This window comes from Myotis yumanensis, unplaced genomic scaffold, assembly GCF_028538775.1.
Source record: "Myotis yumanensis isolate MYYU_CA2020_CCGP unplaced genomic scaffold, mMyoYum1.0.hap1 SCAF_18, whole genome shotgun sequence".
In the NCBI taxonomy this organism is placed as follows: Eukaryota; Metazoa; Chordata; class Mammalia; order Chiroptera; family Vespertilionidae; genus Myotis; species Myotis yumanensis.
The window spans coordinates 33,859,074-33,930,211 of record NW_027223769.1 but is presented as its reverse complement, the minus strand read 5'-3'; the positions used below and the strand labels follow the sequence as shown (position 1 = coordinate 33,930,211).

General features: G+C 47.6%; 2 protein-coding genes and 1 non-coding gene across 3 annotated transcripts; all 3 read right to left on the bottom strand.

Annotated features, from left to right (window-relative positions):
* Positions 1 to 4,978: 4,978 nt before the first annotated feature.
* On the bottom strand, positions 4,979 to 18,001 carry CFAP20 (cilia and flagella associated protein 20). Its single transcript, XM_070398342.1, has 6 exons — positions 17,696 to 18,001; positions 8,367 to 8,446; positions 7,324 to 7,435; positions 6,435 to 6,623; positions 6,044 to 6,154; positions 4,979 to 5,380 (listed from the first exon to the last, which is right to left on the bottom strand). The coding sequence occupies exons 1-6, from the start codon at positions 17,777 to 17,779 to the stop codon at positions 5,375 to 5,377; spliced, it is 582 nt and encodes a 193-aa protein (XP_070254443.1). The 5' UTR covers positions 17,780 to 18,001; the 3' UTR covers positions 4,979 to 5,374.
* Positions 18,002 to 24,393: 6,392 nt separating this feature from the next.
* On the bottom strand, positions 24,394 to 59,398 carry CSNK2A2 (casein kinase 2 alpha 2). Its single transcript, XM_070398748.1, has 12 exons — positions 59,263 to 59,398; positions 58,442 to 58,553; positions 48,330 to 48,431; positions 46,038 to 46,088; positions 40,611 to 40,670; positions 35,135 to 35,218; positions 34,248 to 34,358; positions 33,679 to 33,780; positions 33,063 to 33,163; positions 32,113 to 32,261; positions 30,339 to 30,432; positions 24,394 to 24,816 (listed from the first exon to the last, which is right to left on the bottom strand). Exons 1-11 carry the CDS (start codon positions 59,364 to 59,366, stop codon positions 30,356 to 30,358), a joined length of 1,053 nt encoding a protein of 350 aa, XP_070254849.1. The 5' UTR covers positions 59,367 to 59,398; the 3' UTR covers positions 24,394 to 24,816; positions 30,339 to 30,355.
* LOC138997508 (small nucleolar RNA SNORA57) lies at positions 36,877 to 37,024 on the bottom strand. Its single transcript, XR_011468967.1, has one exon. It is a non-coding gene; the product is annotated as a small nucleolar RNA SNORA57 (small nucleolar RNA).
* Positions 59,399 to 71,138: the final 11,740 nt, after the last annotated feature.

Below are 71,138 nucleotides of genomic sequence, written 5' to 3'. Positions count from 1 at the left end.
CAGGATGTCCATCTGTACCCTCTCATCTCCTCTGCTATGTAATAAACTGGTGGCCGTGTTTCCCTGAGCTGAGTGAGCCAAGACAGCAAGTGATTGACCCTACGGAGGGAGCCTGGCAATACCCAGTGTGGAGCCAGCCCAAACCGACGTGGACTTGCAACTGGTGTCTGGTGTCGGGTCGGCAGGGGGGTGGGGGGGTGGGGGGTGCAGTCTGTTGGGCCCTTAACCTCGGGGTCTGGCCCTAACTCCAGGCAGATGGAGTCAGAATGGAATTGTAGGACAGCCACCCAGCGGGTGTTAGAGAACCGGTCCCTGTGGGAAAAGCCCGCGTCTGCTGTGGGAGAAGAAAGGCTTGCTGGCCAGTTTGTACTTGGGGCTGCGATTTGCTCTCATAGCCCACCACCAGGCAGCCCGCTTGGGGGGCGGACAGCTTCCGCCTACCCTCTCTGATGGTGGGAGGCGCCTGAATCACCACGAATCTGACCGGTCGGTTTCCAATACCAAGAACAGAGGTCCCAGGCGTGGGAGGATGCTTTGCGGGGCAAGTGAACACGAGGGCAGCCTAGGCGGCTTTGGAGGGCGACTCGGAACCCAAAGGCTAGAGCGTGTGGATCTGTCCTACTGTGTTTACTGCCTTCCCTGTATTCCCTCCCCAAACACCAGGATTCAAGACTTAAGATGTAAAGGAAGAAAGCGTTGGGGGAAACCCAAGCGATGACAGAGGCCTTATGGTTATTACCCTCATGCAATAGTGACGCTCTCCACCCCTGTAATGAGGGTTCTGTCCAATGCGTTTCCACTCCCCCCGCCGCCCCCTTGCAGCTTTTTTATTTTTTTGCTTTGCTTCAGACACCATGGATACCAAGAGGCACATTTTTTCCAAGGCTCATGCTCCATCCAGATGTCCGATGCCTTGTGGATTTACAACTGGGAGCGCCCTGCGGCTTGCATTACGGGAAAATGTATAGAGATGTAAGCTACCTACTAGGCAGGGTTTTGTAGAAAGGGAACTGCAGGTGTTCGGGGAGGGGTCCGGGGAGGTTGCAGATGTGCCCCGTGGCGGGGCTGCTGTTTGCCTTCTCCCCTCCCAGCATCTGGCCTTTCTGCACCCGGAAGCTATCCCATCAACTCTTGCTCCCTCCAGTTTGGAGCAGCTTCTCAAGTGACGGAAACATCACCAATCATCAGGGAAGCTGTTAAATATGTAGATTTCTGGGCCAGATTTAGATCTCCTGAGAGAGAATCTGCATGTTAATGAGCTGGGCCCCACGAGCCTGCATTTTAATAGGCCAGGACACAGGCATCTAAATCGAACTGCTTTAAAATTGAGAAATATAATCAGAATAGCTTGGTGTACGTAATTGAATAGTAATGAAGCGCACACCGCTGTGTGAACACGACCCCGTTAGGACATAGAGCCTCGGGGTCCCTGGAAGCCCCCTGAAGGGAAGTGGTCACTTGTGTCCCCTCACCCCCACCCCCAACGCTAGCTAGGTGAAGCACTCTCCTGAGCTTCGAGACACTGTCCCCTGCCTCACTAGAGGCCGTCGTTATACATGCATCCCAGAACAATATATTCCTTTGCCTATTTAAAAATGGCGTGGAGCCCAGCCGGTGTGACTCAGTGGTCGAGCGTCGACCTATGAACCAGGAGGTCACGATTTGATTCCCAGTCAGGGCACATGCCCAGGTTGCGGGCTCGGTCCCCAGTGTAGGGAGTGCAGGAGGCAGCCGATCAATGATTCTCTCTCATCATTGATGTTTCTCTTTCTCTCTCCCCCTTTTGCTTCTTCTCTGAAATCAATAAAAATATATATTTTATAAATTGTGTAGAAATGGGATCGTCCTTAATATATTGTGCCTTGCTGTTCTCACTCTGCAGTATGGTTGTGTGGCTGCCCTGTGTTGTTGCCCCTCGCTGTACTTTGCCACTCTTCATGGCTGCGTAGTATTCCATTATGTGGAGATAACACACTTGATCTATCATCAAACTAATCTTGTTGATGAGGAAATAGTGGGTCAGAAAAGTCCAGTAACTGAAGAGCCCAGTGCTGGGGTTAAACAGGCTGAGTTTGAAACCAGCTTCCACCACCTGGGGCATTGCTGTGTAAGCTTGGCCACTCTGATCTTTGTGCCTTGGTTTTCTCATCTGTGAAATGACAATAATCGCTCCTGTTTCCGTGTTGTGATGATTCAGTAAAACAAGTACATGGAAAGTCGTTAAAACGTTGCCTGGCCACTCAAACACTTTCAGTTCAGGAATGGGAACTGGGATTCTTTGTAGTTTCAATTTCCCATGAGCACGTGTTACTTTTATGTCCATTAGTTCAACACAAACCTTTGCCCCATAGCTTTTCTTTTTTTATTAAAAAAATATATTTTTTTATTGATTTCAGAGAAGGAGAGGGAAAGAGAGAAACATCAATGATGAGAATCATTGATCAGCTGCCTCCTGTACACCCCCTACTGGGGACTGGGCCCACAACCCGGACAGGTGCCCTGACAGGAACCGAACCGTGACCTCCTGTCCATAGGCTGACACTCAACCACTGAGCCTCGCCGGCTGGGCTACCCCACAGCTTTTCAGCCTCAGGCCCTGGAGTTCAGCTAATGTGTGATCAAGGAGTGACAAACCAGGAAGCCCTCACTGCGAAGGCAGAGCTCAGTCTAGCCCCTGACCCCTCCTGAGCAGACACATCTGGCCTGGCCCAGCCACCAGGTGGACACGATCTGACCTAATGTCCTCTACAAAAAGGGCACAGCCAGCCCCGCAGGAGGCAGGGACGCCAACACAGGGAGGACAGGGCTGGCCTCTGACTCCCGTCATGGGATTGGGTCTTCATTCTGCCCCTGCCACTCTTAGGGGGCTAGCCTGAGCCTCTCCGGGCTGCAGTGTCCTCATCAGGGCGAGAGGGGCTCAGAGGAGAGATCCAAGACCTTTCCCAGTGAGTTCCGACCCCGAGGCTTTGGCTCCAGCTGCCGAGGTGCCAGGGAAACCTGCTCAGGTTCTCTGGTGCCCACTGGTCTCCTCCAGAGATGCCCAGGCAGGGGCTGGCCTGGCTGCAGAGAGGCAGCCCACGGGCCAGTGGCAAACAGGAGCCCTGGTGGGTCTGCCCTCCCCCAAAACGAGCCCTGTTGGGAGTGGCTATGCACCTGTCCCCCCGAGTTCATGCTGTGAACTCACTCCTGCTGGGAAGGTGGTTCCTCTAAAGCGCCATGACTGCCGGGAGTTAGGTAGGTGCCTGCCCGCTCCAGCTTCCAGTCTGAGGTCACTCTGGCCCCACAGCCTGTCCTTCCCTCCCCCTCCTGTGGCCTCACCAGTCATCTTCCTGGTGAGCTGGGAGCCGAGGGCCAGGCCGGGCAGCCGCTGGTGCCACCATGCGCGCTGGCCCGGGGCCAGCTTAGATAATTCATGGCATCACCCTGACGCCCCCTCACTTCCTCTCGGATGGCTATGAGAAGCATCTGGAAAGGCAACAGCTGCTGCCTTCCACCCCGGAGAGGGCGGTGAGGTAATGGCCATACATAGTCCGGCCAGTGCGGTGAAGGGGGCTCTGTGTGAGGAGAGCGCGTTACTGTCTTTCTCGGGCTCCAGGGCACTTCGCTGACACCCGGCACCGAGGGGAGAGAAGTTAACCCGCTTTCTGGCTCCACAAGGGCATCTTTCATCCACAACAGACTCCAGATTGGAGGGAAGACCTCGCTCCACAGTGGCCAGAGACAAGCGGCTCTGTGAATCCCCGACGCCCCCCGCTTTTCTGAGGCTCCCCCTGAAACCCAGAAAGCTCCGGACACACATGGAGTCTAAGGCAGGGATGGAAGCACGGAGACTCGGACAACACTCAGATGTGACTTGTTGACCCTGAAAGAGCAGTCACCTGGTCTGTACGCCGGCGGCTCGCAAAGGAGAGGGCGGCCCCCAGGGGGAAGGGGCTCCAGTCTGGTCGTTAGCAGGAGACAAAGGGCCGAGTAGTATGAGCTGAGCCCACCTACGTGCCAGGCAGCGAACGACTGAGGGGAAGTGGAACTGAGCCATGAGGTAGGGAGGGGCACCTTCGTCCACCCTCCCCTCCCGCAGCCCCTGCCCCCTCGCAGACTTGGCCGTGCTGGCCGGGAGCAGACTGAGGAGGACGTGGAGCAGGTGCCCTCACCATTTAACTGCTCAGAAGGCAGGGCACTGCGTGCTCTCACCTCTCATCAGAGCCGAAGCGGCTCCGCCCACCATCCCGGCCTCTCCGGGTGGAAGGGAGAACGCAGTGTCTAGGATGGCCCTTCGTTCCTTTCGACTTCCACGTTTCTATTACATAAATGTTACCTTTCGAAAAATATTCTTCAGTGTCCAACAAAGCATCCAGGGGGTACCATAACCATTCTCTCCAGACGCAATCACTGTGCTGTGTGTCCTTCAAGGTCATCTAGGTGCATCTACATGTGCTCTGGTCTGCGCCCCAACTGCTTCCCCAGGCATGATCACATGTAGAGCGGTGGCTAAGGGTTTCACGTGCGTAAATTAATTACCTGTCTAAGCGAGCACGCCCCAGAGTGAGTGTGAGTGGCACATGCTGGGAGGTTTCAGTTCTCACGTGATTTGTGCTTAAAGAAGCCGCTTTCCCCGAAGCCCCCAAGTCCAGGCAGGTACTTCCTGTGGAGCCTGAGTGGGGAGGTGGTGCCCGCTCCAGCGCTGGGGGCGCTGCTGGCACAGAGGCAATCGGACTAGATGTGCTTTGTCTTCAGTGACTCGGGACCCAAGCCCGAGAAGGTGCCCCTCTCAGTCCTGCACCATTCCTGGGTTTTTCCACTTGTTCATCTTGAAAGTTGTTCCAAGTCAGTATCTATAGCTCAGTCTTGTTCTAAGCACTCACTGCCAGCTACTGCACAGCACGAAGGTATGGGCCTGTGTTTGGAAAGAGTTCTATTTTCATACCACAAAAAAAAGAGAAACGTCACCATTCAAAAAGACACAAACTAAGAACAAATGTACAAACCAAGAATATAACATTTTATTCATTTCCAGATTATGAGTATTACAAGCATATACATATATTTAGATAATATATAAAACAAAGAACAAACCGTAGAAAGAGATTTTGGTCTGAAATGGACACCTTTAATTCTGTAAGCTCGTGGGAAGGTATCTCCCACGCGCTGGGGTGGCAGCGGGATAAACGCCAGGAGCCCCGCATCCCCACTGTACTTACGATGCGTTACGTACGGCATGGTCACTGTGTCCGCGACAAGGGACACCAAGGAGCAGACAAAAGAACCACAGCACAGTGAACTAATAGAAATATTTGTTTTTCTGCATTGTCCTCCAGATAGTTTCCTTTAAAACTAAGAGTCGGGTCCAGGGTCTATCCCTTGAGTTGCATTCCAGTTATTGCTGAAGGGGAAAAAAAGAGGCATCGATTCAAGTTATCAGAAATAGATGGTCAGGGCCCTGATCCCCCAGCTCTGTGGCACGCAGGATGCTGAGCTGCAGGAAATGCACACGTCAGCAGCAGCAGGCAGGTAGCGCTGCCATCGTGTCAGAGGAGAGAGCAACGGGCTGATAAAGAGGTTCCATGGGCCCTGGCCAGTTTTTCTCGGTGGTTAGAGTGTTGGCCTGTGGATCAAAGGGTCAAGAGCACGTACCTCAGTTGCGGTTTGATCCCCAGCACTGGTCGGGCATGTGCGGGAGGCAACCAATTGATGTGGCTCTCTCACATCGATGATTCTCTCCCCCTCCCTGCTCCCTCCTCCCTCCCTTTCACTCTCTCTAAAAATCAATGGGAAAAATATCCTCCGGTGAGGATTTTTAAAATAGTGGTTTGATGGGTACCTGTGACTCCCTGCACCCCGAACCCCCAGGAGGGGCAGGATCACCTGTGGAGGTGGAGGAGCACAACAGAACCTTCCAGGCTCATTCCTGACTCGGTGCTGACAGCAGGAAGACTTAGGTCTTAGATGGGAAGGCACCCCATTCTCCAGGCCAACGCAGAGCCCTTTCCAGGACACAGCCTCCCGACCCACCGCCTGGCCTTCCTCGGGGGTCCGGGCTGCTCACCTTCCCCTTGTTCTGAACTGGGAGGTAGAGTTTGAACTCCGCTGGCAGTTCATCTTCTGAGTACAGTCTGTCTGAGAAGTAAACCCGGCGGATTCGGCAGTTGGCATGGATCTGTGGATGCCAGGCTTATTTTGAGAAACTCAACGTGACTGTCCTTCCTCATCTCCCGGTCCTCCTAGAGCTCCCCCACCCCACGGTGCTGTCCAAGCGTCATCCCCTGGGGTGGATTCTGACAAGAGGGATTTGCTCGCCATATTCTCCCGCTATCTCTGAGCAGAACCCCCTGCATTGGGGGCCTGATCCAGAAACCCACTCTTCTGTCACGTGGACCCAAGCCAATGACAGAGCCTCCCCCGTCTCACGTGGGCTCCATCTGGAAAGGGCCTGGCACCTGCACTCTCAGGGTCTCGATGTAGTTGGTGCCGTACGCCCGCCGAGTGAAGTCGGACAGGTTGAACTGAATCTGGTTCCAGCCGTCATCCAGCCGCATGGGCATGGTGCAGATGAAGGGTTTCACCCGGGTGGTGCTCTGGTAGTTACTTGCCCGAAATCGCCGACGCACATTTTTGTCGTCTAGTACCTGTGAAATGGAGACAAAAGTCACGCTCCCTCCACCCCGGAAGAAGCTAGCAATCTGGGTAAGGCAAGGACCTGAACTTGCACAGCCCTGATTTCCAAGGCTGAGGCCCAAGGGAGGATAAACAGACCAGACACAGGTCACACTGGATGCAGATGGCCTGGAAGGAGCAAGTTTATCTTATTTGTTGCCAAGACAACACCAGCTGCTTATGACATATGACACACCCACCCACCAGGCTCTCAGGCCATAGAATGACTTCATAAACATTCTTCCCTTTGAAAATAAAAAATACTAGAAATAGCCTGGCGGGTGTTGCTTAGTGGTTGAGCGTGGACCCATGCACTACATGGTTCAATTCCAAATCAGGGCACATGCCCGGTTACAGGCTTGTTCCCCAGTAGGGGCGTGCAGGAGGCAGCCACTAGAATAGCAACCAACAATAACTCAGTATTAAACGGTTACTCCCCAAATGAACACTGCTCTAACCCTTAAGTTTTGAAATCTTATCGCTATAGTTAAATTTACTGTTTCTTTAAAAACTCGGCATTAAATTATGATTACTAATACCAAATGTATGTCAAAATAATAAGGGCTGAATCAAGTTTACGACACAGGCAGAAAAGAAGACATTTTCCTACAGGCTGATGGGACACCTCTCTGGCACAGCCAAGAACATGTACATTCATGTGCGCACACTTACCTGTACTTCAAAAGTAAAGTATTTCTTCAGGTTTTTAATAATCATGACAAGGAATGGAAGTTTAATTCCCAATGTCTTCTTTGGGTCTGCAGGGCACGTGATGTATGTGGTGCTGTAGAGAAGGAAATGCCAATAAACACACTACTGATCCTTTCCTCTCTGTACGCACAGCAACAACCCACAGCCCAAGAGGATAAATCGAAAGGCAGATCTACAAATTCCAGACACATCAGCCAATGAAGCCCTCAACCCTTAAGTCAGCTAATGTTTTAAAAAACGCTGGACTCTGGCCCTGGCCAGGTGGCTCAGTTGGTTAGAGCATTATCCCATACACAAAGGGTTGAGGGTTCGATTTCTGTTTAGGGAACATAATTGGGTTGCAGGTTCGATCCCCAGTCAGGGCATATACAGGAAGCAACTGATGTTTCTTTCTCACATCATTGTTTCTCTCTCTCCCCGCCCCCCCTTCCTCTCTCTCTAAAAATCAGTAAGAACATATTCCCGAATAATTAGAAAAAAAATGCTGGACTCTGAAACAAAAGCTCAACATAGGACTAGACACCAACAATAAAATACCTGAAAAGCAAAACCAGACCAGTGAATCTGAGGCAGTCCTTCCAGTAAGAGAAGATCTAATTCTGGTCTAAGAGAACCAACAAATGACAGCCAAAACTAAGACCATTTTGGCACCAAAACCCACAATGGCCACCCCCAACATACACACACACCTTGGTTAAATATTAATAATATCTAATATTTGCACAGCGCTTAACATGTGCTAAGCAGATTCTACTAGTAAGTGTTTTATCCACATTCACTCATTTAATCTGCACAATAACCCTTCAGGAAAGATGTACTGTTATTATCCCCATTTTACAGATGAGGAAACGAAGACCAAGGAGACTGAGTAACCTGCCAAGGTAAACTCTAAGCAGCAGAGCTGGATGCACACCAGGTGGCCTGACCAGACAGCCTGTGCCTTTCACCTCCATGAGGCACCGCCTCCTTGGACAGTGTCTCTAGGAAAACAGAGTTCAACCGACCTGACATTTGTTCCTTCAATCTCTAGCACCAGGGACTGGATGTCATTATCAGTGATTCTTTTGATGTGGCCATTCCGTACCTAAAAGGAAGAAAATTAAACTGGTTAGTACTGAAATATTTGGCAACAACTTTAAGATTATGAATGGGACCGTTTAAAGAAAACCACAGTGGCCCAGAGGGGGACAGCACGGAAGTCTGTGACATGCTATGTTGAGTTTATGTGTAAGCAAACCAGGCTATTACTGCTATGCCGGGTCCCATCAACCACCACAGGAATCACAGGGGACTCAGCAACCTATAAATCAGGATAAATTTCTTCCCGAAGAAATCAGCTCCATTCATTCAGCTAACATTTAATGAGTTGCTACTATGCATTAGAACATTCATATACATTCTCTCACTTAATCCCTCCCACACAACAAAAATCACAAGACAGGTGGCACTGTTCCCACTTACACATGTGGACAGACACCAGGGAGTGCAGATGTCAGCTCCTAAGTCAGAGGCCAGGACTGCCGACCAGGCCGGCCACTGCCCCAGGCTGCCTCGCTCTTCTTCAGCCAGAAAGGCAGGTGCCGAGTGTCACTGAGGAGGGGCAACCAGAACATGAGCGCTACTCCCCCAGGTTTACTCCTCCTTCACGCTTCCGTACCTTCTCTCCCCTGAGTTTCTACTTTTTCAAGTATGAACTCAAGTCCCATCTGTGCCCCACACAGAAGCCTTCATTAGCATTTCCAGCCCACACTGACCTCTCCGACTTGTTTTCCTGGCTTAAATAGCCCACACTACACAATCAAGCTCTTCATCCTACATTGTTTTGTATTGTTTGCTGCATATGTGGGAGGTATATGAGGGGAAGGAATCAATATTCGATACAGGTGCCTCCTCTCAAAATATTTAGGAAAGAAGAATTACCTTCAAGCAATCAACTCTTAAGCACCTAATATGAACAGAGCAGAGATGTGCAAAGATACCTCAGAGACAGGGCTGGACTGCTAGGGCTGAACATATTAACACATGAAAAGGATCAACCAGCTTTAGAGCAGGACTCATCAGAAAGACAAATGTGGTCTTTTTCTAGGGACGGTGAAGACAGGCTGTGTTGGGCTGTTTGTCGAATTCAATAATTGTTCATTTGGCTTCCCATTAGATTCCCATAAGGGAGAGAACACAGTGTCCAGTCCGTCTGATAGATGTATTTTTCTTTTTTTTGTTAATCCTCACTTGAGGATATTTTTTTCCCACTGATTTTAAGAGAGAGTGGAATGGAGGAGAGACAGAGAGAAACATCGATGAGAGAGACACATTGATTGGTTGCCTCTAGTAAGCGCCCCGACCAGAGCTGGGCATGGAACCTGCAACAGAGGTACGTGCCCTTGACCGGAATTGAGCCCCTGACCCTTCAGTCCACGGGCCAATGATCTAACCATGAACCAAACCAGCTAGGGCTAATAGTTGTCTTTTTCACCATAAGTTATTAATAATATGTCATCCTATTTTTAAACATCAGTCTCTGAGCTCTGTTACTGTGAACTTGATCCACTCGTGGTGTGCTTGGCGTTGCCCAGGTGACATCTGCTATCACTGGCCATCTTTTTCTACAAGTTGCAACTGAGTCTTATCTTCTCAAAAAAGTGTAAGCTCAGGGGTAGGGACCAAGTATTAAGCATCATTTGTATCGTCTACAATGCTTAGTACTGTGCTAGGCATACAGTAAGCACTCACATATTTGCTGACTTCTGGACTTTGTCACTCTAAGAGCTGGCACATATGAATAGTTTCAAGAAGGATTTTAAAACATTCCTGGATAACATATCCACCATGAACTACTAACAGGAAGCCAGAGATCCTGGGTGCATCACACCACAGAGCCAGGAGGCTGCCAGCAGGAATGCTTTCCCACAGATCATCTTTTGGGGCCACTGTCAGAGACAGACTGCGGGGTGGACGGGCCCGATCTCTGCCAATGTGGCATTTCTTGGTTCTCAGGGCACAGACGTCACATTGAAGTGCTTCTCAAACAAAGCTGCTGACATCCAATGCCCTCCTGCTTCGGATTCTAGGCCTCGTTCCAAGGGAGATTAAGAGCACAAAGGCATGGATCTGTGCAGCATATGCCACCACTGCCCACCTCATCCCCACAGGAACCCTCCCATCCAAGTGGCGATAGTCCTCTAGTTGCTGGCCCACAGCTGCTGGGGAAAAGCAGGAGGTGTTGGTGAAGGAGGACTTAGTCAGGAAATTATTTCCAAATCACGTGATGATAAGAGCTGGCAGTATTCTAACAAGATGCAAACACCAATTCTGTAACATACTGCTAATTATTCCCTGTAATCTAGCTTCATTCTTTCCTTAAAAGGTACTAAGGCAATACTCAAACAGATGATTAAATTGAAAGGATTAAGTATTTAGTAGTGCCCATGGGCTACTATTGCTAAAGTGCAAATTGTTGCAATTTACCCAACATTGTTTGAAAGCACTGGCCTCAGATCTTACATCCCCAAGGCCTCTCAGGCCATCCCTCACTCCAGGCCTAGGGGGCTTCACAGGGCGGGAGCGTTAGGGAAGCTGCCTCTATCATCTCAGTGTTGACTTTCAATGACTTCCTAAAGGGAACTTTCTTTCAGCCACATAGCAACAACCACACTCGCAAACTTATTTCTTACAAAATTAATGAATGTGGCCCCCAAACAAGAGAACTCAGGGGAACCAAGGCAGTTTTTTTGAAGGAATGCCTATCACTCTCGAGTTTTAGCCTGGCTGGTGGTGAGACAAGCTAAGTAGGGTTTTGCTCAGGCCTCAAAGAAGAAAACACAGTATTCTCACATCCCAAGCTGCCAGCGCTATGAAATCAAATTATGTTGATCTATTAGTGAATGATTTTTTTCCTTTATTGAAGTTCAAGGGCTGCAAATACAAACTCACGGGGAGAAAAGAATGGAGGTTGATGGAGATGCGATTAATCAGAGATGTGAGCACTGAGAGGGTGCGAAACCTCCCAAACCTCTTCTCTGGGCACTAGAACTAGGATGGAAAGGGGAAGGAGTGTGGGCAAGCTTCCTAACCCCCTGGCAATCTGGCTCATGTCTACTGCAAGGTCTTCCAGGAAGCAACCCCCTCCTCAGTCCCGCTTCTGACCAACACTGATAACAAGACACACGGCCTCAGAAAGCATCAACTTCCTGTCCTCAGCCCCTTCCAGGTCAGAGGTCGCTCGGCAGGCTGGCTTTGAAATGAAGATAAGATGAGCCGGTCAGCATTTACTGCTCATGGTAGAAGCAGGTTTTCTTTTACTTCCCTCTCTAAATTAGAAAGTGCCAATTATTTGTGACATTAATTCTTTTTTATTTCAAACATATCCCCACTATCAAAGTGTGGCCTACACGTTTTACTCCCCCCAAATAAATAAGTAAATAAATAAAGCCAATCTTACAGTTGTTCAAAGTTCATGAACTCCCCAAGCGATGAGCTGGAGGCACTTTAGGAGCCTCAGCACCCAGGCAACTGACAAGTGCAAGTCAGAATGGTCCTCAGCCTCTGCCGACTCCGGGAAGGGCACCATCCAGCCCTTCTTGCAATCACTCTCCCAGGCTTTCCATCGTTGCTGGGGCAACTAATAAGCAACACTGACTTAAGCCCCAGGGAGGAGGGTCAAGCTGACGGGGAAAATACTACTGGGAGGAAGCTGGCCAATGTTCTCTATTTCTACAGGTGCGTTAAAAATAACACAGGAGTGGTTTCCATTTCCTACCCCCCACCCATTTCTTTTTTTTTTTCTGGTTCCACCCACTTATCCTGGCAGACAGCTGAGCCCCCAGCCATCTGGTATCCTAGTCTAAGTGACACATGTTCCAATTTACAGTAAGCCATTAGCGCTGTCCGTTTCAGCAAAACCAGCTCTGCTAGGGGCTGGGCTCCCTCAGAAAACGGGCAGAGGGAGACCTCTGTGGGGAGAGTTGGGCATAGCTCCGACGCAAGGCCTTGGCCTCCCAGGCTCCAGTGGGTCACTTCGCAGGGCAATCAGACAGCAGCCAGGCAACTCTGGGCGCGTGCAACAAACCCTGAGCTAAAGTAAGGGCAGTGGTATGCGCTGTTAACCAGTATCTTTGTAACAGCGCCTCCACAGGGCAAGCGTCACTAAAATCAGGCCTTTGCCCAATTATAGGAAAAGCTATTACTCAGAACAATGGAGAACACCATCAGACTGACCCAGGGAAAGTCTGAAAAAAAGAGTTTTCCTACCTTCACGTCCGAGTGCTGTCAATTCTACTACTGGAAATTGTGTCAGTTTAACATGGACCAACAAGGTTCATTCATTAGAAGCTGGGACGTGGGAGCTTCTTTCTGGAGACTTTGTTCACTTTTTAAATTAGGAACAGGGAATGGGAATCTAATACCATCCAGCAACAGCCACAGAGACTCTGGTTCTAATATTTAGCTTAGGAATAGGGGAGGAGCAGCAGCTGAGAGAGAGCCGAGGTGAGAGGAGACAGACAGAGAAGCCTGTAGGAATTAACATTCTCACCTACTAGGCTTTTAGGATATTACCAGTGAGGACTGAGAATGATGTGTTACACAGGCAATCAGTAGGAACAAAAGCTCCTGGTATTTTCTTTACAAACCAGAAGTAATGTTTACAGTACACATAAGAGTCTTTTAATCAATGTAATACTTACTAGGCCCAGAAATTAAGGAAACCTTAAGAAACCCCTAATTTCTCCTAAGCTCTTGGTTTGAAAAATTGCAAAGCTTATTAGAAAGGAATAATAAGTCTAGCCAGGAATACAGATCATAAGAAGCTAATTTCTATTGCCTAGCTGGTTTGGCTCAGTGGATAGAGCGTCGGCCTGTGGACTCAGGGGTCCCAGGTTCGATTCCAGGCAAGGGCATGTACCTTGGTTTCGGGCACATATCCAGTGGGGAGTGTGCAGGAGGCAGCTGATCGATGTTTCTCTCTCCTCAATGTTTCTAACTCTCTATCCCTCTCTCTTTCTCTCTGTAAAAAAATCAATAAAATATATTTTTTTTTAAAAAAAGAAGCAGCAGCTAATTTCCAGTGTGATTGAGGACCCTGGCTGGGTAGCTCAGTTGGTTAGAGCATCATCCCGATACACCAGGGTTTTGGGACGATCTATCTCCGGTCAGGCACATACAAGAAGCAATGGAAGAGTGCATAAATAAGTGGAACAACAAATCAATGTTTCTCTCTGTCTCTCAAAACAATACATTAAAAAAATTTTAAAAACCAACTGTGATTCAGTATGATGAAAAGGAAGGAGAAATTCTGCAAGGGGACAGAAATTAACCCAAGGGAGTGCTTGTAAGCTGTGGCCTAGACACTGAAGTAGAGGTGGAGGCACAGGTCCCAGCAGAGGGACCAGCAAATACAAAAGCTTGAATGAAGGTGAGAGAGAACAGGGCTCCTTTCAGTTCAGTAGGTTCAATAGACGGGAGTCCAGGACAGGTGAGCCAAGGGCAGGTGAGCCTGGAGAACTAGGTAAGCAGGCACTAGACCAGTGATGGCGAACCTTTTGAGCTCGGCGTGTCAGCATTTTGAAAAGCCCTAACTTAACTCTGGTGCCATGTCACATATAGAAATTTTTTGGTATTTGCAACCATAGTAAAACAAAGACTTATATTTTTTATATTTATTTTATATATTTAAATGCCATTTAACAAAGAAAAATCAACCAAAAAAATGAGTTCGCGTGTCACCTCTGACACGCGTGTCATAGGTTCGCCTCACTGCACTAGACCATGCTAAGGGTTTTGGACTGGGAAAGCCATGATATAACGATTAAATTACGTATCCTGATATCAGAAGTCTGGGCTTCCTATTCCTCAGCATCTGAATACTGAGCTCAAATATAAACTTTTTTACTCTTGAGCAAACCCCTCCGTTTCCTGCCCTATTTAATATTGCATGCTATAACGCTGTTGCTAAGCATTTCATATACATCTTCATTTCATCTCCATAACGAGGAGAGAGGGGGGGCATTACTGTAAGATGAGAAAACTGAGGAGTTAAGCACTTGCCCAAGGTCACTCAGCAGAGGACCTGAGACAGACCAGGCCACAAATCCAAGGAGCCTGATCACACTCCAGCACTGGGGTTTCAAGGTCAGGGACTACTCCTCCCCTTTAGGAACTTGTAGTCTAGAGGGAGATACCTCACTTACGCTCTCAATGAAATAATGTTTAAGTTGAGATCTGAGGGATGAGAAGGGGAGAGGGGCTGTGAACCTCAAAGAGTGGGATACAAATGTAACCACACCCACAAATACGGAGTTTGCAAATTCACTCCTCACATTCCTAAGGAGACACAGAGCCTAAACAGAAACCAAGCCTAATTTTTCCAAGATTATTCTTCGCAGAAAACAAATCACAGGAATTCTCTCTCCATAAACTCAGGAAGGAAAATAGTAAAATTTTGTGAAATCAAAATAATAATTTGAAAATATGCATTAGAGCCAATATGCTGTACCTACTGGCAAAGGTTGGAATCATTTTGTTGTTGTTAACCCTCTCCCGAGGATATTTTTCCCATTGATTTTTAGAGGAAGGGAGGGGGAGAGACACAGAGAGAGAAACGCTGATGTAAGAGACACATCGATTTGTTGCCTCCTGCACACTCCCGACCCGGAGCTGGGGATGGAGCCTACAACCGAGGTATGCGCCCTTGACTGGAATCAAACTGGAGACCCTACAGTCAGAGGGCCAACACTCTAACCACGGACCCAAACTGGCTAGGGCCAGGGTCATTTCTTGATCAATGTGAACAGTCCTTTCTTTTCTCCATCAAGTTTTGCCCTCATCCCCAGCAGGGAAAATACTTCTCGAATTCTGTATCTCCTCAAATCTACACAATGCCTGTCACTTAGCTGTTGTTCAATAAATCTTTGATAAGTATATCAATTCCCAGGGTTCCCTGGACCAAACTGGATTCCCAACACTCCCTGAGGACTGTATGGTACAGCGAGAAAAGGCACGTAAAACAAAGCCTGTGAATCTGGCCCCAAACTTTCTCTTTTTCTCCCTTTCCTTCCCTTGCCCCAGGGGAAGAATTTTGCTTAAAATGAGTGTTCCTCTACAGCAGCGGTTCTCAACCTGTGGGCTGCGACCCCTTTGGCGGTCGAACGACCCTTTCACAGGGGTCGCCTAAGACCATCCTGCATATCAGATATTTACATTACGATTCATAACAGTAGCAACATTACAGTGATGAAGTAGCAACGAAAATAATGTTATGGTTGGGTCACAACATGAGGAACTGTATTTAAAGGGCCAGAAGGTTGAGAACCACCGTTCTACAGTTTTCTTTGCCAAAATTTACTCCATGTACTCCACCAGTTGATCTAGCAATGTTTTCACATGTGTTTATGTCATTCGGGTACCATCCGACCTCTAGTGGCGTTGTTAAGGGACACAGTGCGCCATGGTTACTTTGCTTCTATGTTCCATGTGTAAACATGTTGACTAGTCAAAAAGCGGCATTAGAAAAATAACTACAGACGAGCAAGCCCAGAAGGGTTCAATGGGCAACTCTAATCCAGGTTCCACGTGACGGAACTGCCGAGGTCCGAGCACTGAATTCTCAGCGTAAGGTCTCCTCCTCCATCGCGTCCCATTCTCCATCTCATTGCCTTACACTGGCACTTGGTTACAATTCCAAGTTCAAGGGGCACACAAGGCCACTCTCCCCATAACTGAGTCAAGCCACAGCTGAGAAGCCTCGCACAGTTCCCAGCTTCCTGGTACCCTGGCTGCGCGTTCTCTTCGCGGAGTCTATGAGATTTGATTCCACTTTGAACAAAAGCACGTACCTGGAACCCTTAGTGACGTAGGAAAAAGGTGAAGGAACTGCTCTCCTGTGCAATACTCTGGGCATGAGCTCTCGGCTGCGGACCACATCCCTGCGGAAGGCGGCGGTGGTCCGGTTCCCACTTATGCACAAGGCCCAGACCTGTTCCACTCCAGTCTTTCAACGACCTTAGCAAAAGGACATTGTGAGCCGCCACCTGGAAGCTGCTCACAGAACGCAGGGCTCCCCAGGGGTCGCAGGCAGAAGGCGGTCCCCGTTCTCTCCCAATCGCCGTGCAGCCCGACACGCTCACCGGCCGGTAAAGGAAGACAGAAAAGTCGTTCCGAGGTGAAATCCCAAGGTCTTGGCTTCACCACCAGGAAACCTCTTACTCCGGTTATTCCGCACGCATTCTCCCCCGGGGAGAGCATGACCACTGTTAGACCCTCAGTGACCAGCCTCCCTCCCGCAGTCAGTGCCAACCTTCCCGTCTATGAAGGAGAGGGTGCAGCCAGCTGACTGTGAGGGAGTTTGCATGAGGAATGAAATGTCAAGGTAACAAAACGCAGACCAATCCTCAGGCTGCCAGACACACATGCCCCCCCCCACTGCACATCTCCAAAGAGTGGACGGGGCCATGGCCTCCTGGGGTCAGTGTCGGGGCCATCCTGTGGATGCCCGGATGCCCGAAGAAAGACCCTGAGGCTTGGACGGGGCTGCGGGTTTATTCATGCCGACAAGACTCCATCACCACCCTGCAATTTCCCTGCTGGAGAAGGCAGGCACTGAGGGGAGGCAGGCCACAGGCCCCCGGTCACCCCGAGTGTGCAGCAGGTGCACGGTCTGACCCTTTGGAATCAGTAGAAGGAGGGGGGTGGGGGGGCAAGCGAAGGAAGCCCAAATAGAACTGGTTCTGGAACAAAAGCTCTGTGTCTGGCCCTGACTGGTTTGGCTCAGTGGATAGAGCGTCGGCCTGCGGACTGAAGGGTCCCGGGTTCGACTCCGGTCAAGGGCATGTACCTGGGTTGCGGGCACATCCCCAGTGGGAGGTGTGCAGGAGGCAGCCGATCGATGTTTCTCTCTCATCGATGTTTCTAACTCTCTATCCCTCTCCCTTCCTCTCTGTAAAAAAATCAATAAAATATATTTTTTAAAAAACTCCGTGTCTGGCGCCCAGCACCGCGCCTGGCACCGGGCAGGGTATCCGTCCACATCAGTGAGATCCGTGAACAGCAGCTGCTTTCATCTCTTCGTTTCCAAAACAACCGCCAGCAAGTGTGTGCCTGCCGGGCCGTGCGAGGCCCTCTGGACTCCGCCGGGTACAGACGGGGACACCCCAGCTCCGAGGAATGGACTGACCAGGTCAAGTCTGCGGCGAGGAACCCCTGAGCGAACCACACAGCTCGGCCCCTGGACACCTAGACCCCAGCCACTCCCACCCAGACGGCCCCCCGGCTGTTGACACGACGCCCCCCCACCCCAGCCCCGGCCTGGCCTGCCCCGGCCTGGCCTCCCCCGGCCCCTGACCTTCTTGTCCCAGATCTGCAGCGGCTTGCTGCCGATGCTGTAGAGGATGGAGAGGAAGCCGCTCTGGAACGTGTTCTTGAACATCTCGCACGCGGCCTTCTCCTCGGCCGCGCCGGAGCGACCTGGCTACGGGCCCCAAGTGGCGAAACAGGGGGGCCGGCCCGGGTTCGAACAAGGGACGCTGAGCGACGGACCTCGGGGTCGACAGCCGCTACCACCACCTGGACTCGGGACGCCACGTCCAGGAGCTTCCGCTCTCACAAGAACGAAGCCGGGCCGGGACGGGAACCACAGCAACTGCCGCCCGCGCCGCGCTCCCTGCCTTAAGTGGAGGCGGCGAGCCACCCGTAGCTCGACGTGGATCCCTCCGCCCACTTGGGCCCGCCCCCTGGGAGCGCGGAGCCAATCCCGCTGTGGGGATCACGGACTTCCTCTTCCTTCCGCCCGTAAGCCCCGCCCTAGTTCCGCCTCCTCGTGAAGAGAACGCCTTTGCCAAGGGACTATTTTTCTCCGTCGTCATCGCAGAGCTTTTGGAAGCGTAAGGAGACGTGACGATAGAATGTGTTTTCGACACTGGCATGCTGTCATGGGAACCCGGCGGGGGTGGGGCCAGAGGGCGGGAGGGCCAGGCCCCGCCTCCTGAGGAGCGAGGAGGAGTTACAAGCGCCAAAGAAAAGTGGAGCAAGGAGCTTGTGATGAGGTGCTTACCTGGAGCCCGGCTGCCATGCCAAGGAAGCTTGCTGGCTGAGGCCCAGAGGAGTGAAAGCAGTAACCTGGATTGGGCAGTAACTGTACCAGGCGCCGTGTGTGCATCCTTGCTTTCATTGCTAACAGGGTTGCTATGAGCACACCACGTATACATGGATATGTGGATGCAGTTAAAGCAATACTCTGAGGAAAATATATCGCCTTAAATGCATTATTATTATTAGCAAACAAGAAAACCTGAACATCCAGATAAAAGCAGAACTTAGTAAAATGAAACAAAATAAAATCGAGTTGGTTGAGTTGAATAACAGCTGATTTTTTTTGTAAAAAAGAAAAAATCAATACTCAGCACAGTTTTTTTTTAAAAAAAGACATAAAATAAGCTATGGTATTTCGTATGGGAAAGATATCAGAAATGGTGGAGACCACTCACTGAGCATCTCCCTAAATATTATACTCCGTGCCCAGGCCTGTGCTGGGTATGGTGGCTGACAGGGAGTTTGCAGCTAACTTCCTCCTCATTATCTATACTAATAAAAAGGTAATATGCTAATTAGACCAGACATCTTCTGGACATCCTTCCGGACAAAGCCACAGTGGCAGGGGCCGAGGCAGAGGTGGTTAGGGGCAATGAGGCAGGCCAGCAGAGTGGTTCGGGGCGTTCAGCAGGCAGGCAGGCAGGTGAGCAGTTAGGAGCCAGCAGTCCCAGATTGCGAGAGAGATGTCTGGCTGCTGGTTTAGGCCCGGATTGTGAGAGGGTGCAGGCTGTGCTGAGGGGACCACCCCCCATGCACGAATTTTGTGCACCGGGCCCCTCTAGTAGCTAATAATAGCTAACATCAACTGAATATTTGTTATGTGTCAGGCACTATACTAAGCGCCTTAGCCTTTATTAAATCATTTAATCCTCACAGCAACCCCGTGAACAACTGAGCCAGAATTTCCAGACATTGGGTGGCGGGTGGAGTGGAGGGGGAGATATGGATTGTATTACAGTAAAAAGTCAAAACATTTTATATGAAACTGTTATTCTTGAATTATTTCTGGGGACTCTGTATACTTTATGCCAGTGAACAATTTATCCCTTGATTGTTATTAAATTTCTCAAAATATCCTAGGGGGAAACGGGCTTAAGTGCCCTGAGCAGATAGCCAGCCCATCAGTGAGCAAGCTGGTGGGAGAAATGAAAGTGCTTGCTTCTCCTAACTACTCATCCTCAGTGAGTGTCCACATGAACTGTGTTCAGTTCTTCCTTCTGTTAGGGTTCACAAGTTATTGTGATCACAAGCCTTGGCTACAGTAAAGATTATTCGATGAAAGGGTTAAAGAACATGAATTAGTGTTTAATGAACATGTTTTGCTCCTATTGTAGACTTAATTTTGGCATGCTTCTTCCAGATGCAGTACCGCCATCATGACAGGCACACAATAAATGAATGAATGAATGAATGAATGAACGAACTAGAGCCGAATGTGCACTTTGACATTTTTCTTCATTTCAAAAGTAATGTAGACTGAAATAACCTAAAACTACAGATGTCACTCAAAGAAACACATTAAACACTACGTCTTCAAGATCATTTTCTCTTCATCAACATGAAGATGCGTAAGGGCAGAACACAAGAAAAATCTTGCTAATAAGTTGCTTCCTGCAATAATTATACAAGTCCGTTTTTAAAAGTAATAAATGAAAAAAGCAAGATCTAATGAGGCAGCAAAACTGCAATCTGGGCAGTAGGTACAGAAGCTCAACTGATACACACCAGGCCATTAAAAGCTGCAGAAAAGGTAAAGTAATTGCATGAAGTGCAAGATAAGGGTGGTCCTGAGAATCCCGCGACTACAAGAAGGGCTTTAGTTTGTTAGCCTGAAGTCCGGGTTGAACCATCACAGAAGTAGCATCCAGTCCCGTGCCCGGCCCAGAACCTCTGACCATGAACAAACCACAGTCCTGTGTTTGGATGGAATATGACATCTTGGTGGGGTGTCAAAATACACCAAGAAATTACAGCAAGTAAATCAAACCCATATCAGTAATCCATGTCAGATGAGGGAAAGTTTCTGATTATTGTGACATTTTGTTTGTTATTAAAAATATTTGAAATATTTAAAATAACGTAAAGTATTAGAGGATCTGATACTTCCCATTTAATTTGAAATGCTTCAAGGAATTTGAAATTAGTTCTGTGATTTTTTAATTTAAAAGTGTCAAAGGAAATGTAATTAAATTTGTAAACGATGAATGTTTAACATTTTTTGGTCTAGTGTTTGGATGCTTAGGAAGATTGCATCAGAATTTTGGTCTTTCATGTTAGCTATTGGAAGTGTTTGTGCACATCAAACAGATTGAATGTGTGGGTGACTCTGAAATGTCTAAGGAAACTAGATTGTGTGGGAGCCATGTTTATGGTTTAACCCGTTACGTTTTTAATTAATCCAGCATCAATCAAAGATTAAGCCAGTGTTCATATTTATATACAAAACCACCTAGTTTGTAGTGATAACAAGATTTGTAAATCGATTTCAAAGACACAAGACAAATGAGATTTTTCAATGTACAACTTTAATAACTGAGATATTATGTAAAACACCAGCAACTATAAGAATCCTATTCAGTGCACAAAAGCCCTGGTCAGTTGCTACAACCCAGTGGACAGCGTCTGTTCATGTCCATCCAAACCCCAAAACTCGGAGCGCCCGACCTCTGAGACATGGGACTTGATACACACTGTAAGGCCAAGTTTGTTCTTTACCCCTCCTTGCTGATGGGGATGGGGAGAACAGCAATGGCTGGGGCGTTCAGCTGGCAGATGGAGGACCCCCGAATCCAGTGGCTGTACCCCAGCACCTCCAGCCTTGACAACACCAAGTAAAGGAGCCAGTGGTGGGCAGCTGAGGCTCCTTCGACTGTGAGAGTGAAGCTCAAATGGGACTTGGTTGGGCCCTTGCACATTATTGTTACGTTAAAACTGATTTTTAAACTTACAGTAAAATGCACTCTTTTTGGTGTGTAGTTTTGATGAAGGCACCGAGTCATGTAACCATTGCCGTGTGCAGGATGCGGAACAGCTCCATCACCCCCCAAATCCTCCCATGCTATCCCTTCGTAACCAAATCCTTTCCCCTCCTCCAATGCCCCCTGCACCCCTGGTGACCATGGGTCTGTTCTCTATCCCCACTGTTCTGCCTTTTCCAGAACGTAACATAGACGGAATCATTCAGTAGGTAGATTTTGAGTCTGGCTTCTTAGCACAATGCGTTTGAAATGCACATTATTTTCACAGTTTGTGGAGAATTCCGCAAAGGGTTGCTCATCCATTCCACCGCTCAGCCCCCAAAGGCCAGGGGTGTTTGAACAAGTTGGCCGGCCCTCCGCATGCTTACTTTTGAAGGCTTCACCACAGCATTTCAAACGCATTCAAAGGCAGCCATTTTCTATATTCAAGATAACCCTTTTCTGTAACCTTGAAAAGATCTTGAGAATTTGCTTTTGAAATTATTTGATTTTGTGATTGTCCGACTCTTCACTGATTATCATGAGAAAAATACTTTTTAAAGCAAATACTGAATCTAACCATTAATGAAGTTCACAGGACTGGAAAGACATTTAATCACGTTTATTTTTATCTTGCAACTTTCTTATGTTAGAGCCAACACTGGTTTTTTTGGGGGTCGAAAACATTTCTGTAGGCCCCTGGGAAGTCTTAGGCCCTGGGCGCCATGCCCCAAATCTGGCAGAACCCCACAAGATTCCACCACTAAAGGCATCACGGTTCCAACCCACACCAGTGAGAGAAGGGATGGAAGACTTTCTCTGAATCATAACAATGCCCTTTCTTAAAAAAAAAAAAAAAAAATCATATGGCACAGGAGTTCAAGTTTTCTAAGAGTTTATCTCACAAACATACATACTGTGTAAAAAAAAATGTATGTGCAAATGTGTTCATCACAGCAATACTGACTGGTAATAGTACTGATAAGAGTCTATCAGTAAGCGATGGCTTCCGCTGTGGTACATCACATAATGGGAAACTATGCAGGCACGAAAAGGGGTGAGGTAGGTCTGTATGTGCTCACAGTAGGAATTCACAATTAAGTAAAAACGTAAGTTGCAGAAAAAGAATATAGAGTCTGATTACATTTCTGTAAAAATAAAAGTCACTGTCGTTTTGAAATGTTAGTAAATGCAGAGGAGACAAACTGGAAGGTACATGCCAATCTTCACCGTGGTTACGACGTTTCTGTATGCCGGTGCATGTGGGTGGGGAGAGGCTTTCGTTAGGTACTTTGCTGTAACATGACGCTTTTACCATGAGCATGTATTACTTTGAAAATGGAGAAAATTCAGTATTAAACAACCCAGACACAAGCAGGACGACTGAAAAATGTGACTTGATGTTCTGAATTTCTGAGCACATCATGGATGGGCAGTAGACTGCTCTTGAGTTAGCAGGTTCCTTGTCCCTTTTTTTCAAGGCCAAAACCACCAAAAAACAAAAACAAAAACAAAAAAACCCTCCTCTTTCCCCTTCTTTCTACAACCCCTCTCTCATCGAGCACATCCACAAAAACAAGGTTCTCTTGGTTGAGAAGTTTCTGGAAAACAAGATGTTCACACCGAGAAGGGAAATTGGAGGACGAAGCTAGAGTTCAAGTTCTGCGTGGCATCTAAAGAACTCCCAAGCCAACGACCGTGTATCTGCTCCGAAGAGACCCTTCCTCCTGGCAGCAGCCCTGCAACCCCGCGGTCAGCACGGCGGTAACATGCTATGTAGAGAGACATGCGCACGCGAAGCACCACGTCCACAGGAGTTCCAGGAACATGCTCATGGCAAGGAGGTCTTGAGATGCTGTCCCGGAGACCTGGGAGACCAACCGAAATTTGCAGAACTGTAAGTCCAAAAGGGCCTCGTGAGAGAGACCGCTTGAGGACCCCAGGCCGGTGTTGGAGCTGGAAAGTATTAAGTCCATCCATTCGGTGCCCCGTTGGCCTCAGTCCGCGGGCGGTGGGCCTGCGGGCCTCACTCGCTGGTGTTCAAGGGCACGGTCTTGAGCTCCCACACCTGAGGAACTGCTTGGATACGACAGATGGCCCAGGGGACGCTGTGACCCTGTGATGGCAGAAGGGCCTCTTTGCTTCCCCCCTATAATTGCTTCCCCCCCATAATTGCTTCAAAAACTGTGAGTGTCCACACCTGGATTGCCAGTCACCTGTTCCGGGCAAGCAGCAAAGACCGGAGAGAGGATGTTGTGCGGACCACGTGGCCTTTGTGGAGCACGGGTGTTGGGGTCTGCCTGTCGCTTCTGCTCTCTATAGGCAGTGGGAGGGCACAGGCCACCGCCAGACACCAGGCTGTGACACAGCTGTCCTAGGAGGGGAGGACTGACGGAGCCAGGGAAGGCTCATTTGTAAAACAGGTTGAGTTTGTTCCTTGGATAAATACAGCCAGTGCTTCCACGCCATTCTATCAATGCACCAGAAACAGCCCCGGGATGGGGACCTGAGAGCCCGGGCCCTGCCCTGCCTCAGGACAGCGGCCTCCATCCTCCAAGGTAAGGTGCTATTTTAGAAGGGGGCTTGGGGAGAGGGAACAGGATTGGGAGGTGGGATAAATATGGAGACAGGAGCAAAGGGAACGCCAAGGGGCTAAGGCACCTTCCTGACTTCACCGGAAGTGGCACGCCTACATCACGGTCCTTGCTTTGCAAGGACCAGTCGAGGGAGGCCAAATGCGTGTTGGAGGCAAAGCCTGGCTTTCTGGGCTCACGAGTCTCCTTGAATCCGCTGCCTTTTTCCCAGGGTGAGCTCAGCACCCCTCCTTGACTTCCCGTCCCTGTAGAGAGCATCCTGAGCTCCTGCCTCTCCACCTCTGGGACTTCCCCTCTGTCCTCTGGCCAGAACCTGCCACCGATGCTCTTCTGTGTCACTCAGCCGTCTGGCCATGGGTCTCCGTGAATGGCCCCTTCCATACTGAAAACTCTCCATACACTTCTTTTAAAACCTTTTATTCAATAATATATACTTTTAAAATTATAATATGTAACTGCCCATCATGCCATATAAGCCCCCGCGCCCCCGCTGCGGAGTCTGTGGTCTGCTGGAAACCAGGCGGCCACGGGACCGCCCAGGGGCGCGGGGGAGCAACAGTAACCAACAACCATTTGCATACCCTTCACATTTCCCATGCTTTCTGGGTCAGGAGGAAGTCAACCGGAAGCCAAAGGCGTGGGAACCTTTTACATTCGGAAGTGAGGTTTGATATACGGTGGTGGGCTGCCCTTCGGTTGGTCTAGTTCGTGCTCGCCAAACCCGCCACCGTGTGTCTGCTCACGGCACGTGATCTCTCTACACGTTAAGACGTTTGATTGGTTCTTGTTCTGCTTATGGAAAAGTGAGAGGAGCCGCCACAGACCTGGGGAAAGAGATGGGAGGAGGGGAAAGACGCATTAATCAATCTGACCGGGAGTGAGGACAGGCCTCCCTTGTCGGTGGCTTCCTCCTGGAGGGGGCTGGGAAGTGTGTGCAAGCCTGCCTTTCCTGTGCCACTTTGCGGGAAACCTAGGGAGACCATGAAATCGGGTTTGGAGTGGTACCCTTTCCAAACTTGCTCTTCTGATCACCATCAAGAGGCAGCCTTTGCACGGCCTTGTGCGAGAGCAAGGGGAAAGTTCTGGACCCCACGGGGGTGACCAAGTCTCTTCCCCGCCTCTCAGGTCCGGGACACTGACCGTCCTGTGGGAACCTGGCCACAAGTTGCGCAGGCCACCTCTGGAGCCCCATCAGATCTGATCCACGTCACTGAAAACAGCGTGGGACTGAGAGTTAGAGGACTGTATTTCTCTGAGGAACTGGCTCATACAGGGGTGAGCAAAGTAGGTTTACAGCTGTTCGTATGGAAAAAGACGTGCAGGTTAGGATTATTACAAGAGCTTCATCAACTCAAAAGAACAGCACAATGGCAGTGTGCTCACAGCTATAAGCCTGCCTTTGCCGCCCTGTTTACTCTCCCCTGAAAGCGTGGCCTGAACACCGTTCCTCCTCCCATGTCCAGCGCAGTGGGGTGGGAGGCGAGATGCCAGCAGAATTCTAAGAGTCTCAGAACGGTACCTCAGCCCCGAGGGGAAGGACTGCGCACCTGGGCAGCGGTCACCGGAACATCGGTCCGTGAACTCGGGGTAAAGAGCTCTACTGCTCAGTATTTGAGGCCACGTGGTGCATACGGGTAAGAAATTAGTTTGCCTTTCAGCGCTTCAGAAACTGATTTCCAAGCATCCAACTCCACAGAGGGACCAGTCGGGAAGAAAAAGAACATTAATTAAAGACACCACCGTCTGCCAAACAACGGCACATGCCCGAGAGTGCTGCAAGGAACGGGGTGGGGAGACGTTTCTAAACGCAGAGCACTGCCACGAAGGCTCAAGTTGGGGGAGAAACAGGCCAGCCCCAAGCAGCAGGTGTCTGAGGGGTGCAGTTCAGAAGCAAGAACCAAGAACCAGCAATAGGTCCCCTCGGACACGCCTCCCGCTGTCTTCACACCCAGCGGATTACCGCCACCACCACATACATCTCTGCAGTTCCAGGGTGACCCCACCTCTCCCCCGAGACAGGACACACAAGCTTAAGGTCCGCAGAGCAGGGGCTTGTCGCCCTCTGGGGAAGGCGGGTGACCAACATCTTTATTTAGGCAAAACAGGATTTCCCAGGGCGTTTTTCTTCCCGCTAAGGGCAGCAGCACAGAAATCGTGCATCAGCGTCCAGTGATGCACCGAGGGGGCCACCACTGTGTCTGACGTGGTCATCTGTAAGGATCGCAGCCAGGGGGCGCTGCTTTTTGGCAAACGGAAGGCGAGTCGGCTCCAGGGGTCTTGATTTACCCAAGCTTTGCACGGGGTGCCAAGTTCCTGTCCCCACCTCTCAGTCACCATTCACAGCACGAAAAGCCAGCAAGTGAAAAAACGGTTAATTTATTGAGTCAATGAAAGTTGGTTTTTTAAAAACAATCCTCAATACATGTAGTTCAGGAATTAAGCATCACATTTGTAGCACATGGTTGAGTCTCCACACAAAAGTCCGCCCACCTGCACAGCCCCATCGCCTCACCTCACGGCCTGCGTGGGGCCGTGTTCATCAACACATCCATGTAGCTCAGAAGCACATGCCATGGCTGGCTTTCTCAGCTGGTGTTTCCCCACCACCTGCCCTCCCCGGTCCCGTCTTAGAGTTCAGCTCGCTGACAAACTCTGGCTTCCTGTGTGCTCGTGTGGACCCTGCTTTTGCTTTAAAGGGGTTTCTATCTCGGTGACTCCGCCAGGTTGGTGCCCACTCCTGTTCAATGGTAGGAGGGGGTTTGCTTTCCCCGTGGGTGCCCGTGCAGTAATGCAGGTTTCTAAACAAACCATTTCCTCTGACCTGGCATTAAAGGAAATATTAACTGGGCTCTTAGATCCACTTCAGTGCATACACAAAAACTCCTCCAATTGTTGCTTGTGTCCCAAAGTAATTTTGCTCCCATCCTCAGCCACGCAGCACCTGGGAGAACCTGTCCTTTCCCTGAGTAGGCCCAGGCCGAGCCCCGGCCGCCAGCTCGCTGGGACTCGGCATCTGCCTGGAGAGCACCTTGTGGTCCCGCTGGCACCAATCCAGGGGGAGTGCCCGCCTCAGGGCGCACCCAGAACATGACCGTTGTGCCCCCAGGTCCTCTCCCCTCAGAAGTCACATTCCCTCTTTCGACTGTTACTGGTTCAGCTTCTCCTTTAACAGCTGTCTGGCCCGGCCTCTCCCAGCCCCAAGGATCCCCAGCTCTGCGGTCTCCTCTAATGAATCCGTCTGAGCACCTTCCTCTTTGCAGGGGAAACATCTGCTTTGAGCCTCGTGAGCACCGATGTGCTAGAGGGTCTGTGAGGAGACCCAGCGAGTGAGTACCGGCTAAGTGCCCACAGAACTGGCCTCGACACGCGCCTCACTGTGAGAAGGCCCACGAATGCTTGGTCTGCACTATACATGTGACGGCTGCTCCCGCCCAGCCCCTACCACAGGGACGGGAGGGGACAGGAGCAGGCCAGCTGATATGACCCAGGGGAGAGTGAACTGCAAGTGAACCACAGGTGAAAAGATCGATCGGCAGTTCTGCCCTCCCCGCGGCCGCCTCAGCTGGAGGAACCCCTGCAGACCTGCTCGCGGGGCCAGACTGTGCTACCCGCCTGTACATGGCACAGGAGCCATTTTCCTCACCGCACCACATCTATGTTCTTAAACACAGGCAGTACCTGAGATGACAGTGTAACACTACCCTGTTCCCCACATTTTTTTGCTTTTCTTTAGGAAATAATAAGTCCTTATCATAGGCACTTTTAACCTGTTATAAGGTAATGAAGCAAACAAAATATCAAATGAAAATTACTGAGATGAATTAAGAAATATAGCTAACTGAAAAGGATAGGGGGTGGGTAGATCTACCATAGCTTAGTCTAAATATTAGACACTCTCTCACACACACGCACAGGCACACGCACACACATTCACCCCTCTTTCTCAGAACTCTCCAAGACCACCCCCTAACCCGGGGACATGCTCTCAAATAGCAGCGGAGCCAGGTCCGTGTGGACACACCATGGTTTGGGCATAGGTTAAGAGAAAAGGTCTGGACTGGACTCACTTGTTTGGGGAAAAACACAACCTACAGTGGCAGCAGCCAGCAAGCTGGTCGAGGCCAGACGAGAAAGGAGTGGGGCGTTTTAAACTCCGTTCTCCCGCATGTCTAAGGCATGAAGACAGGGAAAAGACAGGTGGGAGCAAAGGAGACTGTGTGCATAAAGGAAGCACTGCTCCTGTCCAAGCGGCGGCTGCAGAGCCAGGGCAGGCAGGTGAGCGTCTGCACCTACCGAGTCACGAGCAAAGGAGAGGACAAGTGACTCGCCGGCTCTGCTCCAGATGCTGTCCTGCCTCTGGGGCCCCACTGGTCACTACCTCACCAAGCCCTCCTCTCGGCTCCCGGCCTGGTCCAGACAGGCAACTTACAGGTGTGGGAGGAGAGCGTGGGGACGAAGGGGCGGGGCAGGAAAGACACACAGTGGCACATCTCCCTGATAAATAAACAACAGCTCCGTGTTGCCTCAGAGGGCACGTGAGAAGGCTTCTGACAATCCCAGAGTTTTACTGCCTGACACGGTGATCTAGGTTCAGCCAAGAGCTCGTGCCTTGTCTTCCATTTTCAGACAGAACAAATGCAGACATTAATACACAGAATGTGCAATGCAGGCAGGTAGTATATGTATGAGAACCTTAGCGGGATTCATTTCCTGGCTTTGGGATCTTACTTTTTAATCTGTAAGCTCAACTCTATAAATAAGAGTTTTATTTGTATTTCAAGTTCCCACCAACCAAATGACAAAAATAGAATCTACATTTAGAGATAGGACCTGCTACCAATACCAATATGATTTTATTGGAATATGGAATGTAAACAGATGCTTTCAAACAAACAATCTACCCTTATAAAAACGTATGGCATTATTAAATAGTTAATAAAGAAACCCTAATGTGACGTGGTGGCAGACCCCTCCAACTCCAGCCTAGCTGTGCGAGTCCCCATAGCTGTGGCGCGGCTCTGCAGCTGGGGGGCGGGGACTGCTTGCAAATCATGTTAATGTCAAGTCCCCCAAATGAAATCAGCACTATTTTTACTTTTTAAAACAAAATCTAGCTTCCTTTGCTAACGTGAAGGCTGGCACATGGATCCCAGGCTTTGCTACTCACTCCGGAAACTCCACTTCCTCCCCCAAGACCCTCGCCGCCTGGGCTGTGGGTGGCCCTGCCCACGTACCTGCAGGCGAGAGGGACTTGTCATTGCCATCACATTCACGTATTACCCATCAGAGCTTAGAAATGCAGAGTACCCTGATTACAGCGGGGAATTACTTCTCAAGGGGATAAAAAGAGGCAAAAAGGGGGTGGGATGGGGATATATATTTTTTTCTTCACCCAATAGGTCATTCCTGAATAAATTCTCATAGAACCTTTTTCCTCCCTCTCCCCCCTGACCTGTCTAAAGACCGACCACCCAGCTTTAGTTATGGTTGTGAACAAAACGTCTTTGTTTCAGAGATGCGTTAAAATAGGTGCACACACAGGGATGTGCTGGGAAATGGTGAGGCTTCCTTACAAGGCTGCAAAAAAAAAAAAAAAAAAAGCTACACAAAAAAAATAGCAACAAGATTTTATGGTTAGGCAAATCAACAAAGGTTACAGTGAGCTCCAAGTTATGCACTTAGCATCTAACTTCTGAAGAGACGATGGACCTGTTCGTGGCATCACAGGGTTTAAAGTGACGTCTGCTGACACCCAAGGGAACTCATGAGAGTGACTGCAGTTTGCTCCCAAATTAATAGGCTTAGAGGAAACTGCAGGGCTGAGGTACATTTCCTACAGAGCTCATGTCATAAAAAAATACATAAAACATGAATTTGTAAAAGAGTTAAAAAAAAATACTGTCGCTGTTTTAATATCTCCTGTTCGTAAGTGAGGCTGGTGTGTCAGTACAGGCTGCTGACGTGTGGCTAAAACTCGAGCCTGAGTCTCACCCAAGGAAACCAGACCACAGTGGAATAGACAGGAAGTCAGACATTCAGAGCGGGCGGTCTCCTGTGAAACACAGGTGAGTGTACAACAACTCCGAGTCTCCCGTCTCCCGTGCATTCCACAGGGAGAGGCCCCTCAGATCCTGAACTAGGGGCAGCGTCTCGCTCGCTGCCGGAGCATCAGCGCCCTGGAGACTAGGACTGGGGAGTTTCTTTCTTTTTGACAAACTTTTTAGGTCTTTACTCTTCTTTGCGTTTAGAAGGAATGACTAGAATTTCTTTGTATCACACTGGAGTTTTCCTTCAAGGTTTGTGTTGTGTTGCTTGGTTTTATTGGCAAGCATCAATGCCGCATTACCCGTCGCTTTCCAGTCTTCATCGGGCCGCCGTGAGACCACTGGAAAGTACAGCGTTGTCCGCACAGGGCTGGGACTGCTCCTTCACCACGGGGTCTGCAAGGCAAAGGGCCAGGTCAGCAAGGCTGGGCGGGAGGGAGGGAATATCACACCGAGCCCCGCCTTCCACAGTGAGCCAGAGAGGACACACTGCCGGGAAAGGCAGGACCAGGAGAGCGAGGGAAATGGCAGCATGTGGTTATAGAAGAACCAGGTACTGAAAAATGATCAGGGTGAGCAGTCATACTTCCTCAGAGTCAAGTTCAATGACTCAGACTCACAAAGAGCGGCACAGACACTCATCTCCCACTGCTCAAATTTCTACTCACTTTCTTATGTGCTATTTTCCTTGAATACTAATATCATGCCCAACCCCCAATTTCTTCAATGCACGCACAATAATAGGCACTTCAGAGGAAAGGGTGAATGAAAAGAGCCATTAGAAGATCTAACCATTTCGCCCAGTCGGTATGGCTCAGTGGTTCATGTTGACCTATGAACCAGGAAGTCACCGTTCGATTCCTAGTCAGGGCACATGTCCGGGTTGCAGGCTGGATCCCCAGTGTGGGGTGTGCAGGAGGCAGCCAACCAATGATTCTCTCTCATCATTGATGTTTCTATCTCTCTCTCCCTTCCTCTCTGAAATCAATAAAAATATATTTTTTTAAAAATAAAATTTTTAAAAATACACACACACACATAAACACATATATATTTAGATGACCTAACCATTTTAAGCAATAGTAGCTAAAAAAACATTTTTTAAATAGAAGCATGAGTATTCATAAAAGTAGACAGATCATGAATTACATATTGTAAACATCAGTGCTCTGAATTCCATCAACTCAAAGGGTAGAAATAGATTTCTGTGCCCTGGACCACTGAAGGGTGAGACCTTTCAAATTTGCTATCTTCTAATGCTTATGGGCCAATAGGTTCCAAGACCAAAGAGCGATGTCAACTTCAGGCAAGTTTCAGTTAATTGCAGAGGGGAAAAAGAAGGAAAGATGGCAATTAGTCAAGCAACAGATAGGCTGAAAGTGTCAGTCGACTCACATAGTGAATTGCGACAGGTAGCTTAACCTCCCTTATTCTCAGTCTCCTGACTGGCCTAACCCACCCCACACTGCTGAGAATAAAGTGTGAGACGTGCCTTATCAGTGCAGAGAACTGCACGCATGCAGAACAACAAGCAACCACACAAATGGAATTTATACACATCCTCTTAATCAATAATTCAGATAGAATTTTAGTGACGTCTTTTCATACCTGCTTTCCTTTCTGCAAATTCTTTTTATTTATTTAACTTATTTCCTTTAAAATATACTAATAGTTACATTACTTTCAACTAATTACTTGTTTTTCTGTGTGTGCTGGGGGTGTGTGTGTGATATCTTTGATTAGTTTCCAAGAAAAAAGTATATATTTGAAAACTTGTGATCTACCAACTCAGCCACAGGGAAGGGTCTAACACAGTGCTCGTCAACCTTTCGGACCTCACGGACCACCGGTTGGAGACCGCTGGTCTAACAGACCAGACTCGAGGGAGCTACAAGCAAATACCTCCGGGATCAAGAAGCAGACCTGCCAAGTTGTCTCAATGGTCTAGAACTAATGAGGCCGAATTCCAACGGCATTAATTCAAATACCTAGAATTCTCTCGACCAGCCTCAAAGATAAAGGGTGCAAGAACTTTTCCTTTAAAAGGGGGCCTCTGCAAAGCGCCTGGAGACTCACAGAAGTACGGGTGCTCCATGGCCTCTTTGGCAGTCAGTCTCTGCTGATGGTCGTATCGCAGAAGTTTGTCCAGAAGATCTAGGGCCTCGGGGCTGACGAGGTGTCTGTTCTCGCTATGTATAAAGTTTTCCCAGCGTTTCCGTGAATGTCTGTGAAGAAAAGGGGAGCATTAGCATTCTGAAACGAAGTTCAACAAGATCCTTATGTAGTGGGGCCCAAACCAACAAAATCAGAGAGTACGGCACTCGTTACAAGCTCCTTAAATCTCATTCTGGCTACCTGCCCCGCCCCTACAGCTATGATCCCAGCCAGTGCACTTGCTAACATCTGTATGATCCTCAAACAAAACAGTGCTCCATGACTGATGAGTTCATTAAGACGTTTACATCTGATTCGGATGTAAAAGATTTCGATGGCTTTAGTCAATTCTGGGCGAGGCACAGAGGTGACTGAAAAATTGTTATTGCTCAGTCATTATATTTAGAGCTGCTGGCCTTAGAAACATGGGTTTCATAAAATACTATTTGAAAAATTTCAACACATTTTCAACTCTATCTGAAAATAGGCTTTAAAATTACCTTATAAATAATCCATTACAGAGAACAAAAGAAATGGTTTCTTATTCAAAGAATCACAAATTTCTAAGATTTTTCCATTAAAATAAGCATATGTTAAGCCAGAAAACATTTTTTCTGTAACATTATAATTTTATATTGATAAGCAGGCTATCTCTTAGAAAAGTAAAACTATTAGAACACACATGTAAACAATGCCCAAATATCTCAAAATAAGTTAAGAAATGCACGGGGGGGGGCGGTGAGATAGAAGGCTACTTGATTTTGATACAATTAGAAAGGGGAAGAGCTTTGGACAGTGATTTCGCCAACTCTTCCCCTTCTGCAGGGGGTGAGTTAACACCCCTCCCCTCCCCTCCTCTCCCTCTTACTTACTGTCCCAGGATATCGTTGAAGTGCGGGTCTAGGTCTATGTGATACTTCTTCAGATACCCATACAGCTCATCTGTCCCCAGGACCTTGGCAATGCGAACAAGCTGAAACACAAACAAACTGACCAAATCACCGCGCACAGAACTCCCTGCACGCCCGTGAGGACGCTGTGACAGGGAACCAGACTTTCGACCCACGACTTCCCAGGGACCAGGTACAGACCCAAGCCCGGGCAGACGGGCAGCAGACCCAAGGACACAAACACAAATGAATGAAGGTTTCCAAAATGCCTTTGAAAGGATAATGCAACCTACTACAGGAATCATCTAGAAGCTGACGATTCTGAGGACATCAAATTTAGTGACTAGAATCTAGTTTTATTAGGTAAGGAGGTGCCTGACTGCACAGGCTCACTTTGAAGGTGGGCATAAGATAAGCGTCATCTATCTTTGGAGACCTGGTAACAGCAGGCAAATTTTGTGAAATCCTTCACCCTGAAGAAAAGCGTGTATGAGGACACTGAGAGAGAATCAGTGGCTCAAGGACAGCACCCTATCAAGGGATGCTATTTTCCTGGCATCTGCCCCCAAATGGATATGAGCCAGGTGGTGTCACTCACCTGGTCATAGTTGTCCTGTCCGTGGAAGAAGGGTTCCTTTCGAAAGATCATGCTCGCTAACATACAGCCCAAACTCCACATGTCCAAGCTATAATCATACATCTGAGGAAATAAGAACAAGCAGTCAGTCACAGGTGCTCCATTTTCCTGAGCCAAAAAAAAAAAGAGGTAGCTGCAGAAAATCAGCAATGATCATTCTAGGATGGAACAAAGACCAGGCTTTGAATGTATCCAAACTGACTCAATAAAAACCAAGAAGCCCAGCCAGGTGGCTCAGTGGTTGAGCGTTGACCTATGAACCAGGAGGTCACGGTTTGATTCCCTGTCAAGGCACATGCCTGGGTTGTAGGCTCAATCCCCAATAGGAGACTTGCAGGAGGCAGCCAATCACTGACTCTCTGTCATCATTGATGTTTCTATTTCTCTCTCGCTCTCCCTTCCTCTCTGAAATCAATAAAAATATATTTTAAACAACAACAACAACAACAACAAAAAAAAAAAACAGGAAAAAGGAAAAGCCCTTAAGGAAACACAAAAAGAGCCCAGCAGTGCTCTGCTAACCACTTTACCTGGTAGTCCACAAGGAGCTCTGGTCCCTTGAAGTACCTGGAGGCCACGCGGACATTGTACTCCTGAGCAGGATGGTAGAACTCTGCCAGACCCCAGTCTATCAGTCGCAGCTACAAATACGACGGAAATAAAACAGGTGAAAGGAGCGTTTCTAAATGCCTGTGCCTTAGAACAGGGCCACACCACAGGAAATGGTAATTATTTGGCCGTATGAAAAAATGTTAGCAAGTGCACTGGCAAAAAAATTATACTTTCAGTAACTGCATAAGAGGCCATTTCTGAGCACGGCACTCAGAATCGTATTTGCTTTTTCTTTTTTAAAATTTAAATTATCCTGGCTTATTCTCTTGAGATCAATAGAGCTTAAGCTTCTCTCTGGCTCCATACAACCTGTATGTGCAGCACATCCCCCATCATCAACAGCTTTCATTATAAGCTGTAGTTGTAACAGAAAGGGTGGAGGTACATGCCCCATTCCAGGATTGAGGCACTGCTCTAGCTTCTCATTATCTACTAGGTGATTCATTTACTCAACAATCAGGGACGACCAGCATTGGGCATTGAAAATAAGAGGGATCGATTATATTTTTAAGGCCAGGCAGATGGTCTGAGGGGTTGTGAAGCAGTAGAAACCATTAGCTGCAGTTTCTTTCTTGAGGCCCCCCAGAAAACTATGACGACAGTAAACAAGTGAGTACAGTCAGGCTCGGCTATGTTCCTTGTGTACTACACATATGCAAAGTAGGAACCCACACGGGGAGACTGGGAAATAACAGTATCACCAGTCTGCCAATAGCACGGGTCTCCAGAAACCACCTAAGTCCTGGCCAGGGGTTGGTCTACACCTTCCAATGGAAGGCTGGCGGCTGCCTAGCTGGTATGGTACCTTTTTCTGTTGGTGATCTATCATGACATTGTGAGGTTTCACATCCCTGTGCATGATTCCCTTGCTGTGGCAGTAATCCAGAGCCTATTAGGTAAGAAAGCACAGAGAAAGGTAAGCAAACCCTCTACCACCCCCACATGGCAATCATATTCGCATTTGTTTGACAGCTCGACTTGGATAGTCTCCCCAGGGGCAGCTTAGTGTCTGTAACAAAAGAGAAGAAACAGGCCTCAGGAGGCAGCCCTTGCTCTCTGCAAACCACGCTGGCAGCTGGTAGAGGGCCAAGGAGGCGACATCAAGGCTTTGATGGCGGTTTCTTAAAATGGGGGAAATGAGCCCTGGCCAGTTTGACTCAGTGATAAGAGTATCAACCTGTGCATTGAAGGGTCAAAGGTTTAATTCTCGCATGTACCTGGATTGCAGGTTCCATGTTTCTGTTTCTCTTTCTCTCTCTCTCTCTCTCTCTCTCTCTCTCTCTCTCTCTCTCTCCCCCTTTCCCCACCACACTAATCAATGGGAAAAATACCCTTGGGTGAGGATTAACAAACAAACATACAAAAACTCCTCTCCTACTTGCAGCTAGCCACCTGGGTTTAGAAATCAGACATTAATCTGTTCTGATTTTATGTGTTTAAAATCAGACCTGGGAACCTCACCGGAGTCACCTCTCATAGAGGTTCAATGACACGCAAGAGTCCACGTGGACATGAAGCATGACACCTAAATATATTTTTCAGCGTGGCTTGTTTTTTAATAAGTGTCTTATGGGGGTTTTCTAGGCTAACACACATTCTAATACTAGTATTACCCTTAAAAGCAATCCCTGAGCCAGCTGGTCTTTAAGAATTATGATTATAGCCCGGCAGGTGTGGCTCAGTGGTTGAGTGTCAACCTATGAATCAGAAGGTCATGGTTTGATTCCCCGTCAGGGCACATGCCCAGGTTGCGGGCATGATCCCCAGTGGGGGTGTGCAGGAGGCAGCTGATTAATGATTCTCTCATCATTGATGTTTCTCTCTCTCTCTCCCTTTCCCTTCCTCTCAAGCTTGCCTTCACTCAATCCCCACTCCCCTCTGCCCTCTACTCCTCCTCCCATGCTCTGTTCCCAACCACTAATCTGCTATCTGTTGCTATGATCTATCTGCCCTTTAGACATTTATAAAACAATACAATATACAGTACTCCGTCTTCATTCACTCAGATGTTTCTGAGATTCACCCGTATTGCTTTTCTTCTGGCTGAGCAGTATTCCACTGTGTAACTGTACCAGCTGGTGGACAGTTGGGTGGTTCCCACTTTTTGGCTCTTATGAATTTGCTGCTTAAGTTCATGTACAAGTCTTTGAGGTGACACAAGCTTTCGTTTCTCTTGGGTGGATTCCTAAAGGTGCAAGCGCTGGATTGCATGTAGGTTTTACATTAAACTTTCAACAAATCTGCCCTAGTTGTTTTCCAAAGTAGCTGCACCATTTTACATCACATCCCCATCAGCAACGCGTGAGGGTTCCAGTTCCTCTACATCCTCCCCACACTTGTCCTTGTCCACCTTTCTGATTATGGCCGTCCTAGTAGGTCTGCAGTGGCATCTCACTGCAGTTTTGATTTGTATTTCCCTCATGAGTGATCAATGAACATCTTTCCTTGTGCTTGTCAGCCTTTATCTTCTTTGGACAAATGTTGACTCAAACCTTTCATCCATTTTTTATTTGGGCTGTTCTTGTTTTATTTATTTAGTTAGTCTCCCCGTGTCCCGGCGATTGAGGATAGAACCGGCAGACTGTAAACCATTGGCACCGAAGACGTGCTGCCGAGGAGGCAGGAGCCCCTACCCTCTGCCTCCATACATTACGGGGACTGGGACCACACGCCAGACCCCGCCAAGAAGAGGAGGGTTGTTTTTGTTTTAAATTAAAAAAAGAAAAGAAAAAAAAAGTGCTGCCAGGATTAATGTTCTTCCCCTTCCAAGAAAAAAATGACAGTGCTCATATTTGACACTTATGTGATGGACTCTTATGACTGGAAAAATGGAAAGGGCTTGGTGTCATTCCTGATGGGTGATGGGATGTGTGTTATTTTTCATGCCACAGTTTGTGAATTGTAAATGCGGTTTCCAATTTGTCGTAACTAGGCAGAAATTTTTTTAAAATTCAATAAAAATACAAATGTTTAAGCAACTAAAAAAAAAAAGTTTTTGTTCCTGAACCTCCCTTTTCTTACACAATATAACTATTTTCATGAATTTCAATAGTAGGCCCTTTGGCTTGTCTTAAAAAGCACCTGAAGCCTGCCTGAGGCCCATAATATCCTCCTTGAGTGATACTGACAGCAACCCAGCATCTCAGGGTGCCTACTCTGTGCTTGGCACTGAGGGCTCTTGGAGCTTTCCATGGGACAAGATGAGGGTTTCTCAACCTTGGTACTGCTGACATTTTGGACCAGATAATTCTTCGTTACGGGGAGCTGCCCCGCACACTCTAGATCAGGGGTGGGCAAACTTTTTGACTCGAGGGCCACAATGGGTTCTTAAACTGGACCGGAGGGCCGGAACAAAAGCATGGATGGAGTGTTTGTGTGAACTAATATAAATTCAAAGTAAACATCATTACATAAAAGGGTACGGTCTTTTTTTTTTTTTAGTTTTATTCATTTCAAACGGGCCGGATCCGGCCCGTGGGCCGTAGTTTGCCCACGGCTGCTCTACATTGTCAGGCAGAATCCCCACTACATATCAGGTAGGCACCCCTCCAATTGTGAAAAACAAAGACAGTTCCAAACTGCCAAATGACCTGGGTACGAAGCAGACCTGACTGAGAACCACTGGCCTAGACTAGCAAGGGCACTGTACCAGGCATCCTTGTGTGGGAGGGAGGCCAGAAGCCAGGGAATGAGCCCCTAGCACCAGCGTTCCAGGTATAAACCAATTTCCCTTTCCCTAGACACAAAAGAGTCTACAGTGTCCGATGCTTTTTATACGAAGGTCAAAAACAGGCAAAACTAAACTGTGGTGACTGCCCTGGAAAGGTAGCTCAGTTGGTTAGAGCATCATCCCAATACAGCAAGGTTGTGGGCTCCATCTCCGTCAGGGCACACACAGTTGGTTAGAGCATCATCCCAATACAGCAAGGTTGTGGGCTCCATCTCCGTCAGGGCACACACAAGAATCAATCAATGAATGTGAAACAACAAAAATTGATTTTACCCGCCTCCCTCTCTCGAAAAATAACTAAAAATAAAAATAAAAACTAAACTATAGTGGTAGAGGTCAGACTATAATCTTCAGCGAAGGGGACAGTGAATAGAAGGGGGACAAGAGAGCCTTTATGGGTTTTCATACCATTCCCCACCAGCCTGTCCAACAGAACTTCCTGTGATAAAGAAACACTCTCTCTCCGTACTGTCCAATACGGTAACCACAGCCACACGAGGCCACTGGGTATTTGGAATGTGAATAACAAAGCTAAGAAGTTTACTTAATTTAAATGCCTACCTGCAGGCCGAAGCTATTCTGGACAGCATAGTTCTGTGTAGATTTGGGTAAAGGTTTCACTTAGGTAAAATCCAAAAAAACTGTACACTTAAGATTTAGTCACTTCGTTTATGTATGTTCTACTTCAATTTGATTTTCTCTTTTGTTTTGTTTTAAAGCAAAGCTGTAGCAAGACTCCCGTGGCCGTGCCTCCGAGATAGGCCAGGGCTCCTGAGGACAGACCTCCCTGAATCTGAACCAGACCCGACTCTGTGCAACTCGTGAGTCACGAGCAATCATGGCAGCCTTCAACCCGTTTCTACATTTTCAACGTTTAAATGTTGCCTCTTCTCCATCCCTGTCCCGTCTCCCCCAGAGAGAACATCTAGTGAGTGCTGGTTCTGTTATCTTGCCTCGTCTTTGCCCAGATGAATTAGGACACACACCTGGGATGTGAGATTCGCCCGATAAAAGGAAATTCACAAAGGGGATTAATTCTTTTGCCAAGTTTACTAGTCAGACTCCCTGTGGAGCTACTGGTATGCTTCTAAATTCCTTGGGGGAATTCTTTCAGTTTTAAAATCTGGTCGTTTCTGACCACTAAGCACGAAGGACGTTTTCCCAATTTCATCTGGGGTTCCATGCCTCGTCAGCAGAAAGTATGCCCCTACCACCTCGCTGCCGCCCCTGGAAAAGGGAGAGGACACCGGACACCGGGCGCCGCCCGGAAGAGCAGCTGTGAAGACCTGCGTCACTGGATGTCTTACCTGGTCTATGGGCCACTGTGCCAGGTTTCAACCTTACCTTTGGGGTGCTGGCCTACCTCAAACTCTTGGTATTTTGTTCAAGCAATGATTCCCAATTCCATCAAAACGCCATCTTGGCATTTTTCAATAACGCCAACACCTCCGTCACTTCTGTGTTCTTTCAGAGGTTCTTAATTTGAGATCCACACCCCTCCTAAAACTTACACAGGCACTTCTGGAGTGATTTCACTGTTTTCATTAGATTCTTAGTGCTCCATGACACTAAAAAACTTAGGAAACATCGGTCCACTCCATTTCCTAAACCTTTTTAGAATTCTTTACCTAAATGTTTACCTAGACAAACTACAAGAGGTCATTTCTCCATCAATCAGTAACGCTTGAAAATCTCAGTCTTGGGATTAGGAAGTCTCCTAGAAGGTCCAGCCGTCACTCTCCCTGCATGTCAAGGTTAACTAGCCAGGGCTGGAGGCTGGGCTGTCTCATATAAGAAGGGGATTATAAGAGACGGCAAGAAAGAGATGGCCAGGAATGCCTGCTATCCTGGTATGCACGTCCCTCCACAATGTGACCTCAATGCTCTGCCCATCGAGAGGTGGGATCCACTTCCCACCCATTGAGTCTAGGCTTAGCCACGTGACTTGTTCTGGTCAACAATTAGAAACATGACACAGAAGAGTGCTTACATGGCACTTACACTCTTGCTGCTAGGCCTGCACGGGAAGGGCCCAGACTAGCCTCCTGGGGGACGAGGCCTCAGCTACTCCAGCTGCCATCCAGATGTGAACGAGGCCATCCTGGACCACCCTAGACCATCGTGACCAAGTGGCCCAGTTAAGTTTTCCCAGACCAAAAGACTCACCCAGCCAACCCACAGAATTATGAGAAATAATAAACTATCTGTAAAAAGTCGCTAAGTTTGGGTGATTTCTTATGCAGTAAAATCAATAAATATTAAGCAGCAAAAGGAAACCCAGGGGCAATAAGAGCTCTGAAGACGGAGGCTCTAATCTCCGCTATGATGCCCTGGGACTTGGCCATCTCTGTCAGTTCCACTGGGAACTTTCTACGTAAAGATCCCATGATGGAGGCCTCAAGGAAAAAAACACACCCCAAAACAACAAACAAACAAAACCTCCAAGTACTCTGGGTATCAAGAAACATCCTGCTTATTCTCTGTTCTCTCAAAAACTCCCCCCTTAATGAATAAGCCTGAACAGAATTCACTGTCCACGGATGCCACTTACTTTAAGTAGTTCATACATATAAAACCGGATATCAAAGTCTGTCAGGATCTGGTAAAGTTGCTGAAACAGATTTCAGAAAACAAAGTTACGTTAGTGTCATTACATCTTGTCATCCAAATGTTGGTCATTATTCTCTGTCAACTTTAAGCATGAGTCACTCAAGAATCCCAGAACTTTTTACTCCCTGACCTGTAACAAATGGGGACACAGACTACAGAGGGTCTAATCCTTCAGCCTTCCAAAGAAAGAAGAAAGGAATTCCAGGGAAGAAAACCATTTATTCCAACTTGGATCCTTTAAAAGCATGTTTAATGCTCCCTGATTTCAACCCCCACAACCGCACTGTCTTGGAGATGAAGCCGCAGTTGTCCAACTGCATGTCAAACAAACCCGCCCCACTGCGGCTGTAGAGCAGTGGTCGACAACCTTCCGGATCTCACGGACCAGCAGTGGTCCGCAGGTCACTGGTTGGCGACCGCTGAGTGTAGACGCAGTTCTGTGGATAGGAGACCCTGAAAAACTGCATCAGCCCATGTGGGAAAACAGTGGCAAGACAGCCTGTTCACGAAAGAAACACGAGAAAAACCAACTGCTACAGCATTTGGAAATGGCGAGACTTAAAAAGTCGATACCCTCCACTCCTCCCAAACCAACACCAGGCTGGGAAGAGAACACTTCATAGGCAATATTGATGAGAACTAACTAAATCAATGTTTCAGGGAAAAGAAAAAAGGAGAGGTGGAGTGAAATGTTAAACAACTGATTCACAAATGAACATTTTCATGATTGATAATCCAAAGACCCACCCACTGGGAGATTTTTGAAATTTTTCAATTTCTAAAAGGCAGAGTAGTTTTATGAATCAGGTTCATTCAAACATGAACCCTTGTCAAAACTCTATTATTACTTTTGATCATCAATTCCAAGTAGATCTCATTCCCCATCAGTCCAAGCAGCACTCACTTCCGATGAAATTAATCAGCACACCTTTATGAAATACTAGAGGCCCGATGCACGAAATTCATGCAAGGGGCTCAGCCCTCACAGCCTCGGCCGGCCCTTGCAGCCCCAGCTTCATCCGGAAGGTCGTCCGGCTGTTTGGTCTAATTAGCATATTAGCTCTTTATTATATAGGATTATATAGGATGTTTTATTTCTCCTTTATTGGAAGACTCAAGCAATAAAGAGAGAAGCTCTTCAGGAACAGAGAACAGTGTCTGTGTAATAAAGGGGGAGGGGTGGGGAATAAAACTACATATTCACACTTGCTTATATCTGTAAGAATGATGAGATTAATAAAAAGTGGTTTCATATATAGGGGGGGTGGGGAAGGACGGACACGGAGGCACAGGGGAATAGATGTTTCCTGCATACCAGTTCGTATTTTAGATATAGGCAAATACATTACCTGTTCAAAACAATTTTTTTTGATTTGCTAAAAATCAAATTTAACAACTTCGAAGAACACCAGGACTTCTTTTTCAAATGTCCCCTTTTAAATCAGAGTGACTCTCCCTCCAGCCTAGTAAGGCTGTCTGATTTCATCAACCCCAGGCAGCAGCCAGCTCGGGCACCACAGAGAATGGAACCATATGTTTCAGTACACATACCGGTGGTGCCCACTGAGGCTGGCCCGGTTGGGACCAGCTGCACTCAGGCACAAGGGCACAAACACCTCCACACCATTTCTCAGGAGATTCAACTGCGCAGCAGCCCAACACTCAAGTTTTTTGTTCTCCCCAGCACACCCCCAACCTGTATGTACAAAACCAGATGAAGATACTATCTCTTTGCGTGTCAGGTCAACTTCTCCTGTGAGAGTTAAGGAGATCCCTCCAGAGATGATGCCAAGTTGAACCTCAAGTCAATAAATAGGCCATAAAAGGGAAAACAGCATTTACTACCCCTCAGAGGCCTGGGATAGATTATTTCCAGAAATGAATATGGACTATTTTACTAGCTGGGTGTTATCTGTGGAAGGTGGTATCATGTGGTATCTATATCACACATCTGTGTAAATGAATGTCCTTGGTCTGCCAACATAGCATTCCAACTACTCCATCCAATATCAATTTTATATAGTACAAAAAAACACTAGCTGAATATAGTGCTTAGGCCTAACGCATTCTAAGTATTACCATGTATCTTTTATTATCACTTTGACACACATGAAGTGTTATACCTGATGATTTCCAGGAGAAATCGACCAAAACAGTACCTCTACCATAAAATGAAATATCAAGGGAAAAAATTAATAAAGCCCTAAAAGATCTGAACTAAATTACCAAGCTTGATATAAAAACTGACCATGTACTAAAGTCACAAGCATCAATCATCAAAAAATTCCAAATAATAAACATTATATGGATCAGGTTCTCTAGACACAGCTCGATCAAATTAGGAATCAATAATAAAATAATTTTTTTGAAAGTGGGTTCTGGATCATATGCTCACAACCATACAGCTGAAAAGGACATTCCCAGGACAGTAATCGCTGGGACACCTTTTAGTATGGACTCTATACTGTCTATTAGGTGGCATGACTGCATAAATAGTAAATTTCTTAAGTGCACTGTGGTCATGTAGGAAAATATCCTCCACCCAGTGCTAGCATATTGAGGAGTGAAGTAACGCAGTGTCTGTAACTTACTTTAAGATGACTTCAGCGAAAAGACAGACATAAAGAGGGGAGTGGGGGGGGGGGGGGAATAACTGCAAATGTGACAAAATATTAACTGGGAAATCTAGGCGAGTAACATAAGGGTACTGACTGTGCTACTCTTTCCAATTTTCAGGTGTAAAAATGTTCAAAGTAAAGTTTGGAGAGAAAAACCCAAATCCACAAGATGGGACTTTGTATTTCTGCTTTGAAAATGATACAGAAGTGAGTTCCATAACTATGAAATGTAGCGAAAATAGTGCTTGGGGTTTACAGACTTCAGGAAAGATAGAGCCGGGCCGGCGGCTAAATGGTTGAGCACTGACCCATGAACCAAGAGGTCACCAGTTCAATTCCTGGTCAGGGCACATGCCCGGGTTGTGGGCTCCATCCCCAGCAGGAGGCAGCTGATTAAGGTTGATGTTTCTCTCTACACTGATGTTTCTGTCTCTCCCTTTTGCTTCCCCTCTTTCTAAAATCAATAAACACATCTTAAAAAAAACACACACACACAAAAAAACTCCATGACATTTCAGATACATGTATGAGCATAGAAACTCACCAAAAAAAAGAATTTGAAAAACAGAGAAAAGGCATGAAGAAAACATAATGGGGGGAAAAGACACATTTTCTCAGTGAGAAAATAGAAGATATTACATAAAACATAAAAGAACAGGATACTATTTTAAAAGGTCCGGAGAACAAAACAGAGCTCTACGATAGGAAGTCTGACATCCGAATGAGTTTGAGAAAGTGAGAACAAAGAAGGGAAGAAAATCAAAGAACATGAAAAATACTGTTCTGAAACAGAAGGACACGAGTTTCTAGATTGAAAACGCCCAGTTAGTATCCAGAAGGAAGGATGAAAGCGACCCATATAAAAGCATGTCACGGGGCAGCTTCAGAGCCTGGGCAGGAAGGGAGACCCTGCAGGCTTCCAGAGAAAAACAAGAGACAATCACAGACGATGAAACCACAATGGCTTCAATGGTAAGAGCAGAACAATCTCTTCAAAAGGCTGAGGAAATTATTAATTACAACCTAGAATTCTAAACTGTGGAAAATATGTTAGTTGGGAGGATAAAATAAAGATGTTTTCAGATATGCAAGCCCCTAAAAACATTAAAATCCCATGATCCTTTTTGAAAAAGCTCCTAGACAATGTATGCCACCCAAACATCCCCTTTGTAAGAAGTCAGATTTCTCTAGGGAATTAAACACTGACCTTCTGCCAGTTGTCAAATCCACCTGGCAATTCAAGAAACACAAATGCTGAAGTGAAATATTACATGTGGCTAGACAGCTGGTCAGAACTCATTAGGAAGCAGAGGCATTTAAAACTAAGGGATTTTAATATGAAGCTCCATGAAGATTGGCTTTGAAATGTTTGCATTAGAAAGATGTTTGGCTTCATGAAAGCCTGTTTATTTCTTCAGAAACACACACACACACACCTTGATAAAAAGGGGTCTCTCATAGCAAATTAATGAAAAAAATGTATACCCCACTTTTTAGAGTTCACTATTGGAGTCACAAGGAAACTTGTTACATATGAGGAATGCAACACTGTATATAAAACTTGCTTATTGTTTTATAAGTGCTTATTGTTCACTGATTAACTTTAGAGCCGTTGTAGAGTGATTACCTAAGAAAAATTAAGTGCGAGGGTAAGGTTCTTTTATTTTCACCCAAAAGCATCACTCCTGACAGCGTATTTCAACTGCTGATTTGATGTCCCTAACTTCCATCCCAACAAAACCACAAGCCTTTTATTCACTGGCAGAGTTGTAATCACTGAAAAATCTCTAAATGTCCCTAAAATCAACACCGCTTTTGATTTTTAAAAAACTTTCTCTTCTCATATTGGTTTTCATATTGTGCTCTACCATGTCCAGCATGCCTGGCCCCCAAACCTTGACATGAGTTAAGGTTGCGGTGTTTGAAAAACACTAAAAACAAATTCATGAAAAACCGGTTTAATACTCTGCTTCTGAAGAACACATCATAGTCCAAATTAATATAAATATAAGAACTGTACGAGGCTGCCTGGCACAGATGCCCTAGGAGCCCCCGAGGTGTCTGGGAGCACCCGGACCTGAATGGACCCAAGGGGTAGGGACTGCTGCACCCCTCCGCTGCGTGCGCCCCCCCCCCCCCCGCCCAAGGCAAAGGCTGGGGCTTTAGTGCTTCCTGCTGGTGAACTGGGCGCTCAAGTCCAGGAGAGGGAAAATGAGTATCTTTTTAAATGTCTACAGATGGTGCATGTTCTCTCCAGAGATGCTTCCAGTTAAAGAAATAATTTAAGAGTTGGGTATCTTAATAAAATGTGCAAATGCAAAAAAAAAGAAAAAAGAAAAGAAACGTAAATAACCAGGGCAGGGCTTTTCTGCGCCATCTGCTCTATACAGTGTGCATGAACACACACCATCTGAGAGTCTGAATCCAATGTATTGCTTCTTTTCACGAGCCCTGCATCCACTCATCACTTCCTATCAGCAATGTAAGTAAGATTCCTAAGAAAATCAAAGGTAACATCTACCTAAAGCTGTCATCTCAAAGAGGAGTGGAAGCATTAGCTCAGACCCAGCCCAGCAGCTATTCCCAGAGCAAGCGAGGCAAAGGGTGATGAGTAACTACACCAAATGCAAGAGCTCTAACCACTGTCTGCATCCTGGAGTCATGCCAGACGGAATCCAATGTGTGATTTCCTGCTCTCACCACCCACCCCCAAAACCCCCCGCAAGCAGAAAGAAAAAGTATATACGTACCTTAAAATCTGTATTATTGATATATTCAAATACCAAAGCTGGTGTCTTTGACTGCAAGAAAAAAATATAAATTATTAAATATTCAAACAATAAATGTAGTTTCTTCTGTCGTACAGCCCATCCTCAAATCCCACTTAGATGAAAAGGATTCATCCCCCAGGGAGAGACTAGCAAGAAAGTATCCTCTTGAAATTTTATGCCTGGAATTTGCTTCAAAATAACAGGATGGTGGGCAATGGGAGGGTGGGGAAGTGGGTGGGGTTTGGACGAAACAAAGTTGGCCAGGAGCTGACTTAGTGCTAAAACTGAGTGCTGTGCGCAGGCAGGTTCATGATATTACTCACTTTACTTTTGTAAATGGTTGGAATTTTTCATAATCAAGTTCTGTTTGTTTCTTTGTTTTTAAAAGGGGTATATTCTCTGACCAACCTGTCCACCGGGCCTGGCACATTATGCGAAGATTTATACTCTTGAGGTTTCAGTTTGCCAACTACGAAAGGAGCGACATGTTTTCATCTTGGTTTAGCGAGCCAGACGCATTTTATAGAATTATCATAGGTCTTGGGGCTCTAGCACAGGTCTTTTCAGGATCCGAAAGGAAATTATCTATAATTACCAGTAAGCCACAATGTGAAATTACTTCCTCAAGTATTTTTAAAGCACTATAATCCTTTGATGCAATGAATACAAAATAGTCAATATTTCCTTGTTGTAAACAGATTTTCAAATGTCTAGTTTACTTAAGTGAGGTAAAATAATGCGAATTGGCAGTAATAAGCTTTCGAAATTGGGAGAAAAGCAGGGGCTTAAGAGCATTATAGGAAGAAACAATCATCCGAGAAATCTTTCCAGCCGGGAAGTTTTGCCGAAGGAAGCAGATGAAAGTTACCCAGGTGACAGGTCACAGTGCACCCACATGGGCCTTAGCCAGGATGAGCAGCCAGGATGAGCGGCAGTCCCGGCCAAAGGGTCCCCACCAGCCCGAGCTGAGGGTTTCACCTCCAGACCTCTCTACAGGTGGGGGAGAGGGTTCCCTGGTTGTTTCGTCCACTTCAATTACTGGTTATGTATGTGTAACACACACACACACACACACACACACACACACACACACACTTTCAGTAACAGATTACAAAAACAGTGAGACAGCCATCACCAAGCTCCGTGTCACTGCAGAATCAATCTGAGCTGATCAGACGGGGATATATTTGTGCCAGTTAGATGGGGTCTAGAATATGACCATCCTTCTCAGTCTTTTCAGGGACCAAAGTAAAAACTTTCCTTATTCTTCAGGTCAGCAGCCCTGTGCAATTTTGGGCAAATTGCTTAACCTCTGTAGACTTCAGTTTTCTTATCTGCACAGTGTGACAATGCAGACAACGGCACCTACCCCCACTGGACTGCTGTGAGGATTACAGGATGAGATAGTTAAACACTCAGAACAGTGCTGGCACACACGTTAGCTACCACATTATTATGAGGATGTCTTTAGCCGGTAGAAGCAAAGACAATAAACACAAGCTATCATGGGAGAACGGACATATTTGAGGTACAGCAGGTGAAGAACAGAAATGGGATGGGAAACGATACCAAAAAAGCCTTAATCATAAACACTTAAGGTTAAGTCACTCCCGGGAAGAGACAAAAAAGTAAACAGCTCTACTAAAATGGCTCAAAATTAAGCATTTTAACAAAAATATTTCAGATGTTTCTGGATATACAATGTGGCCCCTAACAGGGGATGCTGAATTCAAGACCAGCATGAGAACCAGCAAGCTCGCCTCCTGGAAGGTCAGTGGGCCCGGGACCTGCTCAGCTCTCTACGCCAGGTGTCCACGTGGAGATTCTCAGTTCTTCCTTCTGTGATCCCAGATTTTCAACAGAAGGTAAAATAATGCTGATTGGTAGGAATAAGCTTCAAAACTGGGAGAAAAGCAGGGTCTTAAAGGAGATAGTCAGCAAACATCTGTAAGCTGAATCAGGATAATGAGGTAATACACCTGGGCAGGAATTTGCCTATCTAACAGACAGGTTAGGTTCTATGGAAGTAGTGGTGGCTATTTGCACATGGGCCACCATGATTTTTTCTCTGGTTTTCAAAATCATTCAGTAGAAAAGACAAACACAATCATTCTCACTATATAATATTTCTCAGTATTTTAGGGTCTCTCTCTCTCTCTCTCTCTCTCTCTCTCTCTCTCACACACACACACACACTCACACACTCTCTCTCTCTCTCTCTCTCTCTTCCTCTCTCTCTCTCTCCCTCTCCCCCAACCATCAGGCACCTACCACAGGGTCCTTCACAGTGTCAATCAGCTTAATGATATTTGTTCCACCACGAAGGTTCTCCAGAATCTTAACCTCTCGTTTTATCTTCTTTTTCTTCACTGGCTTAAATACACAAGAGTAATCAGAAGTAAGACTCCCTTGAAAATCATTAGAACTTTAAAACGACATTAGCTAATCAAATAGATAGTGCACTATCTTGTACACGGGGTTATGTTCAAAAGCACGTCTAAATAGAAGAGAAAAAAAATGGAGATAAAATGGATCTGCCCATAAGAGCTTATAGGATTAAGTTAAACAATTTACAGACTTATAGCTTATGTCAAATCTTTAAGTAGGGCACTTAAAATTTTTGAACACCATGTCATACTTTAAAAATAAAATGCTTACTGGGTTAACTGCCAAGTGGAAAATGTTATAGCTCTGAACAGCTGTATATCATGCACCCACAAATGGAAAAACTTAAACAAAATGGTGAGACACCTGCTCTTTCAACGAGTTACATGTAATTTTGTCTTCCAGGAGCGAAGACCAGTTCACTGACATCAAGTTACAAACTTGTTTCCCAGCTGCTGCCTCCCATTTCCTGTCGCCACTCCCATTTCCTTAATATCTAGGATCTGAAATCAGCACAGAGCCAGTAAAAATTCCCAACAGACCCCATTCCCAAAGCAAGAGATGATGGATCAGCAACAGGAGAAAACTGATCTGATGCAGCAGTGATTGAAAACCTCTGCTACTGCTAATCTTTCAATCTGCCCGACAGGAAAGTTTCAAGACTTTAATCAGAGCCGAAACCGGTTTGGCTCAGTGGATAGAGCATCAGCCTGCGGACTGAAGGGTCCCAGGTTCGATTCCGGTCAAGGGCATGTACCTGGGTTGCAGGCACATCCCCAGTAGGAGATGTGCAGGAGGCAGCTAATCGATGTTTCTCTCTCATCGATGTTTCTAACTCTCTATCTCTCTCCCTTCCTCTCTGTAAAAAAATCAATAAAATATATTTAAAAAAAAAAAGACTTTAATCAGAAATACTGGCATTGCACATTACTTCTTTTTTCTTTTTAATATATTTTTTATTGATTTCAGAGAGGAAGGTAGATAGAAACATCGAGAGAGAATCATTGATTGGCTGCCTCTTGCATGCCCCCTACTGGGGAGGGAATCAAGTCCACAACCTGGGCATGTGCCCTTGGCTGAAATCGAACCTGGGACCCTTCAGTCCGCAGGCCAACGCTCTGTCCACTGAGCCAAACCAGCTAGGGCACACATGTTGCGTCTTATCTTACGGGGGCTAGAGTTTGAGGAAGGAAAATAAGCATATCACAATCAACAATGTTTTATAAAGCATAGCACAGCACTGGCACATAGTAAGCACCCAATAAATGCCAGCTTTATTATTTTCAAATTTGTAGTTAGTAATAAGTCATATTTCATCTTCACAAAAGTCCTCTGTACTGGATTCAGCCAAGCTGAGCTAGTTGCCCAAGGGTCACACGGCTAGTAGTAAAGAGAGGGGGCAGGAATCCCATCTAGACAGTCTGACTGCAGGTCTCACTGGAAGCCACTGTGCTTTCATTTCCCTAGTGTGGCTACGTAACTAACATAACTAAGGAAAAGGGGCATTCCATCTGAGACACTGTTACAACAGCACAGGCAGAGGCCAGTGGATCTGCCATGAAACAAGACATAAAAAGCCCGTGCGCGCGCGCCCGTGTGTGTGTGTGTGTTGGTGGTGGAGGGGGAGGATATAACATAATACATATGTCAGAGAAACCTCCATCTATTGTTGGTCACTAAGCTACAGCTTTGAACCAAACAGAGAGGGAGCAGATTATGAAACACGGAGCATCTGCCACACCTATAAACGCGGTGCTCAACTGAGAGACTGGATCTCGCTGCATCCTTCCATGGCAGCTGCCAGCGATCATGCCCACTCCACTCTGCCAGGCTTCCCAGCAGATCTGGCTACGGTGTCCCTTCCCCATCTCCACTTAGCCATCTTAGTCCTTATTCCCAGTTTCATAATTAGGGAGGCTCAATACGTTGGGAAAATGAAGCATTCAAACTTGAAGCCACAGAAGGACATTCTACACAATAAGTAGTCTGAACAACTGTTCGACTAAAAAGATAAGACAACTGAATGCAACACATGATCTGGGATTTTCTTTTATATAAAGAACATTATAAAGACAACTGACAAATGTGAATGGGGACTACAGTTTCACTAACAGCATCATACCAATGCTAATTTCTGATTTTTGATCCTGGCACTGTGGGTTATGTAAGAAGTTGTCCTTGATTTCAGGAAATACACACCAAAGGAGGGATGACTGCAATTTACTCCCAAGCACTTTTAAAAAATAAGTAAAATAAGTATATATACACACACAGAGATGTCTGTGTGTGTGTGTGTGTGTGTGTGTGTGAGAGAGAGAGAGAGAGAGAGAGAGAGAGAGAGAGAGAGAAAGAGAACATGAGAGAAGAATAAAGCAAAAGTTAACATTTAAGAAATCTGGGTGAAAGATATATAGGAATTCTTACAACTCTTCTGCAGGTCTGAAATTATGTCAAAAAGTTTAAAGAAAACTAAAGGCTGGTTATCATTACCTATAAATTCTGCCAATGCTACCAGTATAGTCAATGTAAAAAAAATTCTAGTTTTATTATCCACTTTAGGAAAGCAATTACAGATCTGTGTGAGTGGTAACAGGAAACAACAGACAAACAAAACAACCACAGCCCTGGCTGGGTGGCTCAGTTGGTTGGAGTGTTGTGCTGTACACAAAAAGTTACGGGTTTGATTCCTGGTCAGGGCACATATGGGAGGCAACCGATCAATATTTCTCTCTCACACTGATATTTCTCTCTCTCTCTCTAAAATCAATAACAACATATCCTCAGGTGAGGACTAAAGATAACAATAAAAAAATCAACCACAGCCAGAAGCCTATATACACCAAAAGCCCTCCTTTTCTACCAGTGGACTGTACAGGGGTAACCCATTAAACGAGTTGCTTTTATCACGGTGCCACATATGAAGCTCTGCTTGGCTCTCCTGTTATTCAGCAACAGGTCAGACAGGCACCTTGTTCCCGGGCAAGATGAAGATATCTTCATTATGTCTAAAGGTAACTTACAGAGCACGCAAACATATTTTGCTGCTCAAACGTCACCTGTCTAACAACTTCCCAAACAAGAGATTGGGGACAGCAGGGCGGAGTCACACAACAGCTGGAGTCCTAGCATACTGACGAGAGACCAAGGGATTGCGAAAGGCAGTGACCTACAGCCCAGGACGTGCCCTCCAGAGCACGGGCACCTGGTCTCCACAGGAACAGACTCCAGGTAACTCCCTTTAGCCTCAGCATAGTCCTCGGAACCTGGGAGATGCTTCAGAAGCTACAAAACCAATGAGCTCGCAGGGAGTGAAAGTGACCACTTTAATTCTACAAATCGAAGTGAAGAGAAAAAGAGAGGATTGATAAGGGGGGGACCCTCACACCCTAAGGAAAACAGATCAGGAATTTTACAGGAACGAGGGTGCTCTGACTCTACAGACTGGTGTTTGCGCTCATTCACCATCAGTAACGGCCAGGGGAGAAAACACACACATTTCCATGACAATCTCACCATTTCATCTCGCAAGCTAGAAAAAGTCTCTCCCAGCTAAGGTTCATTTATTACAAGTCCGAGATTATGTGTTTAAAAGATTCTAACTGAATCAGCTTAGCCGTTTTCCAAACAACAAAAATATTTTTACTCAAAATCTAGTAGAGAAAATGGCACATAGCTTTTAAAAAGAAATAAAGTATTAAATCAAGTTTCAAAATAAATGAATTTTGGCACACACCTAGAGAGAATATTTAATGGAAAAACTCATTTAAAATTTTCTATGCATAAGCTCTGAAAGGGAGGGAGGGAGGGAGGGAGGGAAGAAGAAAGGAAGGAAGGAAGGAAGAAAGGAAGGAAGGGCCTTTTCAGGTTTCTGCCCACACAGTGAAGAGTCCTAGCTATTCAGAACCTTGTTGGATGTAATCCAAGACAAAGGTACTTTTTCTCTATTCTTATGTACCAACACTTCCACATTTTAAAACAAAAGACAAGTTTAGTAATGGCATACTTGGAAACACAAAAGTTGACAGTAATCTCTCCTATTTAGTTACTCAGAGCTACTTTTAAAAAAGCCAGGCCCTAGCTGGTTTGTATCAGTGGATAGAGCGTTGGCCTTTGGACTGAAGGGTCCTGGGTTCAATTCTGGTCAAGGGCACATGCTCGGGTTGTGGGCTTGATCGCCAGAAGGGGCATGCAGGAAGCAGATGATCGATTTTTTCTCATCATTGATGTTTCTATCTCTCCCTACCTCTCTGAAATAAAAATATTTTTTTTAAAAAAGCCAGATCTGAGAATGATTTCAATTATTAGCATTTAATTATGATTGAACTAGAGGACCGATACAAGGCCCCTCAGTCCAGCCTGCGCCCTCTTGCAGTCTGGGAGCTCTTGGGAATGTCCAACTGATGGTTTAGGCCCACTCCCGCAGCAGTTGGACATCCTTAGCGCTACTGTGGAGGCGGGAGAGGTTCCCACCACTGCTGCTGCACTTGCCAGCCATGAGCCCAGCTTCTGGCTGAGTGGCACTCCCCCTGTGAGAGTGCACTGCCCCCTGGTGGTTAGAGCACATCATAGCAGCCAGTCGTTCCACAGGTCGGTCAATTTGCATATTAGCCTTTTATTATATAGGATATGTAAACTAACATCTACCGACAAAGGTATAAAAATAAATCCCAGCAAATACTAACAGGCAAAGTTCCATTTTAACTTCTTTACATCTCAAATTAAGTGATAATTCAAGACAGTCAGGACTACAGCTCAGAACTTTCAAATCTGGATTTACTTTTATTCCATTACCAAAGCCACGATTGCCCCACTGAGTTACAAATTTCATCATCTGCAATAAATAATTACAAAGAACACTGGCTGCCAGGAATGCAGGATAAAGTAAGGAAGAAAGTTCAGCCTGGATGGTGGCATTTACTTCATCTTGGTAGCATCTCTAAAATCTACTGGAACTGACATAAATGTAAACACTATCTGAGCAATGTTATTTCTTCACAGCAACTTTCCCCCTAATCTTTCAAGTCTTATCTTTCCAATTACATTATCAGCTCCTTGAGGCTAACTGTTTATTCTCAGGATTTAATTTTTTTTTTTAATTTAAAAAGGTGATGCATACAGCAGGCCTTTTGAATCTCATCGCGAGAATGGTAGTCCTTTCTACTACTGGGTCTGTCCCCTAAACACATTCACTTGCCCCAACTGGCATATTGTTATTATTTGTATTGCTTTATAAGTGCCAGGCACTGTGTTAAGCACATTTTAATCAACATTTAATAGTACTGCCCTAGCCAGTTTGGCTCAGTGGATAGAGCGTCAGCCTGTGGACTGAGGGGTCCTGAGTTTGATTCCAGTCAAGGACACATACCTCAGTTGCAGGCTCCTGGCCCTGGTTGAGGGCATGCGGGAGGCAATAAATTGATGTGTCTCTCTCTGTCTCTCCCTCTCCCTTCCACTTTTTCTAAAAATCAATGGAAAAAATATCCTAGGGTGAGGATTAAAAAAAACAACAACATTTAATAGTACTCTGAGCAGAGTATTTTTAACACAGAGGCACAGAGTTTAAATAACGGCTCAAGAACACAGAGCTTCTAAGTTCTGGCATTAACATCTGAATCCAGGCCGCTTGTTTCCCAAGCCTCTGTCAGGAGATTACTAAACACTACCCTCCATCCACCTGCCCATTTATCTAGATCTCATTTGATTCTCCCAACAACCCTGTGAGTTAAACAAGAAAGGCATACCCATTCTACAGATGAGAAAAAAGTCAAGGGGGTGTAAGTTAAGCTGCTTCTAGAACCCCCATCTTCTGCCCTCCATTTTTAGCACTTCTCACACTATACTACCCTGATTTTGAGGCAGCAGATCCTAAAAGTAGGCTCTAGAGACTAGTCATCTGGATCCATGCTCTATACATAAAAATGGGTATCAAGACATATCAAGATACTATTTTCACACATGGTTTACTCTCCAAAAAAATCTAATATATTAAAGGAATAAACCATCAACTAAAAAATGGCAAGGGGTCATGAGACTTGGACGAATTGTATGGATTTAAAAATGTAAAAACACTGGCCTGAGGCTTCAAACCAAGAAAGTAAAGGAACATTTCACTTGTGCATTAAACGTGCTGCTGAGGATACAAATCAGAACCCCATCTGTACCCACACTTCACCCAGCAGCCACCAAAGTCAAGTATTTCCTCTCAGAAGAGTACCCCCAAAATCTCCAGCAACAAGTACTCTGCCTTCTAGTGAGTGTGCGTCAGTCCTCCCAGTACATCAAGAAGCCAAGTATCCCGCAAATGTCCTAACTGTGCCCCTGTCTCCCAGGAGAGGAACAGAGTCCTCAACCTAGCTGTGCCCTCTCCTGACCACCTGACCCTACGCACACAGCACGCTCTTTCTGGGTCTTGCTTTTAAAAATACAGTACAGCTCTTCACTCCTAATTAGGAAATCGTTCAATTTAAAGGGTCCCCAGGACCCTGAGAAGGGCTAAAATGCACACACAAAATGCTAAAAGTTGTCCAAAATGGACAAATGCTTTTCTCTCTGTGTACTCCTTCCTAAGAAGCACTTCAAAGGAAGTGAAAAATGGATTTTTCAGAATCAGAAGATGGAATTTCAGGCACTTAAAGTGGCTTTCTGCCCTGCTATGGGAACCCTTACGATCTCCCACCCCCATTCTCCTCAAAACAATTTCTGTCAAAAAAGATATAACCAGCCCTGGCCGGGTAGCTGAGTTGGTTAGAGCATCATCCTGATACACCAAGGTTGTGGATTCTATCCGCAGTCAGAGCACATACAAGAAGCAACCAATAAATGCATACGTAAGTGGAACAACAAATCAATGCTTCTCTCTTTCTTAAAAAAAAAAAAAGTGTATATGCCTCAGAATTTCACTTCAGGATAGACGATAAAATTGTGCTCACCAAATTTTTTTTTTTTTTTTTTTGAGAGTGAGGAAGAGAGAGGGAGAGAGAAAAACATCGATGTGAGAGTGAAACACTGATCGACTGGGAATCGAACCAGAAACCGTTTGGTGCACCGGACAACGCCCCACCAACTGAGCCACAATGGCCAGGGCTGCTCACCAATTTCTAAGTTCCTAAAGCCTCTTAATAACCAATTTGTTTAGATCAATAAAACACTTAGAAATCTACTACTGATGCAAATTCATCCAGCATTCATCATCCAGCCATTCTCATATACTGCAGCTAAAATATACTAGGCCGACATGAAGAGGAAGCTTTTTCTAGATTTCTCCCAATTATGAGCAGCTGGTACTCTGTTAAGGACCTAATTCCCTATAACCAAACACAACAATAGTTATTAGTCAAAACTTCAACTTCTTGCCCAAGCCGGTTTGGTCCCGTGAATAGAGTGTCGGCCTGTGGACCGAAGGGTCCTGGGTTCAATTCTGGTCAAGGGCACGTACATCGGATGCAGGCCCCTCCCCAGCCCATGCCCTGGTTGGGCGCGTGCAGGAGGCAACCAATCGATGTGTTTCTCTCACATTGATATTTCTCTGTCTTTCCTTCTCTCTTCCATGCTCTCTGAAAATCAATGGAAAAATATCCTCGGGTGAGGATTAAAAAAAATTTTTTCCCCACTTCTCTGAGTAGAGGAGCACAACTTTGGATAATTGCACTACTCTTTAAAAATATATATTTTTTAAAGTCTACTTTAATCCAGCCTGTCAGAACAATGAGAAAACCACAATAACACCGTCAGTAGTTTCTCACCCTATCCTTCAAATAAAAACCTGGAGAGAAATGCCACAGCGCTTTGAAAAAATTAAAGAAGTGAACGAAGTTTTCACCAGAGGAAGCAAGGTGGTTTCTGCTGCTCCCTGAAAAGAACTTGCATCGAGAAGAAACAAGAAACAATACTTCACTAACTAGAGCTCCAAGGGGCCTCCCATCTTATTCCAGAACACTGGGACTCACAATGCTAAAACGAGCAGTAAGAGACAGGAAGAAATAGGAAACAAGAGTTCTGGCTAAGGGTCAGTTCAACATAGTGATGTTAGAGGAGTTCTTTGTGCTTCGGTTTCTCTCCGTAAAAATAAGCTTCGGCTTCCATGTTGGGTTCCCTAAACAATGCATAGTGCAAATCCTCCCAACAGGGGACAACTATCAGCCACTGACCCCATAAAGTCCTCTAAAAGGGTGACTGAAGGGTAACCTAGGTGAACATACTGTTACTTATGTGTACACGTGAATGCTGTTCCTTTCAAAAACAAAAACAAAAAACGCAAGAAGTTGCACTCATTTGAAAAATGCTGCCCTCACTCAAAAGTTTAGACGCTGCCCGGCCAGAGTGGCTCAGTGGTTGAGCGTCGACCTATGAACCAGGATTCCTGGTCAGGGCACATACCCAGGTTGTGGGCTCGATCCCCAGGCGGGGGCGTGCAGGAGGCAGCGGATCAATGATTCTCTCTCATCACTGGTGTTTCTCTCTCTCTCTCTCTCCCTCTCTGAAATTAATAAAAATTATATTAAAGAAAAAAAAGTTTAGACGTTTTTCCGGATTTGCTTTCGAGTAAGCACTTCATCTTTCTGAATGCACAGCAGTGGAATATGGATATTCCTAATTTCAACTATGTCTTGCTTATTACTTCCTAGAAAGATCCTACGTAGCTTACATTCAAAACATTTATGCTCATTACAGAGGAGAAAACGGTACGGCTTCCCCAGGTGACCTCTGGGGAAGGAACCTTTCTTTAAATATTTGTACTTGTGAAAAAAAAAGAAAAAAGGCCATGTGACTTTGTAGGTGCAATTCCCATTTAGGGAGGAGGGGAGGCAAACTCCACATCTTCAAACATCAACTTCTCTTTTCCCTCTCACCCCGTTTCTGACAGCACTGACAGCTGCTCATTTCCTTCCACGGCCTCATCACCACGCTAGGAGGGTCCTAGGAGTCGGTCACTTTTCTGGAAGGTGATTTTCAGAGTGTAAGCCTGACCCCCTCACACTAAACAAGGACACAGGCGCCCTCACGCTGTCCTTCAGACACAAAACTTAACCCCATATTCTTACTCGGAGCCTCTGCAGAATGGCCACACTGGACATCGTGCGTCTGTAAAAGTGCTCAGATGAACTACTCTATAGTCTTCTCAAAACGCCACTAAATTCCACGCACACACACTGCGTGGTCTGGCAACGAGGAGGACCCCTCACCCATCCCAGGGATGACTTCTCAGTTCTATAAAACGGTGAAAGCGAGACCATCAGTTACCGAAAGGAAAATTTAGCCAACTCTTCATGCTCACAAGACCTTTTGTCACCAAGAGATGACAAAAGGTCAAACTTAGGCTGCTAAGCCAAACCCAGACTGTGCTGTTCCAATGACTATGTTAGCGATTATGAACGTACTCATCTATCGCTCCCAATTTCACTTTACCAGCTGATGAAATAAAATAAAAAAATAAACACAATGACCCCTCCGGGGCAGCGGGCTCGCTCCATCCACCCCACCTGGAACTTTTATCCCCAAAGGAGAAACAAGCGAGCGTCCTCGGAGGTATTTCCCTCCGTACAGGCTGCAAACCTCATCTCTGAAGCTGCTGCCAGTTTTCCCAACTTTCCTTCTGGAATAACTTAGAGCCACCAAGAGTAAGGAACAGCCAAGGAGCCCCTGGAATGGTGGGATCTCCCTCATCAGGCTTCCCTTTCTTCTGAATACGCATTTATTTTGTACCAAATGGAGCCCCTTTGGGATTTTTCACTTTGGGGGGGGGGGGGGAGCGCGGAATTACACTTCAAAACAAGGATGCTCCTGGCCGATCATGCTTAGCTTTGAAACAGGCCTGCATCTTTTCTCCCAAGAAAATGGGGTGGGAGAAGGAACTGGGCGGACATCAGACCCCAGCGATGGACGGTGAGAGCTGGGACTGCTCCCTCTAGAATGGGGGGGGAGGGGGGAGTCTGGCTCCTTCTGACCCGTGGTGGGGGGGGGACAGGGGGGGTGGCAATGCCACTTGGTCAGACACTCACCTTGAGAATTTTTACCACCACTCTCTCATTGTTGGTGATGTTAATGGCCTCAAACACTTCACTATACTTCCCCCGACCAAGTTTCCGAACCAGTTGGTAATCATCTTGATTCCTGGGAAAGGCAAGGGGGACACATAAATGCCAGGACTTGGGGTTCACCCAGCACAGGCCCACCAGACGCCCCCACCGAGCCACCTCCATGCTCCCAGCCCTTGGAGGTGCCTGTCCACCAGCCACCACTCACTCCCCGCACCCCGCACCGGGCCCCCAACCTCACTGTTCCCTCCTAAGTTGAGAGGAGGGAGAGAGGCCCTGCTCTGAGCCCATCGAGGTGGGGGAGCGGGACGCCCGGCCCCCGGGAGGCTCCGAGGGGCCCCCTGCCCCCCTCTTCCCCGGGGCGCCCCGGCACCTGCCCCGCACTTCACACCCTCCGTGCCTCGCGCCTGCTCGGAGGATCGGGGCGTCTTTTTAAAATCTGGCCCCGTCCAGACTCACTTGGAAAAACTAAAAACGAGGCGGAGAACTGCCACAGCTCCGGGGGGACAGCTGTTGCCTCCCCACCCGCCCCGTCGAACCCAACGTGGGAGAAGGGGGGCTCCCGCCCTTCCGCCGGGCCTGGCCCCGGACCCCGCACTTCTCCCCGCACCGAGGGCGTTCCTCGGGGTTCAGGGGAGCGGGGGGGGGGGGGAGGGGGGAGAAGGGGCGAGCGCGACGGGGCCGGGCGCGGCCCCCCACTCCCCCCGCCGGCCGGGACGCGCGGGCCCGGCCGGGGGGCGCGGGGGGCGGGCGGGGGGGCCGGGGGCCGGGGGCGGCGGCTTTACCCCCAGCTCGGGACGTGAGCCTCGTAGTCCCAGTAGTCGCGGCTCCTCAGGCTGTTCACCTCGGCGTAGACCCGGGCCCTGCTGCCCGCGGCCGGGCCGGGCATGGCGGGCGGGACCGGGGGGCGCCGCGGGGCGCCGCGGGCGGCGGGGCGCGGGGCGCGGGGCGGCGGGCGGAGCAGGCGGCGGGCCGCGGGCCGGAGGAGGAGGAGGAGCGCGGCGGCGGGCGGCCACGCCAGGCCGGGCCCGCGGGGGCGGGCGGGCGGGCGGGCTGGGGGCGCGGGGGGCGCCGGCCGGGCGGCCGGGCCCGGGAGCGGCCGGCGGGGCGGCGGGCGGGCGGCTCTCGCGCGGCGCGGCGGCCTCGGCTCGGCTCGCGGCCCGCGGCGGCGACGGCGGCACCAGCAGCGGCGGCCGCCGGCCGGGAAAGGGGCAGCCGCGGCGAAGAAGGAGGAGGAGGAGGAGGTGGAGGAGGAGGAGAAAGAGGAGGAGGAGGAGGAAACCCGGAAAAAGGGCCGCTCTCTCTAGGAGCGGCCGCCGCCCGGCCCGGCGCCGCGCGGCTCACAGCGCCCCCTGCCGCGCGGGGGGACCCGCCGCCCCGCCCTCGGCGCCCCGCCCAGACCCGCTCCCCGGGCTCATCCTCCGTCGGGCGGACCGGCTCCCGGCGCCTCCCCGCCCTCGGGACTGCGGGTTCAGAGCTCACCCCTCCTGCACCCTTTGGGGATCCCTGCCGCCGGCCCCCCACCCGCTGTGCGTGCGGAGCTGACCACCCGACCTCCTGCAAGGACCCTGTTCCGACCTCCTGTCCCCCAACCTGTTCCCATCAAGTCCTCTCCAATGAGGCGCTCTTAGGACTCCCCCCTTCAAGAGGTGCCCATCCCTCCCCGGGGCACCCCCCTTCCCCATGGGGCCTGCCCTGTCCCCGGAGACTCGTCCATCCCAAGGCTCCCCCTTCCCCTGCAGCAGAGCCTTCCTCGCTGCCCCGCTCTTCCTTCCGACCCTTGCCTCAGCCTCAATGTTCACATCGGCCCCTTGCTTCAGCGGGAGTGGGGGTGGGGGTGGCGAGCTGCTCGCTGTGAAGTTCCTGTTTTCCCCTTTGTCATGAAAAAGCCAGTTGTGGGCGTGGGGAGAGAAGGGGGTCCGAATAAATAGGTGACAGGAGGAGATTTGACTCTGGGTGATGGGCACCCGGTGCAAGAGACAGATTTTGGAACGCGGAAGCCCACACCTGAAACCAATAGGCTCATGTTGACCAATGGCAGCCCAATCGGTGTATAATAAATATTTTTAAAAAGCGATTTGTGGGGGGAAATAAAATTAAAAAATAAGAGCAATTCGTGGGAGACACTTAGTGACCAGGTAGATTCCTTCTGGGTTTGTTTGGGAGGATGGAGAGCGGGAGGATTGGGGGAATCCTGCCTGGAGGGACAGGCTAGGTAGGCCCTCCAGACAGGACTCAACCTGTGGGTCGCGACCCCTTTGTTGGAAAACACATATATAATTACATATTGTTTTTGTGATTCATCACTATGCTTTCATTATGTTCAATTTGTAACAATGAAATTGAGGGTCACTACCACATGAGTAACTGTATTAAAGGGTCGTGGCATTAGGAAGGTTGAGAACCACTGGGCTAGGGGCTGGCATGGACGCAGGGCGACTGGCCAACCCAACTTGGGCCTACAGTAGCACGCTGTCTCCCAGCCCTTCGCACTCTTCTCTCTTCCATCTTCTGGGCCTTTCTTTTGTGTTGTGTTCCTATCCCACATCCTTTATCAGAGAACGTCCTTGCTCAGCCCAGGTTGCTCTGACTCCACTCCCTTTTCACAGCCTGTTGCTAGATGAAACCCTGCTTTCTCTTTCTTTCTTTAAAAAAAATATTTTTTTTTTTTTATTTTTTTTACAGAGAGGAAGGGAGAAAGAGAGGGATAGAGAGGCAGAAACATCAATGAGAGAGAAACATCAATCAGCTGCCTCCTGCACACTCCCTACTGGGGATGTGCCTGCAACCAAGGTACCCCCAAGGATGTGCCCTTGACTGGAATCGAACCCGGGACTCTTCAGTCCGCAGGCTGATGCTCTATCCACTGAGCCAAACCGGTTAGTGTAGCTTTCTCTTTCTTGATATGGTTCAGAGCAGAGACTGTGGAGTCAGATCCACCCCGGTTTGAACCCCAGGTCTGCTACTCACAAGCTGTGTGACCTTGGGCCAATAACTTACCTTCTCTGGGCTGCAGATTTTACAGCATAAAAACAATAACTACTTCACAGGTCGATGGTGAGAATGAGGCAAGGTAAACCATGCTAAGACACTTAGAACACTGTCTAGCAGGCATATTTTGTAATTTTTTACTTGTTTCCTAACTTGCTGTCTGCCTCCTTCACTGTAAAAACAGCATGAGAGCAAGGGCTGAGTCTGTCTGCTCACCCCTGACTCACCCAGCATTTGCTACAGTTGGAGGCTTTCAATGAACACAGTGTAACCCCACAGCTCACTTATTAATTCCAAAGGGGAACCCAGAGTTCATCGCCTTAACCATGAATCAAACTTATCTTCAGTAAGGAATCAACTGGCCCTCTGACATGATGCGCCAAGAAGGGACATGGCATTTGCCCAAAATGCTCAACTTGAATCTAATCACAAGGACACAATCAGACAAATTCAAACTGGGGGACACGCTATCCAACAGCTAGCCTGAACTCTTCGAAAATGTCAATGTCACATGGTGGCCAGTTTGTCTCAGTGGTTGGAGCATCAGCCCATGGACTGAAGGGTCTTGGGTTCAATTCCTGGTCAAGGGCAGGTACCTCAGTTGCAGGCTCAATCCCCAGCCCCAGGGTGTGCGTGGGGGAGGCAACCAATCGATGTGTCTCTCTCACATCAATGTTTTTCTCTCCCTCCTCCCCCTCCCCACTTCCCTCCCTTCCACCCTGTCTGAAAAATCAATGGGGAAAAAATATCCTCGGGTGAGGATTTTTAAAAAAAAAATTTTTTTTTTCAATATCACAAAAGAAAAGAAAACAAAAGTCTGAAGTAGTGTCCTTGATTAAAGGAGCCTGAGAGATATAACAATGATGCTATCTATCTGGATTGGATCCTGGATTTAAAAAGGCAGGAAGGAAAGGGGGAGGGGGAAGGAAGGGAAGAAAAAGCTAAAGGAACTCTGCTGGGACTGCTGGGGAAATGTGGATAGGGGATCTAGGTTATGTAACAGTATTGTTCCATGTTGCCAGGGTGAGGAATGCACTGCGGTTATGCAGGAGAAACTCTTGGTCTGAGAAGTTCCTTGCCAGGTGTTCAGGGAAGAAGTGCCATGGGATCCGCAGCTTCCCCGCCAATGGTTCTCCGTAAACACACGGGTTCCTGGGACACAAGCGTGCACAGGGAGCAGGGAGCCACCAGGAGCCATGTCGGCCATCAGAGGACTCGGTTGGACCACAGGAGCCTGCGATATTTCGGCAGATTTGACCGTTTTTAAAATAAAAACGGGAAGAAAATGGAGCATCTGTGAAATAAGTGGACTTTGGAATTTAATTCCCAAACCTGCAAACCTCTGAAAATCTGTCACACAAGAAGACACAAACATTCTCAATCTCTTTTTAAGTATTTATTTACTTATTTTGAGAGAGGGAGGGAGACATCCATTTGTTATTTCACTTATCTATGCACCCATTGGTTGATTCTTGTGCCCTGACCAGGGATCGTACCCGAAACCTTTGGGGTATCAGGACAATGTTCTAATCAACTGAGCTGCCAAGCCAGGGCCATTCTCAATCTCTTAACACAGCCCTAAGATTTTTCCTGACAACTTCTTGCAAGCTAGTCTTGAAAGCATTACATATGCCCCCTCCCTCTCCCCCCGCCCCCACCCCACTTGACCCCTTCCACCACCCCCGCCCCCCACCCAAGGCCTTCACCACCCTACTGTCTGTGTCCACGGGTTATGTATATATGCATTCAAGTTCTTTGGTTAATCTCCTCCCACCCTCCCACCTACCCTCCCCCACCTTCCTTTTGAGGCTCAACAGCTTTTTATCTGGAAATCCTTGTATGAACTTTCTGGGTTCCAGAAACCCCCAACACTATGTGCAAAATTTGATTCTTGTGCCCTGCGATTCTTTCCTGAGCATCCATGAGATTCTCAAAGGAGGCCATGACCTAAAAATGGTTGCAAACCATTGGTCTAACCACCAGGTCCACCCCCAACTGGGGCCCCATTCCTGGCCTCCACCCTCGCCCACCTCTGACTCCATCCACCCTCCCTGCACCGTCCTCTCATCCTCACCACCGAACCCACACCCCACACCCATCTCACGGCACGTAACCTGCTCCACACCTGCAGCCATGCCCGAGGGTTCACCCACACACCACTCTGGTGCAACTCGCTCCTGGACTGGCCTGACGCGTCCCAACCTCAGCCCTGAAACCTGCAGTCAATCCTCCCACGGCCCAAGGGAACATGTTTGTATGGTTTGTGGGTAGGGAGGATGGTCACCCCATGGAATTGGCGGGGACGCACCACCTCTCCTTACCAGCCCTCCACCAGTGTGCTTGGTGTGAATTAAGATGGGCAATTAGCCCAGCCGGCGTGGCTCAGTGGTTGAGCATCGACCTATGAACCAGGAGATCATGGTTCGATTCCAGGTCAGGGCACATGCCCAGGGTGCTGGCTCGATTCCCAGTAGGGAGTGTGCAGGAGGCAGTTGATGAATGACTGTCTCTCATCATTGATGTTTCTGTCTCTCTCTCTCTCTCTCTCTCTCTCCCCCTTCCTCTCTGAAATCAATATTATATATATATATATATATATATATACATATCTACACTAATAAAAGAGAAACATGGTAATTGGCGTATGACCGCTACCCTTCCCATTGGCTAATCAGCATATCCTTATGCAAATTAACTGTCAGCCAAGATGGCGGCCGGCAGCCAGGCAGCTGGAAGTGAACATGAGGCTTGCTTGCTCCAGTGACTGCAGACTGCCTCTGAGCTGGCAGTTTGAAACATTCTAACAAATATAGGCCGGGATCTCAGAGCTGGAGTTATACATTGTTTCGATTATAGAACCGAAACAAACCAGATACCTGCTCTCAGAGCTAGAGCCAGAGCTAAAGCTGGCCCAGAATAAAATAAAAAAAAGGAGCGGTTGGGAGCTTCAATCAACAACCGTCAGCCTGAAAGCAGCCCTCAGCCCCTCACCCAGACTGGCCAGGCACCCCAGTGGGGACCCCCACCCTGAAGGGTGTGTGACCAGCTGCAAACAGTCATCATCCCCTCACCCAGGCTGGCCAGGCACCCCAGTGGGGACCCCCACCCTGATCCAGGACACCCTTCAGGGCAAACCAGCCGGCCCCCAGGCCTCTATCCTATATAGTAAAAGGGTAATATGCCTCCCAGCACCGGGATCAGTGGAGCCTCGAGGCCTCCTGGCACCAGATCAGCGTGACAGGGGGCAGCGCCCAAACCCCCTGATCACCCTGTAGTTCTGTGCGTGACGGGGTACAGAGCCCCAACACCCCTGATGGGCCCTGCTCTGTGTGTGACAGGGGGCAGCGCCCCAATCCCCTGATTGGCCCTGCTCTGTGCGTGACAGGGGGTGGTGCTGCAACCTCCCCATCGACCCTGCCTTGAGTAAGACAGGGGGCGGTGCCCCAACCCCCCAATCAGCCATACCCTTAGCATGACTGAGGGTGGCATCGCAACCTCCCAATCCGCACTGCTCTGTGCATGACAGGGGGTGGCGCCCCAACTCCCCAATCAGCCCTGCTCTGAGCTCGACCAGGGGCTGCACCTAGGGATTGGGCCTGCCCTCTGCCACCCGGGAGCAGGCCTAAGCCAGCAGGTCGTTATCTCCTGAGGGGTCCCAGACTGCGAGAGGGCACAGGCTGGGCTGAGGGCCCCCCTTCCCCCCGCCCCAGTGCACAAATTTTTGTGCACTGGGCCTCTAGTATATATATATATATATATATATATATATATATATATATATTAAAGATGGGCAATTAGAGATGGTAGCTTGCAACCCTCACTGAAGGAATAAGTCTCAAGGTGGCTCTGCAGGTGTGTGTGTGTGTGTGTGTGTGTGTGTGTGTGTGTACAGGGTTATTCAATGAACCAGAACCAACTTCCCTTAATTGCTCTGTGTGTGTGGGTTTGAGGGTGAGTATAATTCAGATTATATAGGAGAGAGTGAAAGAGGGCATCATGAGTCAAATCGCCCAACAATTTCATACCAACTTCTCCTATGACTCCAAATTCTATCCAAACACCCCTCCAAAAAAACAAACCAAAACCAAGACGCACAAAAATGTTAAATCCTCAGAAGAACACCTCCTATCTCCACAAGGCCTATTTCCGAAACATTTAAGAGGTTCTAAGAATATAGCCTAAGAAAAGAATGTCAATTATGATCAAAAAACTATTAATAGTGGTGACAATCTGTATGTTCAATATCATTGAGTCCTGCAAAAATCCTGAGGCTAAAAGCCATTGAATTTAAATGAATGAATTGTATGGTATGTGAATTATATTTTCAAGAAAACTGTTTAAAAAATTCGACAAGATTGTGTTTGTTGTAAGGGCTCCCTTTTTGCAGTGTACAAACTAAGACTCTAAGGACACAGATAACGGAGGGGAACTGGATTTGAACTTAGGTCTTTCTGACTACCCAGTCCATTTCCTTAACCCTCTTATGATTCAATAAACCCCCAAAAGACCCAAAGACGTTCATCATAAAAATCATCTTCAATCATGAAAATGTAAAACAACTTAAATATTCCAAATTGGGAGATCAGTTAAAGAAATTGTGGTATAACAAAAAAAACGAAAAAAAAGAAAGAAATTGTGGTATGTCCCTTCAGTGAAGTATTAGGCATCACCACTGGTAAAATTTATGATTATTGGGAATTTTTAATGATGAGAAAAATGTTAGGTTTATATATAGATATATTTTATTGATTTCAGAGAGGAAGGGAGAGGGAGAGAGAGAAGCAGAAACAACAATGATGAGAGAGAATCATTGATCGGTTGCCTCCTGCACGCCCCCCTACTGGGGATCGAGCCTGCAACCTGGGCATGTGCCCAGTCCATAGGCCGGGGCTCTATCCACTGAGCCAAACCAGCTAGGGCTGGTCTTTTGTCTTGCTTTGCTTTGTTTCAAAGCAGGAAACCGAAGTGCCGCTCTCCTCTTTTCCTCGGTTACGTTCTCAGGCCTGTGACGAATGTATGGGAAAGAACTGGAAGGGACTAGATTAATTGCCTTTGGATGTTGGACTCATTTAGTCCAGAAAAACTAACCAATGTTCGCAGCTGTTGACCAGCCCAGCCCTTCCCCTCGATGGCCAGCAGGAGGGCCTTCGGTTCTCTCTGTAACCCCAGGAGTCCACTGGGAATGCCGGACTCCCGCTCTGGGTGTCTCTAGTGCCCCGGGCAGGTTAATAAAGTGTGCCCATGGGAGCCCCACTGGCTGCCTCCCCCTGGGGACATTTGCACACGACTTGTTTAGGGAAATCACTTACTGATTTTCCCCCCAAATCATCCTCATAGTGTGGCCCATTCTGCCCTTCACCCAGAACGTGCCCTCGAGTGGGGAGTGGACAGGAGGGGATGGGGCCCGGCCTGTCCACCCTTGAAGCAATAGGAACAGAAATTTTCTGCTGGTGGGCTCCCTTTTTTTTCTTTTTTAGCCTTGTCTGACTGGGGAGAGTTTGAGTTGATTGAGCTTCTGGGAAGAGGTGGGGGAGGGGCATGGGGGCGGCTACTCCCTGGGGAAGATGGGTAAACTCATTCAAACCAAAATGTAAATGAGAGCTCTTTAAAAGGGATTTGCATGTTGAGGGCCAGGACTAGGAATGCAGAATGGATCCTAAATCCTGGAGTGGTGAGTGCTGAGAAGGTGGAGGGGTATTAGGAGGGCAGGCCTACTTCCTGAGGGCCCCACCCACTCGGAAGTTACTGGGGGCGTTTGGAGGGGAGTGGGCGGAAATCGACCGTAGCAGGCACCACGCCCCCTGGCAAAGCCATTGCACCTTGCAAACAGGCACCCTCTCCCTGCCAAACTGCTCTTCCGAATTGTTCAGAATCACCATCCACTCCCACGTCCCAACCAGCACCAAGTCCGTCTGGCTCTCTCTCCAGATGGCAGCTCACTGCCACCCATCTGTCTTCATGCCCAGCGCTCTTGCTCTGCTATCAGCCCGCATCGTCTCCTAGGACACAGATTTCTGTGGGTCCTTTCCTGCAGGAATATCTGGGCTGTCAGGCTTCCCAGGAGCTAACCCAGGGGTCCTTCACCTGGGTCAGTTAAAACTCAGCGCGTTCATAAACTTGGATGAAAAAGATTACATCTTTTTTTTCACTAACCTCTATTTTTATTTTTTAATTTTTTTTGGTCAATCCTCACTCAAGGACATTTTTTCCATTGGTTTTTATTTATTTTACTTTTAATATATTTTTATTGATTTCAAAGGGAGAGGGAGAGAGATAGAAACATCAATGACGAGAATCATTCATCATTTGCCTCTAGCACGCCCCCTACTGGGGATTGAGCTCGAAACCCGGACATGTGCCCTTGACTGGAATCGAACCCGGGACCCCTCAGTCCACAGGCCAACGCTCTATCCGCTGAGCCAAACCAGCTAGGGCTCCATTGGTTTTTAGAGTGGAAGGGAGGGGGAGAGACAGAGAGAGAGAAACATCGATGTGAGAGAGACACATCGATTGGTTGCCTCCCACACGCACCCCAACCCAGAATTGAGCCCACGACCCTTCAATCCGTGGGCCGATGCTCTAACCACTGAGAAACCGGCGAGGGCTTCACTAACCTCTAAATAAAAGGTAGCATTTCCTTCCATTTTTATAACGTAGAAAGAGACAACGAAGCCCAGTATAGTATTAGCAGTACCTGTGAATTTGTCCCCAGTAGAAATCACAGCTATTTGCCTGTCACTGTACAGTTAGTGTTATTTTAAGGCAGAAACGTTTGCTCTTCAGAAGGAGCAGCTGCGGTGATTGTTGGAGGCAAATGAATATGCAGGGATCCTCCTGACAGGGGGCATCCCCCGCTGTGCTCCACCCCACGCTTCCTCGCCTTAGGACATTTGTAGAGAAGACTCTGAAAAGGAGATCTGAGAGCTTTTAAAACGGAGATATAATTGACATTATATTAGCTTCAGGTGTACAACACGATGTGTATCTATTGGGTAACGATCACCACATTAAGTCTAGGTAACATCCGTCAACACAAAGTTAAAGTTGTCCTGTTTCTTTAATTCCTTGCAGTTTAGAATAGCTCCTCAGCTTCTTTTCGAAGATCATAGGGCCGTGGCTTTGCAGCCAGTTCCTTTGTTTGCGGTTATCTGATGTTTCTTCATGGTTTGATTCAGATTATGTAATTTTGGCAGAAATATTACAGAAACTATGCTGTGTTCTCCTCATGTTACTGGGAGCGTGCAATTTCTATCCGTCCCTTATACTTGAGGTATGAACTCCAATCACTGTGACTATCACGGTACCATCTGCCAGATTTCTCCACCATAAATTTACTTCGTGTTTTCTTTTTTGCCCTTTTAAGAAATATATATTTTATGGGGGTATTTTGAAAATTGTGTAATTAGCCCAGTCTTGCTCAAACTTTCTATTTATTTTTTTTACATTGGTGTGGACTTGTGGACTCTTATTTGATTCAATGAGCTATAATCAGTTATTGTCATTGGTTATTTTTTTAAATATATTTGTATTGATTTCAGAGAGGAAGGGAGAGGGAGAGAGAGATAGAAACACCAATGATGAGAGCGAACCATTGATCGGCTGCCTCCTGCACGCCCCTTATGGGGGATTGCACACCCCCTATGGGGGATCGGGCCCGAACCCGGGCATGTGCCCCTGACCGGAATTGAACCTGCAACTCTTCAGGCTGCAGGCCGACACTCTGTCCACTGAGCCAAGCCGGCCAGGGCGTCACTGGTCATTTTGATGTTCAGTTAGTCATTGTGATGTTTGGCTCTTCTCGCTGGTTCCTGTATCCTTTTGATGTGTTCCATCATCCTTCGGGCACTTTCTTATTTTTTTGGTACAGAAGGCGCTCCAGGCCCATCTTGTACTTTCCCTGCCCCAGGCCTGGAATCAACCAGTTCCCTTTAGCGGAAGATAGGATTTAGAAGCCAAGATCTGGGCACGGGGTATACTCACTGTTCTTGGATTATTATTGCTGCTCCCAGGCCTTCTCCAGGCGACTGAGCTAGAGAAATCTGTATGTACACACACACACACACACACACACACACACGTACACACACTGCCATCTGTATTCATGTCTATATATATCTGTGTCTATGGAAAACCATGACTTCACTCTACATCCCCAATTCCAATCTAACACCCTAGAACCCATGCTAGTTTCCCCTTCCTATATTTGTTATTTTTTTAAGTACCTATTTTTATTGATTTCAGGAGGTGAGAAATGGTCAAATGGGGGGCATCTGTGATAAATCAGAGGGGAAGGAAGAGGGAGAAAGAAGATAGAAACATCAATGATGAGAGAGAATCAGGGATCGGCTGCCTCCTGCAAACCCCCCAATGAGGATCGAGCCCAGAACCTGGGCATGTGCCCTGACTAGGAATCAAACAATGACCTCCTGGTTCATAGGTCGACGCTCAACCACTGAGCCACACTGGCCGGGCCCCTTCCTATATTTGTAACCATCTTTTCTGACAGGGAGCGATCCAGCACATGCAGGACAGTTTCAGGTGGAGGATGGAGTGTTCAGAAAGATCTCTCCGAGGAGGTGACATTTAAGCTGAGACTTGAGAAGTGAGGGCATAAGACATGCAGGTTCTGGGAGAAGAATGTTCTGGGCAGACACTGCTGCCCGCCCAGTGGCCCTGAGCACGCACTGAGCACACTGGTGTGTTTGAGGAACAGCAGGCATCCTGTGGCTGAGCCAGAGGGCAGATGATGTCAGCCAGGAAAGGGGAGAGTTCAGGTAGCAGCTTGTAGACCACTGTAAAGACTTTAGTTTTCCCCAAAGATAGAGAGCCACTGGGACATTTCACATACAAAGGATTGCCGTGACTAGAAGAGCAGTGGGAAGACGTGCAGTAAACCAGTGAGGGGGCCAGCTGGGCAGGAGGTGAGAGATGGTCAAATGGGGGCATCTGTGATAAATTAGACGCGGCATGTAGAGTGTGAGAGGTAGGTAGTGGTGTGTGGTGCTACACAAGTGTTCGTTAAACAAATAAAATAGAAAAAAAATTGGCCGGGCCGAGGTGGCTCAGTGGCTGAGCATCGACCTATGAACCAGGAGGTCACAGTTCGATTCCCTGTCAGGGCTCCACCCCCAGTAGTGGACCTGCAGGAGGCAGCCAATCAATGATTCTCTCTCATCATTGATGTTTCTCTCTCTCTCTCTCCCTCTCCCTTTCTCTCTGAAATCAATAATAATATATATATATTTTTTTTTAAATATATTTTTATTGATTTTTTACAGAGAGGAAGGGAGAGGGATAGAGAGTCAGAAACATCGATGAGAGAGAAACATCAATCAGCTGCCTCCTGCACACCCCCCACTGGGGATGTGCCTCTGACCGGAATCGAACCTGGGACCCTCAGTTTGCAGGCCGACACTCTATCCACTGAGCCAAACCAGCCAGGGCTATATATATATATATCTTTTTAAAAATTGTATGCAAAGCACTTAGCACAGCAGGTGACATAATAAACTAATCGGTTGATGAATGAAGGTGAAAACCTTCCCAGCAGGCTCCTGTTTCCCACCTATTCACCTGGCCACCCTGGCATCCGGGAACAATGCCCCTTGCTCAGAGCTACCCCCTTTCATCCAGACTCCCTCCCACCCCCGCCCCGCCGCTCCCAATGAGT

What these genes read in the sequence shown, in the direction of transcription:
- CFAP20 (XM_070398342.1), bottom strand. Translation starts at nt 17,779, where the DNA reads ATGTTCAAGAACACGTTCCAGAGCGGCTTCCTCTCCATCCTCTACAGC. An exon ending in ATTGAAGGAACAAATGTCAG is followed by an intron (nt 7,436 to 8,366) that starts GTCGGTTGAACT and finishes CCTTCTCTACAG; the next exon opens with CACCACATACATCACGTGCC. An exon ending in TCGAGACCCTGAGAGTGCAG is followed by an intron (nt 6,155 to 6,434) that starts GTGCCAGGCCCT and finishes TGGCATCCACAG; the next exon opens with ATCCATGCCAACTGCCGAAT.
- CSNK2A2 (XM_070398748.1), bottom strand. Translation starts at nt 59,366, where the DNA reads ATGCCCGGCCCGGCCGCGGGCAGCAGGGCCCGGGTCTACGCCGAGGTG. An exon ending in GCTCACGTCCCGAGCTGGGG is followed by an intron (nt 58,554 to 59,262) that starts GTAAAGCCGCCG and finishes TGCCTTTCCCAG; the next exon opens with GAATCAAGATGATTACCAAC. An exon ending in GACAGGACAACTATGACCAG is followed by an intron (nt 33,164 to 33,678) that starts GTGAGTGACACC and finishes TTTGTGTTTCAG; the next exon opens with CTTGTTCGCATTGCCAAGGT.